General features: G+C 43.7%; 2 protein-coding genes across 3 annotated transcripts; one reads left to right on the forward strand and one right to left on the reverse strand.

Moving 5' to 3' along the window:
• The first annotated feature begins 2,550 nt into the window (after window positions 1-2,550).
• On the forward strand, window positions 2,551-12,338 carry LOC121629639 (3-hydroxy-3-methylglutaryl-coenzyme A reductase-like). The gene is made up of 20 exons (XM_041969322.1): window positions 2,551-2,664; window positions 2,975-3,171; window positions 3,259-3,370; window positions 3,632-3,719; window positions 4,461-4,545; window positions 4,625-4,730; window positions 4,860-4,966; window positions 5,149-5,268; window positions 6,073-6,206; window positions 6,314-6,600; window positions 7,626-7,741; window positions 7,828-8,022; window positions 8,112-8,270; window positions 8,356-8,513; window positions 8,590-8,695; window positions 8,808-8,978; window positions 9,145-9,285; window positions 10,888-11,046; window positions 11,357-11,505; window positions 11,583-12,338. Exons 2-20 carry the CDS (start codon window positions 3,010-3,012, stop codon window positions 11,614-11,616), a joined length of 2,589 nt encoding a protein of 862 aa, XP_041825256.1. The 5' UTR covers window positions 2,551-2,664; window positions 2,975-3,009; the 3' UTR covers window positions 11,617-12,338.
• A 43-nt stretch (window positions 12,339-12,381) lies between these two features.
• Window positions 12,382-33,393, reverse strand: LOC121629640 (ceramide transfer protein-like). 2 transcript variants are annotated; one of them, XM_041969323.1, is made up of 18 exons: window positions 32,721-33,393; window positions 31,310-31,444; window positions 25,356-25,472; window positions 25,195-25,260; window positions 22,820-22,927; window positions 22,538-22,676; window positions 19,894-19,974; window positions 17,819-17,976; window positions 17,623-17,715; window positions 17,459-17,545; window positions 17,292-17,378; window positions 16,434-16,529; window positions 16,218-16,350; window positions 16,061-16,131; window positions 15,857-15,985; window positions 14,063-14,192; window positions 13,817-13,953; window positions 12,382-13,746 (listed from the first exon to the last, which is right to left on the reverse strand). In XM_041969323.1, exons 1-17 carry the CDS (start codon window positions 32,829-32,831, stop codon window positions 13,826-13,828), a joined length of 1,869 nt encoding a protein of 622 aa, XP_041825257.1. In that variant the 5' UTR covers window positions 32,832-33,393; the 3' UTR covers window positions 12,382-13,746; window positions 13,817-13,825. The 2 variants fall into 2 exon arrangements, with proteins under 2 accessions (XP_041825257.1, XP_041825258.1); XM_041969324.1 differs by lacking the exon at window positions 25,195-25,260.
• Window positions 33,394-72,089: the final 38,696 nt, after the last annotated feature.

Genomic DNA, 72,089 nt, shown 5'->3' on the forward strand with positions numbered 1-72,089 from the left:
CTGAAGCAAAGCAAAATGAAAACATCTATCAGTTTAAAAGTTTAAACATAAGCTTGAAGAACAGTTTAATCTGTCCAGTCTTCTCACTCTCAGATCTACATCTGCTTCAGTTGTTTAGTCCCGACACTTTGATATTTAGGCTGTAATATGGATTATATAATTACAATTATCAAAATTAAATCAAATCAAATTTTATTTCTAGAGCACTTTTCATGCACAAAGCAACACAAAGTGCTTTACATAATAAAAACAAATTATACATATTAAAAACAAAATTCAAAAGCCTTCACACACCAAAGAATATAACAAAAAATAAAAAACACACCTCATAATAGTTCACACACATACTAACAAGGTGCATGTACCATCCCCCCACCCGCTTAGACCCCATTCTGTACAAACATGAACTCCATCCCTCGTTACGTCTCTGAACTGAGTGTAAGTATAAAAGTAATAAATTAACCCCTTACGATGCAGACGTACCGGCCCCGGTACACGACTACTAATCAACAACACTGCAGCCATGTGTGCAAGCCCCTCCGTCGTGAATGCCCACAATACACACATCAGATTAAAGCTCAAAGTCTCGTCTTTCCCGTGATATAAACCATTTTGACACGCAGCAACCACAGCGCTAACACTAAAGCCTTTTTACAGAAAAGTTTAAATGCTGACTTTCCTTACCTTTGAGGGCTCTCTATAGGTCAAACATCAATATTTCCCATCAAGGTTGGTCTCATTCTGTCCGTACAGGTTAGGCGAGGACAAAAAAATATTTTCTGTGTGTTCTAAAGTGTATAACTTTTTATCAGTAATACTTACAGTGATTCTGATTGCTGTGGATGAAACAAGAGAGTGTTACCTTTACAAAGAGCCCAAGCCTGTACTTATAATCCAGAGGGTTCAATAACAGCAGTAATTCTAATTTGGAGGTCACATTACAGGCGTTTTTGCCAAAATGACCCCGCTTGGTAAGGGGTTAAAAACATCTGGCTCGACGCTGCTTTGAGGAAACGATATCTGCACAGAGGAGGGCAGGCCGGGGATCCACACCACAGCCACCCAGACAAGGGCAGTCACCATGGCAACAACCCCACAGACAGAGCGGTGTGAAGGATCCCAGGAGGAAACGCTGGAATTAAACAGTAAAAACAAGAATAAATAAACTTACAAACAAAAAACTGGCAAGAGTTACAAGAATAAAACTACAGAGAAAGGAGTTCAGGAAACATAAAATAAAGGTGTTTATAAAAACTACTTGGGTAAAAATAAAACAATAAAACAGAAAGCCACATAAATAGGTGGTATTTAAAATAATAGAAAAAATATGATTACATAAATGAAAACAAATTAAATCAAATTAAATTTATCTATATGCTCAACTAAAAAGAAAAGTGGATGGATGGATGGATGGATGGATGGATGGATGGATGGATGGATGGATGAATAAAAAGAAAAGCCTTGAACCTGTTTTTAAGAACTACATATGTGTGTTGTCATTTATTTTCTTTAATTCTAAATAAATAAAAATGACATCTCGATCTGAGACTGAAATCACATTGTACATCTCATGGACTCTACTGTCTTTCCAAGCCTAATTAAGATAGAAAGGATCAGGTCTGAGGTTTGATCAGTCCATGTGAATCCTGGCAGTTCAGCTTTTTTTTACAGACTGGAGGTGAATCAGTTCAGGTTCAGTCTTCCTGATCACTTCTGTAAAATAATCTCTCAACAATTAAAAACCTTTCAGCTTTCAGCTGACTTGTCAATTCCTCCTCAGACAAAGACTACGATAGTTGTTGTTTTTTTTTTTTGTATTTTTTTTAGCTCAGACAATGAAAACAATGAACGTGGACTCTCGTTAACAGATTAAAAGAATAATTATTACTATGTGCACAAGCCAGTGAATGTGGAGATGGACCACTTAAAATTTAGGTCTGATAGATTTTAAAGGAAGCTATAATAGACAAACTACAGAAGAGTATTACATGTGCTTAATTTTCTGAATTAGCTAGAATATTTACTAAACAAAACAAAACAAACAAACAAACAAAAAAACACACACACCTGAGAACTGCAGGTCTTCAGGCAAAGGCCCAATCGTATGTGCAGGTCGTGGTCACTTTTTCTCCTTCTTCTTCTTCTTCATATTATTATTGTTATTATTATTGTTGTTGTTTTTGTTGTTGTTATTATTATTATTATCATTATTATTATTATTATTATTACTGTAAATACCTTTATTGCCAAATCATTGTTGAAATCCTGTTGAAACTGTGGCCACGTTTCTCCAGGATCGGTAGGTCAGGGCATTCAGGCTACGTGAGATGTTTTGTGGAAATTATCTTGATAATTTAGAAAAACACAGTTTTTATTGTTTGCTTGTTTTCAAGTTAATGCAATATGCTTCGTAACAAATAAAATAAAATAAAATAAAATAAAATAAAATAAAATAAAATAAAATAAAATAAAATAAAATAAAATAAAATAAAATAAAATAGCCCCGCCCCATGACGTAATCTGAGGCGACTAAAGAATGAGGTCAGGACTTCCGCGTCGCCATGTTGGTTTCTTACTAGCAATGCCAACATCATAATGGGGAGGACGCTGTTCGTAGTGAAACTTGGCTTTGGTCGTCCGGTCGTTTTATAAAATCATAAAACCGTAAGTATAAATTATTTTAAAGCGGCCGAGAGACAGACAGACTTTGGTTAAAGGTCATGCTGACATAGTCCGGGTTTGACACTTAATGTGGCTAATGCTAATAGTAGCTTCAGTAAAAAGCTAATGCTATCGGCTAAATGCTTTAAATACGGGTCTTTTTTTCTATTCCCTAGAGAAAATAAGATTATACTGTGTCTTGAATGTTCTTTCCACAACGTTAGTCTGTAATGCATAACAAGATTTTCTGGAGGCTTATAATTGTCAGCTTATCATACGCAGCTAGAAGGGGTGTGCCAATCTTGTATTGCAGGTGAAACTTAGGCAGCAGGAAGGCATCCTGAGACCATGTTGGCACGTCTGTTTCGGCTCCATGGACTGCTGGTGGCCTCCCACCCTTGGGAGGTGATAGTTGGGACCCTGGCTGTCACCGTCTGCCTCATATCCATGAACAACCTAGCAGCCAGCAGCCAGATGTGCAGCTGGAATGAGTGTCCAAAAGTTGAGGAGGTGATGCTGGTGTGGATGTAGGACTGACTGACAGGCTGCTCACGTCAGGATGCTAATAGGAATAAACTGTTTTATGTTGTTTTACAGGAAGTCCACAGCAGTGATATAATCATTCTCACAGTCACTCGCTGCATGGCCATCATTTACATCTATTTCCAGTTCAAGAATCTCCTACAACTGGGATCCAAATATATCCTGGGTCAGTATTAGTTATGAACTACAATGGCACTGCTTCAAACACAGCATATATTTAACTTTGTGTTGTTTTGTTTTTTAATGGTGGAAAACCACACTATTTTAGCCTTTGTGCAGCAGTTTTTAACATGTTACTGATAAAAAGTCAGAAACAGTTTTATTAATTATTAATTCAATATAAATATGCAGTGTTCTTTAGATTTTTAGGCCTGGGTCTTGGGTAACAGACAGACTTGTACAGATTGTGCTGCTTCTCTTTCTGCAGGTATTGCTGGATTGTTTACAGTATTTTCCAGCTTTGTTTTCAGTACAGTGGTCATCCACTTCTTTGGGAAAGAGCTGACAGGCCTCAAGTAAGTGTTCCTTACATCCTCACGCAGCGTGTACTCTCTGGAGATAGTTTATAATAGTTTTTTAAGTCCTTTAAATTGTGACTGAAATTATCAATGTAATCATTTACACTGCATGAGAAAAATAAGATTTAGATCCGGACAAACTTTTTTCTGCTGCGTATTTACACAAAGAACTTTCTGGTGTCTGTTGATCATTGTAAGAGTGTTAAGAGCAGAAGTTTTAATATTTATGCATATTACAAGCCAAACTGTTTAATCTGATGTTTGTTACAGTAGTTTAATTCAGGAGAGACAGGTGTGTGTTTATTCCACCCTCTAACCATCATAAGGCCTCATCCTCTTTGAGAATGTGACTCTTTCCCATTTAAAACTCACTGCACATCCACCAGCCAGCCTTACACGTCAGCTGTCACACCGAAGTCTGTTATCCGTCACATTCTGTGAATTCATTCATTTATATCAGGTCACAGTTTGATATCTGGCATTTCTGGAATTTGCTCTTAGTTAAATATTTCTGAGCAAGGTGGTCGTGGCGTTCATTTATAGTTAGTTTCTGTTATTATTACACGTGTTATCACAGGAACTTTTCTGTTCTTTCTGAAGACAAAAGAGAAGAGAGCCCTTTGAGTTATTACATGCAGTGGTAATGCCGCTCATGAATGCATTGATTGCTGTTATAACTTTAGATCAGGAATTGATATTTTTCCTTCCTGACTCACGTGTGACTCCTTTCCCGACCAGCGAAGCCCTCCCGTTCTTCCTCCTGCTGATTGACCTGTCCAAAGCCTGCACGCTGGCGAAATTTGCCCTCAGCTCGAACTCTCAGGTAGTGTGACCCACCAGGTCTGATGGGATTCTGTCTGATGGGTGACTAGGTGTGATGTGGCTGTTTGCTGTGTGTGCAGGAGGAGGTGAGGGAGAACATCTCTCAGGGCATGGCCATCCTGGGCCCCACGTTCACCCTGGACGCTCTGGTCGAGTGTCTGGTTATCGGAGTTGGCACCATGTCAGGTAAAGATTAGCTCACATTCCTCCTCTGTGAACTGGTGTCAGGAATGTGCTGAAATATGTCAGAAATGCTGTGGTGATGCTTAACTGTGCGGAAGATGACATCTGTATTTTATTTCCGTTGTTTTCCAGGTGTTCCTCAGTTGGAGATCATGTGTTGTTTTGGCTGTATGTCCGTTCTGGCCAATTACTTTGTCTTCATGACGTTCTTCCCGGCATGTGTCTCCCTGGTCCTGGAGGTGAGAATGATGTCAAGTATCTGGAATATTTCCAGTATGATCGGACGTGAGCTGAAGGGATTCTGTTATAAAATGGTGCATGAAGGAATCAGCATTATCAGGAATTCTGATATTAGTCTGGAATTCTGCTATTAAGGTCCGGAATTCTGTTATTAACATTAAATGACTGCGTGCTTCCACAGTTGTCGAGGGAAAGTCGGGAAGGCCGTCCCATCTGGCAGATGAGCCACCTGGCCCATGTGCTGGCGGAAGAGGAAGACAACAAGCCCAACCCTGTGACCCAGAGGGTTAAAATCATCATGGTGAGAAGCTGGTTTCAGGATTCTGTGTGACTATCTGGATCTGGGGAACGTTGACGTCTTTAAATGATTGATGGATGAGTTTCTCTCTCTCTCTGAAGCTTTCATTGCTTCCAGCATTGATCTTTGTAATGGCCGACTTTTGAACCCCTGCAGCTCCTCCAGAAGCAGCTGCTCAGGTTCTGACCTGGACCAGAAAGCGTGCACATATAACTCCAGTTTTTAAGTCTCTGCATCGGCTTCATGTCGGTTCCAGCAGCCGTTTTAAGAAACTTCCCATTTCTCTGAGCGGCTTCATTATGACATGTCTTCAGGTGTTCAGGACAGGCTTTTTTAATAATAACTAGAGCTAAAATCCATGAAGGGAGAACTTTCCCTTCCTTTGGTCCACGCTTGTGCAACAGCTTTCCTGAATATTAATGTTTTTAAAAACCAAACTAAAAATCCACCGTTTTAAGTGACTTAATTTAGCTTTTTAAAGTATTTTTTATCACTATTCTGTTGTTAGTGTTATTGTATTTAATTATGCTTTATTCCTCATATTTTCCTACTTTTAGTTGTTTAGTTGCTTTAATGTATATTTTTATCTTATTTGCTTCATTTCTCGTCACCGATGCCGATTCCTCGGTTCAGTTTTGTACCGCCGGCTCAGACCAGGTGATTCCTGTGTGAGAGACTGACAGAATTTTCTTTTTCTGTTATTTCTGTAAACTATGAGTTTCCAAATTGTATGAAAGTGCTGTTTAAATAAAGTGACTGGCTGAGGAGGATGCGTGTCTCATACAGAGGTTGTCTGTTATTTTTCAGTCTCTGGGTTTGGCCTTGGTCCACGCCCACAGTCGGCTGACATCCGAGCATTCAGGCCACAATCGCACCGCGGAGGGGCCCTTAGCAGAGAGGCTGGAATCAGCTGGTACCATGTGGCCTGTTAAGCTCACCAGGTAAAAGCAGCATTCGTGTACATTTTTTAATCCTGTTCCTTTTTTCTCCAACAGCACCTTCAGCATGTTATGGATCACTGATCTTTGCTTGTCCTTGTCTCCACCAGTATGGAGCTGGAACACGTGATAACCCTCAGTCTCGCCCTCCTTCTTGCTGTGAAGTACGTCTTCTTTGAGCAAGCAGAGACAGAGTCCTCGTTGTCTCTCAGGAGTCCCATTAGCAGCTCGTCTCCGACCCAGAAGCCCAGAGGAGCAGAGGACTGCTGCAGGAGGGACCTTCCAGCCCCGAAACCCCACAAGGGTACCAGCGTTGCCTCGGCAACCAGCACCGCCTCCTCAGCCATCTCAGATGTGAAACTGTCCTCTGAGGCCGACATTACTTTCAGACAAAAGGGTGAGACTTCTTCCAGCTTCGATAACGTCTGTCCAGTTCTTCTCAGCTTTTTATTATATTTAATTTTCTGTATTTGTGATGGAAAAATCCCAAATATGACCTCCATTCGGTCACTGTTTAAATATACTCTCGGTTTACTCTTTAGTTTCATAACAAATGTGGTGCTTGCAGTATCAGTGGCACAGAAACTGGTCTGTGGAGACAGCCGCTCATTTAACACGTCCAGTTTAACATGAAGTAAAGGAATAAATGATCTTGTGAGGGGAAAAAGTAGATTTGAAATGGTGAAATTTAAAACCTGTTAACCACCTCAGATCAGTAGAGACACAACCGTACACACCGAGCGTGCCCACTGAGACCAAGAATTTAGATTTACATGAAAATCTTATCCGGAGGAAGAACACGGGGAAGCCTTCAGAGCTGCGATGCGTCATAATTCAGTGCAGTCGTGTCCTTGTTATTTTTATCATGAACTGATAGTAAAAAGTAACGCGCAGCTTTCATTTTGAGTACAGTCTAACAAAATGAGGCGACCTCCAGCCCATCAGGTCTTCATCCGCTGACACGGGCTACTGGTCCGTTTTGACAGGGGTATCGAACGTACGGCTCAGGATGATTTATGTAAATGTAAGGAAATGTAAAACATTACCAGCGTTAGGATTTTCTAGCGCGATGAAAACAAAATTCCCAGAAACCAAGCAGGACTGAGTGTAAGGACGAGCGTATTTAGATCTGGAGCTGGAGCCACGTGCGGCCTTGAGACGAGTTCCTGTTCTGCTACAGGCCAGCATGTTGTTACCAGAGGAGCTGATGTGTCAGACTTAGTGGAACAGAATGTTGCAGATCTGGTACACGCTGTTCCCATAATCACAAGTTCCAGTGAGTAGCCTTTTGTAGCTCGTAATCATGAAGATGACATTTGTCTGTGTTTGACTTGTTCCCTGTAAATGTGGCTGGAACTTGATAAGCACCCCATCCTCTCATATTTGAAGTTGGATAAACTCAGACTGATTCCTCTGCTGTAGAAGCGACGCCAGCGGCCCTGATGGAACACGACCTCCACGCCTACACAGCTCCTCCTAATTGCCGGTCGGAGCCCCGCTCGCTGGAGGAGTGTATGGCCATCCTCTCAGATCCTCGGGTAAGTCACCTGACCACGTGGAACTCACAACTTCTGCCTTGTTTTGTGTTTGTCTGATATTTTGAAACTGTTTTCATGTTTTCTAGAGAGGTCCTCAGATGCTGAGCGATGCAGAGGTGATGAAACTGGTGACGTCATCCAAGATACTGAACTACAAGCTGGAGTCAGTGCTGGAGACTCCAGAGAGGGGCGTGGCCATCAGGAGGGAAATGTTGTCACCCAAACTTCCTGTTTCCTCCGCGCTGGCCTGTCTGCCTTATAAAGACTACGACTACTCGAAGGTAGCCGGCGTCTGTTTGATCTTCGTATCATTATGGTTCTTTCTTGCAGCAGCTGCTGCAGTATGTGACTTTGTGTCCTCGTCCGGCAGGTGATGGGTGCCTGCTGTGAGAACGTCATCGGCTACATGCCCGTGCCCGTGGGAGTGGCTGGCCCTCTTCTGTTGGACAGGAAGTCATTTCACGTCCCCATGGCGACCACAGAAGGTTGCTTGGTAGCCAGCACTAACAGAGGATGCAGAGCTCTGTCTGTACGTCAGGAGCTTCTGTTTGTTTGTTTGTTTGTTTGTTTGTTTGTTTGTTTATATGACTGACCGTGTCGTCCTTCCTGTCCAGCTGAGCGGGGGCTGCAGCAGCAGGATCTTAGCTGACGGCATGACCAGGGGTCCTGTGGTGAGGCTGCCCTCAGCGTGCCGGGCTGCAGAAGTCAAACTCTGGCTGGAGACCTCAGAGGGATTCGGTGTGATCAAAGAGGCCTTTGATGCGACCAGCAGGTCAGGAGGAGCGCTGTGATTGGCTGAAGGAAAAGGTGACGGATCAGATCATAGATGAGTGTTTTTTTCTTCGTAGGTTTGCTCGTCTGGAGAAGCTGTTGGTGTGTGTAGCTGGAAAAAACCTCTACATCCGTTTCCAGTCTCAGACGGGAGACGCCATGGGCATGAACATGATCTCCAAGGTACGAGCAGACAGTCCAGCCGGCAGGAATTACTTCAGGAGTCGGAAGCGTGAAGTCTTTGGTGTGTCCAGCACTTGAGATGCTGTTTGTGTGTGTGTGCCGTGCTCTCCAGGGCACTGAGATGGCTCTGCACAGGCTGCAGCAGCAGCATCCGGACGTGGAGGTGCTGTCGGTCAGCGGGAACTACTGCACTGACAAGAAGGCTGCCGCCATCAACTGGATCCTGGGCAGAGGGAAGTCCGCCGTGTGCGAGGCCACAATTCCCGCCAAGGTGGTCAGAGAGGTAAACACACAGACTGGACTCACCTGTTCTCTCTCATGTCAGCCAGGAATTAGGTTAGAATTGCTTTTCCTTTTTTAAGTTAGGAATTGAGTTATTAGTCCGTGTCTTTTTTCTTTGATGCTCTTTTTGTTGTTTATGGTGCTCTGTGATTGTAACGTACCTGCAGGTGCTGAAGACCAGCACAGCTGCTATGGTGGAGCTGAACATCAGTAAGAACCTGGTGGGCTCAGCCATGGCGGGCAGCATCGGGGGCTTTAATGCTCACGCCGCCAACATCGTCACAGCCATCTACATCGCCTGTGGGCAGGTAATGGATCAGTTGGACCCCTATAACTACAGCAGTAAAACGGCACACTTTTCCTCTTAAACCATCACGTTTCAGCTGTTCCAGCACGTTCAGATTCAGCAGACAGGAACAAGAATGAGTGACGAGCAGAAATGTTTCAGGGCGACAAGATAAAGTAAACTTTGTGAATGTGGGGAGAAGATAACGGAGAACATTTAACAGCCACTTGTCACTAAAATAAAACGTAAAAATCTAAGTAAAATTTCAAGTTCAAGGAGACAAAGTAACAGCATGTCGAGGACAAACAGGAGGAACGACAGAGCTTCGGATCTCAGAAAGAACTCATCCTGTTTTCATCTCTAAGGATGTTCATAAGTAAGAGAGCAGCTTCATAACTAAACCTGTCCTGGAGACACGCTGCAGTCCTTTTGATGAATTAAAAGCATTTTGCTGCATCAGCACCATCAGCTGGTGAAGTTTAATCTCCTCAGATGGAGATGACGGTACGAAGCCATGAATCTGACCTAAAAGCTAAATGCTGCGATGATTGTTGTGAATTCATTTAGCTGCTGTGTGTTTGTAGAAGACACACAGGGCCTTTATTTATTTTCATTTAGAGCAAGGCTTTTTTTTTTTTTTTTAAGTCAGGCACTACTTTGGACGATCAGGAGGTCCTTGTTAGCCGATCCAGGATAAGCTAGCGTCAAGATATTACAAATTCTTCCATTTATGTTACCACAACCTTTATTTAGCCATGAAGCTAGCTAAGCTAATGCTAGCTATCTTCATGTTTTGTTTTTTTTTTAGCTTTATTGAACAAAACAAGTCTACAAAACAGTGAACACAACTACATTTAGATTCCCAGGTGCAAATATAAAATTCTAAAAACAAATGATCCACAAACTGTTTTGAGTCTTTTTGTTATTTGAGCCTGATATTGACTGTTTATGTTGTTCTATGTCTTTAAGAAAGTTAGTGAAATATGGTTTTTACTAGTAAGTTTACATTTATGCATGAAAAATTTAGCCATCAGAATTAAAAGGTTTATTATATATATATATATATATATATATATATATATATATATATATATATATATATATATATATATATATATATATATATATAGTCAGTCTTTTTGGGGATAAAGAAACATCAGAACAGCATTATTTCACACTGCAGTCAGTTATAAATCTCCTGCATTCTTTCCAAAATATGTGTGAAAGAGCAGAACCAAACAAGATGTGTCACAGTTTCCGGATGATTACCACAAAAGCTGCAATTAGTGTTTGTCTTGCTCAAACTTTAGCATGCAGTGACTGGCTGGGTAACATTTCTGAAGAATTTGAGTGAGACTTTCTTTACTTTATGATCATCTTCCTGTTGTGTTGAGTGTGATTGTACAGTTAAGCTAATCCATAGCTGTTTAGCTAGTACTGTTCAAGTCTGAGCAGAATCTATGCAGACATTGTAAGTATGTTTAGATATTTGTGTATTCCTATATCTCCAATATACAGACTTTAGTCTCCATGAGCTCAGTAAACCCTCCTGAACGCAGTTCCTGCCATCATTTCTCAGTGCTGCAGCCATCTTTCTGAGCGATGTTGCTGGTTTGTGTTTTAGGACCCGGCTCAGACGGTGGGGAGCTCCAGTTGTATCACTCAGATGGAGTGTGCAGGTCCAGATGGGGAGGACCTGTACATCAGCTGCACCATGCCCTCCATAGAGCTGGGAACAGTGGGAGGAGGCACCAACCTGCCGCCACAGCAGGCCTGTCTGCAGGTAAGCTGGTGACAGATTTAGGTTGCACCACCAAAGAGATGCTCAAGTTTGAGTTTATTTAAAAGAATGATTTCAAAGTGCAAATCAGATGAGTTTAGAAAATTATCTTTAGATCTTTTGCGTGCATATGTCGAGTTATAAAGTAGATTTTTTTCTGAGGTTAAGCCGGGCAAATCAGATGAGTATTTCCAGATTAATGGATTAAGACACGGCCCCAGTTTCAGACGAGCTTCGATCCCTTCCAGAACTAGTCTGTCCACATCTCATGTTTCTGTCTTCACATTAAATACCTGACCCACTGTGTATGCAGATGCTCGGAGTCGCCGGTGCCGACCAGCCGGGTGAGAACGCCCGGCAGCTGGCCCGTGTGGTGTGTGCTACGGTGCTGGCTGGGGAGCTGTCCCTGATGGCTGCTTTAGCCGCTGGACACCTCGTCAAGAGTCACATGGTCCACAACAGGTCAGATGTTTAACTTTTTATGGTCTGTAAACTGACATTTTCCATCTGTTTCTGACTTTGTCATCTTTCCCTCGCAGATCCAAAACAAACCTGTCAACAATGACTGCGTGATGCTGAGGGTCCACTGTGACCCGGTCCTGACAGGAGCAGGGGGACCTCCAGACAGAACGCTGGAAGTTTGCTTCCAGTTGCCCGGATGACTGCAGGACTGCGTTCAGATGCTAATCAGTGCCATTTGCGTGGATCTGAAATCTTTAGAAGCGGAGAATCCAGCGTTCTTTTCGGTACTGATCTTTGAACGAACTGAATCACTGAGGACGTCTGGATTGATAAAATCCACCTGAACAAGACTCATGTGCCTCCTCAGAGTTAAAAGGCCAAAGTGCAGAGCTTGTAAATCTTCTAACACTTTCTCCTTCAGGAGTCAACCTTTGCCAAAGCTTTCTAGAGACGCCCGTTGATTCATGTGGTGACTTCTGTTCAAGTTTAAAATCCATGAGTGTTTAACTGCCAGCGTTTAGCTTTGTGAAGGCCTCCCTGTGTGACGGGGCTGCTGTATACTGTGTATACTGTGTGCTCACTGATCCTGATCTAGTTGTTACAGACGGGTTTCTTCTGGGAGTTGACTGAAGGAATATTTATTTTAAGTTACTATAAACTGTCCAGAAGTATTAATCAGGTTCATGGGGGATGTTGAAGGTTAAATTCCTGACTAACGATCATGTTTAATCATGTCAGAGGTGGCCTTACGTACAGCACGTCATGCGCTTTAACACGCGGTAGGTAGAATATTCAATTTGACTTTATTTAAAAAATAAAACACTATGATCCTCTTTAATATTTGTTTCTTAACAAATGACTGCAAATGTGGAAAACTGAAGGATAAACTTATTTATTTCACTTCTGAAGCGGCGTAGAACAGGCGCCATGTCATCACAGTACATTTATAAGTTGATCCCACAGCGTTGGTATGAACAAATTTACAAAAATGGTTGTAATTACATTCATGCCAGCAGCTAAACCTTTATCAGAAATCAGGTGAAAGAGCTTCAGCCTGGAGTTTCTCCACTCAGCAGCCACGCTGAGCATCATCTGGCTTCACTGCGCCTCTCACACACGTCTGTCAGCAGGAAGCAGCTGATTAAACGCTAAATCCACCACAAGAAGTCCTGAAAACAGGAAACGGGTTGAAACCGTCTGGGTGATAAACACCCAACCAGAGGCTGTTTGAAGAGAAGCCTGTTCAGAAAACACGCCGACAGTTTAAAGACATTTCAACTGTACGCCGCCGTGTTCGTGGCTTCACCTGGACTCAGGAACACTGTTACAGGAAGGAAAATAAGCTTTATTTAAATGGAGAAGACAGCTGAGAGGTTTGACTGCTGCAGCTGTCCGTTCAGACGTAACAAATCCTAAAAATACTGACAGGAGCCAGTTCGCTTTGACCGCACTGAAATTATTCTGACATCTTAATACTGAATCTGACGGATGGCGCCGGCCTTTCCTGAAACCAGGAGAAACTCGCCATCAGGTTCAAGTGTTAAGTAAACAGAAAAAGGATGAAGGTAAGAGGAAACAGCCACGAGGCACTTCACTAGTGATTCCAACCCGTCTGGATCTACAGTTCTCAGTAAGACTAAGGCATCTGGTCTGAGCTGAAGACCCAACAAAGCTCTGCAGACCTTCAGCAAACATGGCGCTCAAACTATTTACAAATACACATTCAACACGAGGAAATACAGAAAGCATCTTTGGTCTTTCCTTCAGCACCTGGGAGGTGTTTTCATTAGAGAGACCAAGACTCGTGACGGCCCTCAGGAAGGTCGTCTCAGTCGTGTTTCACAGCAGCATGAAACAAGCTCCTCGTTAAAAATCAACATGTGAACATCCGAGTCTAACGGCTGAAGTTTTAGTTTGACAAGCGTCTTCCAGGTGGAACATTTCAACGTGACGAGGACAGATTCTGTTGGCTGCTGCGTCTCTGGGAGCAGAGCTGCATTCCTTTCACGGTGACGAGTTTCACACGACCCTGTGGAAAAAACGGGCTGAAAGTTGGATCGGAAACCTCTCCAATCCCAGTCTCAAAATCCAAGATGGCTGCCATGCTCGCACAAACACGTGAAATCTGAAGCATTTTGTGGTTAAATAGCAGAAACTGAAAGTTAGAGGGGAGGAGAATGATGTGTTGACAGCAGCTCGGTCTGTCCTCCAAGCTTCAGCTTCTGTCTTGATGTCTCAGTCCTGAAAAGACAAGAACTCTGTCATTGTAAGTAAGATATCGGGTGAAGAAAAAGGCGGCGGCGTCTCATACCTGGGAGCGTCAGAATAAGATGGGTTTGCCTGCAGTTTTCTCCTGCACGTAGGAGGTGAAGCGTTTGAGGAACTTGGGGTACTCCCTCTTAGCGACGGCTCTGAGGACGGAGGCAGGAGCCCAGCCTCCAGGGTTCACTGCAGGGACACAACAAAGCACCTTGACTGAGCAGGAACAACACTACGTCTGCACGTGGTCTGGGTGGGAGTCCAAACATCTGACGTGTAGATGAGACAGTGAACACACCGTTGGCCACGTATGTGATTCTACACAAGATGTTGTCCCTGCTGAGCTCTTTGTCTCCCTCTGGTGGGCTGACCAGGGTCTGGCAGATCATGGCGATGTTGATTTTGGCCCGGACACATCTGCTGGTTGGCTGTGGAGGTCAGAACGGACACGAGCAGATCAGAGAAATGCAGCACAGGATTTCTGGTTTTCATGCTCAAATATCATCCTGCTCTCTCTCAAAACTCTGCTCTCACACTCAGAAAGTCTCTTACTTTCAAATATCTTGTTCTTCCTTTCAAACCTCTGCTCAGACTTGGTCTCCTTCCCTCACACTCACACACTTTCTCTGCTCTTGGATATTTTTCCTCTCTCTCGGGTTGCTGAACGAGCTGTCTGTCAAACCTCCTCCAGCCAATAGAATACGAGATAAATTGAGAAAATAGTTCTGGCCTTCTTCAGGGTGCGCTTGTTTTACTTCACACAGTGGCTCTGCACTGGTTAACAGTTTTTTTGCTTATAATTTTATGCTTTTCCACTTTACTTTTAAAGTAGACACTTATTTGTCAGTAATATTCTAACTCATTGGGCCTCTGGCAGATCTATGTGAGGCTACTGCCTCAAATACAATGACTTCGTGAAAGTGTTTGGCAGCTGGCAGCCTGCCAATAATTTCTATCCCACCAGATTACATTTATTAAATAAAAAAATAATAAAGTTAACTTATCTGTACTCTAATCCCGGATTAGTTTTGTGGAAACCTGTTGCCTTGAATCATTCTAGTTTTTACAAATGCAAGTGATGAATGAAACATGTCAAGTTTTACCAACATGGGCAACAATTAGACTTTAAAACCTGTTAGTTCACTTATCTAAATTTCTTTAAGCCTCCAGTAGTTTGAACTAATTCTCTTAGATTTACTCACACTGTTTAGTTCTTTCATTGACCTTTGACATACACATAACAATAAATTGTAGACGCATATTCGCTTCCAGGTGCAGAACCACAACCAGCAGCACTGAGAAGGCGACGCTGGGTGGTGTCAGAAACTACGACTTTTCACTCTTTACTCCATGTGCAAGTTCAGTGGTGGCTTCTTTTCCTGCACCATCCTTTTCATTCATGGTGCCAAGTTTAAAATTCAAAGAGGGCAGAACTTTATAACATTGTCTAATTGTTAACTCAGGAATTAAAGCACAAAACTCAAATTTATAGCACAGCAATTAAATTTCAGCTGAATCTGCATCTCCCATGAGGCTTTGCGGTCCAGATATGCTGAGTTTTGAAAATAGCTCCGCCCCCTCTGACAGAAACATGTTGAGTTTTCTTGGCTAATCATTATTATTACACGGCACAATGTAGAAAACTATTAGAAACAACTTATTTGTTTTATTAATGAGACACTTATACAAAACATAAAATGATAATTAGTCACTACTAAAAAGTTTATGACCTAACTAAATCTGGACTAAGAGTGTGGAGCCACTGTGTGAAGTAAAACAAGCGCACCCTGAAGAAGATGAGGACGATTGGCTGATTTATGGCTGGAGGAGGTTTGACAGACAGCTCGTTCAGCAACCCGAGAGAGAAAAAATATCCGAGAGCAGAGAAAGTGTGTGAGTGTGAGGGAAGGAGACCAAGTCTGAGCAGAGGTTTGAAAGGAAGAACTAGATATGAGTGTGAGAGCAGAGTTTTGAGAGCGAGCAGGATGATATTTGAGCGTGAAAACCAGAAATCTTGCTCTCAAAGCAAACAATTACGCTCTTGATTAAAGATAGAAAAATACCCCCCTAGTGGATCTTTGTGGGGTCTCACCTGGGCGTCATCGTGATCGACGGAGAAGTTGCAGACGAGCCACGTGTCCGGGTCGTTCTCGTTGTTGGCTGCGATCTTCCTCATGGCAGAGAGGTAGAGGACGTCTCTCTGAGAGGCCGGCCAAACCCGCTGCAAGGCAGACGTTGAGCCGTCAGTCATCCCTACAGACAGCAGCTGGGAGCCGGTGAAGCTCCTGGTTCTTACCTTGTGGGTCTGATACACGACTACCGCGTTCTCCGACAGCGTCTCCACGACATTGAAGTTTTCAATAGTGGCTTAAAAAAAATAAAAACCAGGTTTTCATGTGACTTCAGGAGCTGATTGTCTCTGCTCCAGATTTCAGTTGCTTTTAAAGACCTACTTTCCCAGTCGTTGCGGTACGTGGTGTCCCAGAAGAAGTGGCAGACCTCATGGCCGGTCACCCCCTTCACTGAGATGGTGGCCTTCAGTGGATCCAGTACGATCCCATTTTCCTCCACCTCCCTCCTGTAAACCTGTAAACGCAACACGGACATGGCATAATCATTTAAAATCACCGTGGTCAAGAGTAACTTCCAGTCCTTAACACCACACACACCTTCATTTCTCCCTCTTCTATCACCAGCTGCCAGTTGGCATCTCCACCTACATCCTGCAGGGAGTAGGTGATGTGGTTCTGTACCATCTCCTCCACCTACGACAGACAGATGAGATCCTGATCATTTCCTCCTGAAGACACGTCATATGAGCTTCATCATGTCTTCTTTTGTCAGACTTTGATGTGAAAGTGAAAAATTATGACACAAAGTGAGTAAATAGCCTAAAAACAAGCTTAAGTTACATTTAAACCATCACATTTCTCTCCATGTTACATCGGAACTCCCAGCAATGATCCCAGAGGGAACCATGACCCAGATTTATGTCTGCATCTCCACCTGCATCTGCACCCAACTCCTGCTTCCGGCCATGCTGCATTCACTGTCCAGAGCCGTGGGAATGTTAGCCCATCTGCTGGTAACACCAGATCTACTCATTAGTTACAAAGTTCACTGAACTGGAGAAATGAATGAGCTCTGGTGGTTACTGTACTACAGATGTGAAAAGAGGTGGAGCCTGATGAGGAGAGGGGAGGAGCCATTGGGGTCACTGCAGGTCTAAAAAGATCCATCTGAACAGAGTAAAATGGAGGAAAGTGTGTCAGAGCTCAGGAAACCGAGTCCGCTGTAGGAGGACAGATCCCGTCTCCTCTCAGCTCCACCAGGTTTAACTGGTTTAAAGCTTGTGTAGTTTATGGACGTGTTCAGTGCGTGTCTGAGCCTCAGCAGGAAGTTCCCTCCATCCTGAATCTGAGGGTGTGACATCAAACTACGAGCTACAGGAAGACGGGAATGTCGGATTCATGGACATGAAAGGAAGAGTCGGGCTCATGCGTTAAAGAGTTAAAGCGAGTCTGAACCTTAGGGGAGAATCTGTGTGTTCCACTGCTGGAATAGGTGTCTTCAGGAGGAACCGGACTGGCTCGTTGGATCCTGGTCTTCTCAGTCTGAGACATGACACACACACAGGAAACTTAGTCAGAAACATGGAGTCTAAATGAAGTCTGCTCCCCAGTCTCTAGCTCACCTGCTCCTCTATCTTGTCCTGTCTGTCCAGAGCGGCTTCCACGGCGTCAAAAAACTCCTCCTCGTTGATGAGGCTGTTGGGACCTTCCTGTTAGCAGAAGAGAAGCAACGTGAACTCAGGTCAGAAAGCCAAGCGGCATCCTGGAGCAATTCCAGTTATTTCACCTCATAATCTGGACCTCCAAAATGAGACTTTTTCTTCAGCTCATTGAGGGCAGACTTATAACCCTCTTCTATTCTTCTTCTCTTTTCCATTTCCTGCACACAAACACACAGAAGTCAACCACCAGCAGCAGGAGAGTTAACCTGGACCAATCGGTTCTCCAGCATTAGAACATCCGGTGATCCAGAGACTACAGACCCGATCCAGTCTCTTCTGCCAGGTGTCCTCTCTCTTCACCATGAGCTCGATGCAGTGGGACAGCGTGGCCAGGATCCCAGCCGTGGTGGCCTTGAATGTGATGGCCTCCCCCTTAAAGTCGATGCCGTTGATCCCCTTCTGACTCAAGGTCTGAAACACTGAGCGAGGGACAGCCAGAGGGACAGTCAGGACGGACGAACAAATGCTCCACCAACGTTTTATTATGTCTTTATTCATTAAGCCGATTTCTGCATCTCTATAAGAAATAATCTAAAAGTCTGAAAGGTCATCAGATCCGGTCAGAACATGAATAAATTACACTTAAAAAATCCTGTACAAATATGGCAAAAAACACTTATTTACATTAAAATGCAGGTAAAACTATTTACACCCTGAACACCATAACTACACCCTGAACACCATAACTACACCCTGGACACCATAACTACACCCTGAACACCATAACTACACCCTGGACACCATAACTACACCCTAAACACCATAACTACACCCTGAACACCATAACTACACCCTGGACACCATAACTACACCCTGAACACCATAATTACACCCTGAACACCATAATTACACCCTGAACACCATAACTACACCCTGAACACCATAACTACACCCTGGACACCATAACTACACCCTGAACACCATAACTACACCCTGAACACCATAACTACACCCTGGACACCATAACTACACCCTGAACACCATAACTACACCCTGAACACCATAACTACACCCTGGACACCATAACTACACCCTGAACACCATAATTACACCCTGAACACCATAACTACACCCTGGACACCATAACTACACCCTGAACACCATAACTACACCCTGAACACCATAACTACACCCTGAACACCATAATTACACCCTGGACACCATAACTACACCCTGGACACCATAACTACACCCTGGACACCATAATTACACCCTGAACACCATAACTACACCCTGGACACCATAACTACACCCTGGACACCATAACTACACCCTGAACACCATAACTACACCCTGGACACCATAACTACACCCTGAACACCATAACTACACCCTGGACACCATAACTACACCCTGGACACCATAACTACACCCTGAACACCATAATTACACCCTGAACACCATAACTACACCCTGGACACCATAACTACACCCTGAACACCATAACTACACCCTGAACACCATAACTACACCCTGAACACCATAACTACACCCTCGACACCATAACTACACCCTGGACACCATAACTACACCCTGGACACCATAACTACACCCTGGACACCATAACTACACCCTGAACACCATAACTACACCCTGAACACCATAACTACACCCTGGACACCATAACTACACCCTGGACACCATAACTACACCCTGAACACCATAAATGCCAGAAATCTCCAAACTTTCATCACTACCGCTGTCTCTTAACATTACCAGAGTATTTTTTGGTGGGCTGATGTGGTGCTTTGTTCTACCTAAAAGGAGCATCACAGCTGTAGTCCTTATGAGTTTCAGCTTGCAGCACTTTCCTTAGAAAGTTTTACTGTTTCTTTTTGCATGAAACGTGACAGTGATCTACACATAAGTGTGTCTTATTTTTTTTATTATAATTCTGGTTTTACTTGGTCAAACAACACAATTTAAAAACTGGTTTATAGTTTGAGGTTTGCACTGACTGCATCCGTTGTCCGCAGGAGGTTAAACTGGCATCTTTTTACATTGGCCTTTAATCCCAGAGAGCAGGATCCTTAGGATAGGCTTTTTATTTTATTTTTACTTTGTTATTTTACTCTTTTACTGTTTGTTTTATTGTTTTATGTATTGGTATTTTATCTGTACAGCTTTGGGTACCGTATGAGAAAATGCTATATAAGATTGATTAAAGGGTTAAAAATATTTAAATAATTACATATTTGGTATTTTTATTAGGAGTGAAGCAGGTTGAGTGAGTGACTGAGTAAAAAAAAGTGGAAAAGAATTTTTATCTAATGTTTTTATACTAATCTTTGGGCGATACGGCCCATAAGGATTAAATAAAATCAGACTTTACTCACATTTCTCTTTGTTGCCATTGCTACACAGAAACTCTCCATCAGCTCGAGTGTTTGGAAAGTCGTCTTCATCATCTTCCACGACTGAAACAGGAAAAATGAAGGATTCAGAGAAGAGACGGGTGTCAGCTGGACGCAGGACCTGGTAGCAGCCAGAGTCCCCGTCCACACGTGAGCCCAACAGCCTGACAGATCTCTGCTGTGCTGGACAACATGACAATGGTCTGGTTTCATCCTCAGAACAGAGGGAGGGCGAGAGACGAAGACAGGGAGGGAGGTGAGGAGAACAAAAGCAGGGTTTCATTCGCGCCCTGCACGGCCATGATGAAATGTCCAGCCAGCATGGGGACAGGCTGAGGGGGCTCACAGAGCGACTGCTGTCCGACTCAACACACACACACACACACACACCTGCAGGATTCACTGCATTTTTATCCCTAACTTAAAACATTTCCACTATTAATGTCAGTATAAGATAAATCCATGCTAAGCTCATATGTAGCCTGTCCCAGTCTGTCCACATGCGGGACAACGTAAATCACCTCCACTTTCAGCTACGGACGTCACCATTTTCTTACTGTGATTATTATCAAAGAAATAATCTGGATTATTCTGCATTCATTCATTTCCCAACACTACAAACGTGTAAAATCCTTATAGGTCTGCACATATTTTTCTTCTATCATTTGATGCCAATAATTTAGAAGCAAAGTGAAGTAAATTACAACTAAATCTCCTCTGCTGTGTACAGAATAAATAAATCCTACACAGAGAAAACAAATGAAAGGCTACAGGACCTCTACCTGGACCTGGGAAGCTTCTTTCTGGAAAAACATCTGGCTAGCTTTGACTTCCAGCTGCTGTTTTACACAAAAATAATGCTTTAACAGCAGAAATAAAGAAATTAGACCACATATCTGGAATTAGATTTACTTTTTGCTACAGACCATCAAACACTGACCAGTAGAAGACCTGGACCTCACGCCCAGTCGCTGATATCGGTCAGTAAAAGGTTCAAACACGGTTTGTTCTCATGCATATAATCCAGCCTTCAGTGATCTGCAGTGCTATCCCACTCCAGCACAGAATGAAAACAAAGCAACACAAACGCTAACACGTTGCCGTGGATCTGCTGATGTGGGTCAGACGTCTTTTATGAAGTAATGGTGACGTCCCTTCTTACAGCTGACAGATACTTAGATTACCCCGAAATCTGCTGCTTATTTTATCAGATTCTTTCCTTCCTGAACTTCTCCACTTCACATAACTTTAAGCAAATGAAGATGTTAAGATCCTTTAATGTGTTTATTAACTGATGAATCAAAAAGTCTGTAGGTCAGACGGAGCTGCTGAGACATTCAGCTGCTGGTAGGTAGGTGGGTAGGTAGGCAGGTGGGTAGGTAGGTTGGTAGGTGGGTGGGTAGGCAGGTGGGTAGGTAGGTTGGTAGGCAGGTGGGTAGGTAGGTTGGTAGGTGGGTGGGTGGGTAGGCAGGTAGGTAGGACGGTGGATAGGCAGGTATGAAGGAAGGTGGGTAGGAAGGTAGGTAGGAAGGTGGATAGGTAGGTAGGTAGGTAGAAAGGTAGGTAGTAAGGTGGATAGGTAGGTAGAAAGGTAGGTAGGTAGGCAGGTAGGTAGAAAGGTAGGTAGTAAGGAAGGTAGGTAGTAAGGTAGGTAGGTAGTAAGGTAGGAAGGAAGGTAGGTAGGAAGGTGGATATACTTTATTGATCGCGGAGGAAAGTTGGGAACTCAGCAGCATACAGAAAATCAACATAAATAACAAAAAGTTGAAGTGTATTGAGATAAACTTACGTAAGAAAATAAGTACGTATATAAAAAGTAAACATAATAAGTAAACATTATAAACAAGTCAGGATGAAACTGACATCAACACAAGATCTCTGCAGGTCTTTTTATCCATCCACACACCATGTGTGGTGCCCCCTCCCTCCACTCCCCCCCAGTATGCTAGGCCCTGGGCATGAGAGGCGTAAGATGCTGACTGTGTCACTAGCAGGGTTGTCATGATACGAACTTTTTAAACTACATACTGATACTTAGGATGGTGCTCGATACTCGATACTATTTTTTGATGCTATAGAGGCTGAAATGTATTATTCTTTTAATCCAAATCAGAACGCCACAAAAATAACACAATACAAACAATCCAGCAAAAATACCGGAATAAATATAAGAAAAGACATTAATGTCAAATAAACGCATTATTTTAAAGCTCTGTTAGTTCATGCTGAGCTAGTCTTGAGGGACTTCTGTTAGTGGCCTTATGTCCACAACCCTGGAGACGAGATCAACAACAGAGAAAACTAGTTTTCTACTTTTTAAAAATCTTTTTTAAAGCGTCGCTAGAGAGCTCTAAAAACTCGCTAATTATAGCGACAAGTTGACAACACTAAACAACGGGTCCTACTGGGAGATGCTGTAGGGGCAGGGCTGCCCTCTGCAGTGCCTGTTTAAAATGTGTAGAGAAGGCTGGGTTTTTTCCATGAACCAGCAGACTGTAAAACGGCCTTGAAGTATCGATACCCTAGATATTACATTTTACAGTTGATTAGTCTGAGAACTGATTTATTTGACAACACTAGTCACAAGGAGCCCTTCGGAAGGAGTTTGGCTGTTGGTGCGTCTTACTTTTGTCTCTCTGCAGCTCGTCCTTGGACACAGCGTCTGCGCAGCTGTCAAAGTATTTCTGCAGCGTGTCCACCTGCCTGCACAGGATGTCTCTGAACGTCTCCATCTCTGCCAGCTTCTCCGTCAGGCTGTGACCCTTCTAAAGCAACAACAAACCAACGGATCACTATGTAACGTCCCAGGGTGGACATGCTGACAGGATGTGTTGCAGCAAACATCCGAACATCCCACGTGTGTGTAGATGTAAACTGAACTGGGAGTGGACACGAGTGGGACAGTTACCTTGAAGGAGGACGTGGAGGTGGCGGAGTAACCGCTGGTGGCTGATGTGAGTGACAGCATGGAGCCGTGACGCCGCAGACTGGACTCTGAGCCATATCCAGGATCAGCCTGAGGAACACGGAGATGAGGAAAAGTTTCAGAGACGTCTCAAACAAACTGAACTCATTCAGACATTGAAACTGAAAGATGACATACGAGGTGGGAAAAAAGAGAGAAAAAGAGTCTATGAGAAAGGAAATGTTGGCTCAGTTTAAGCTACACACACCCTATAGTCTTTAAACATTTCTGTATAAAATATCATTTATATTTCTGTTGCATCCAAATATGTTGAGGCCAGACGTGACGTTGTAGATGCTGTGTTGATCTAATCTGACACGCTTCCCGACACAGATCCACTCACCACAGCAGCATGACAGAAACAACCTTCCTGGAATCCTGACTGCCTCCTCTTTCCCTCTTACGTAACAGCCTGTCGCTAAAAAAGGCTGAAACACCTTCAAGGAGAAAAACAGCTTCTAGTTTCAGCCACCAGGGGGCGCGTGTGACTGCGGTGTAGAAGAGACGGAGGTAACTATGGGTCAATGACCAGAAGTAGTTGCCTGTGGATTTCAGTGAGCGCTGCTGCCCTTGAGCCAACATCCTGCTCCCTCTCTGACTTCATCAGCACAGACTGTTTGCTGGGGGGGTAAAAATCTATGGGTTTTCTTACGGCATGAGATAAAATTCTGGAAATAATATTATTTGAATGTTTTTCCAACTGGACAGTAAACCAGACAAACACTGCACTGATGATTAAAAACTGAACTGCACAATGAAAACAAACAAAGCTCCACCAGAGACACGTTTCTCCACCTTCCAGATGAAGACATGTCCAACGTGTCCAGCTGATCTTAACTGTGATACAATCCTGGAAGCCAGCGATGCTTCTGTGTTGATTGTAATGTTTGTGTCTCCATGGCGACTGGTGGCTGTGAGTAATGTGGGTTAGGAAGAGAAGCGGGGCCTTCTAGGGAGAGCAGTTTTCAGTGGTGACTCACTACAAAAGGGGGGGCGTGCTTGGGGGTTTCCCACAGCGTGGGCCGTGAGTGTGCAGCATGTGTTTTTATTGACTGAAGGATTGTTTCTTCCACTACGACTCATTCGTCCAGGTCAGACAGGCTCTGGATTAAAGTCCGTCCCAGAGTTCAGCAGAAACTCAAACACTTCTGTTCTGCCGCCGGCTTTATTCTGCCTGGAAAGAAAATCTAACTAATCACAGAAATAAAAAAAATATTCTAAGAGATGTTTCAGCTTTTCTTTTTTCCTCCCAAAATGATCTCATTCCTACTAGATAAGCAGCAGAAGAGCCAGATTCCACATCTGAACCATGGAGTCTGAGGAAGCAGCAAAACACCAGACTGATGGCAGGAAATTCCCCAGAACTGCCATCAGGGATAATAGCAAAGGATGGAAAGATGCAATAAGCCTGATAAGGTGTTACATGACATATTAACGCCATGTATGACATACCAGACAGCCCACATGCTCCAGGCAGAAGACTAAAGGAACCAGTTCTGGCTGGTGCTGCACAGAAGATTCAAATTCAAGATCTTTATTGTCATTATTCAAGCACAACAAAATTTTGAGGAGAATCTCGGCTTAAGCTCACATAAAAAAATAGAAATATAACAAGCACATAAATATATAAAAATATCAAATATATACTAGATATAACACCTCTATATTTACAGAAATGAGAATAAAATGCACAGCTAATAAAATAAAAATGAATAAAATCATAGAACAGAAAGTGCTTTCTAAATGAAGCTGGACTGGATTTTCTGGGAGAAGTTGGCTAGCTAGGTGAGAAGCTACATGATGTGGATCATTTCCAGACTTGACTGCTTCATCAGAACACCACTGAAGACACGGATGTGCAGCTTTGTTACTGAAGTAATCAAGTCCCAACCAGTTCTCCACCCGAGGCTCTTCACACATCATGAAATAAACAAGTTTAATAGCAAAGTCTAAACACACAAGCAGGAAAACCCAGACCAGAGTCCCTGTTAACCTCAACCAGGGAAATGGGCTAACCCAGTTCTCTTGGTTCAGCCTCCACAGCAGGTTTTGCTGCAGCTAACCGTCTGTTAAATGTCTGTAAAACAGGATTATGTGAGCCTGAGCCAACCCTGAGCTGAGCATGCTGCTGTTAGGAGTCATGCACCACCCCTGAGCCTTCCAGGATTAAACTACACACACGTTTCTGCAGAGGAACGGGTGGATGCCATTTGTCTGTGAACACAAACATACACACACATACACATGCTGTAACAGCGTAGAGAGCTAAAAACAAGTGTACCAGATTTCCTACAGTCCTAGACATGACACAAACGCACCAGTGGTGGAGGGATGATTACTGTTCCCTGGACTCCTCCCTTCTCTCTCTTCCCCTCTCTGATACTCTAATAAAAACACACATGCATACAATAAACATTCATTCATAAATACAACCTTACATGAGATTTTCATTAGGTGTGTGAGAGTGTGTGTGACTCACTCTGTGCAGCTCAATGGAGTCGATCCACCGGTTTCTGTGCTCTGGATCCTGAGCTCTGAGGTACCAAACGCTGTCGTTGACGCCGACATCCAGCCGGCACTCGTCAAACTCATGAGACTGCAGGAAGCACGCAGGAGAAACAGAGAATATCACATTAATCTGTGTGTGTCTGTGTGTGTGAGAGAGACAGATTCTGTTAAATGAGGCCAGTTATCAGCAGGCGGCTCACTGGATATCTGTCATTTATGTCTTAGTTTACTGTTCTGCTTTTCATAGCAAGAAGAAATTACTTAAAGAACATCTGTTTCTGCTGAGAAGAGCAGAGAGACACGTGAGAGGTGGAAACTGATGTCAGACATGGTCATCAACCATATTCTCACTGATGTGAATGAAATATTTTCAGCTTAAGCTAATCTGTATGTCCTGAAAGGGACGAAAGCCGAAGAAGAGTGAAGATGCGTCCTGAAGGAGGAGCAGAGGCCGACAACAGGCAGTTTAAAGCATTTAACAGAAAGAAGCAGGTCCCTGATAAATCTCCAGACTGCTGCAAAGCTCTGAGAATCTGCAGCTGTGTGTGTGTGTGTGTGTGTGTGTGTTGGGAGATGGCAGAGATGAAGGGAAGATGGCAGTAGCAGAGGTGTTAACTTGTGTAGGATTGAACAGATATCAGGCCGTCTGAAAGGAAACCTCCGCAGTGAGTCTCAGGCTTAAAGTAGCAGCAACAGCAGAGGCTGATAAATGAGCCGGAGTCGGGTTTGTTCAGGCACAATCCAGGACGAAAGTCCGAGACGGAAAGAGGACTGGAAAATACTGAAGGAGAACAGGCTGGAGTAAATGGAAACTTCACAGTAAGAAATAGGTCACACATCTGGGATTTCGGGGTTAACGGATCACTGTGATACTGGAAGGGAAAACAATTCTACTTAATTGAATATTCATGTTTATTTACTATGAATATAATCCATACAAGTCTCACATTAGTTTAAAATGCTCTACACAGTGTTATCTTAAACAAATTAAACATCCCAATCTGCCCAGAGACGACCCGGGTCCAAGCCATTACTGAGGAAGCATTGACAGCAACAAACAGCTCACTTTAGTGTCTTTAAGATTCGATGGCAACGCTGTGTCCTGAAGATGCTGCCTGGCGTCTGGACAGACGCTCCACGTCGATGCGGCACAACGTCAGAATGAAGTGTGAACTCTGACTCACATCAAGTGTTCAAACGCAGCACTTTGCATCAAATCGACAGCAGAGGCGAGATAAGGAAGCACGAAACAGGAAGGAGGCGCGCCTGAAGCATCCTCACACTAGTGCTCCTCACTGACTTCACTGTCACAGTGTAGTTGTGTTTTCAGAGAAATTCAGGCTGTAAATACAACTAAATAGTTGCAGTATGGAGTTCTGTCAAAGGAGGTTTGAGTGTTGGGCTGTCAGGAAAGAGATAAAATGACTTAGGCATGGATTAGGAATATAAAGTCAGGGAGCGTCTCTACCAGACAAAAAGACAACAAGGAGCTCAGACTGGGTGAAAAACAAGCAGACAAAAAAGGATGGGATGTTATGTTTCTGCATGTTGCTGCAAGTCTGTGTGAAGGGAATAAAAATGTGTAACAAAGTAAAAGCAGATGTTATGTAGAACACAGTCACCACGAAAGCCTGGAGAACACGTTACCCAGTTTTCTTTCAGCTTCCTGTTACTCCACATACAACTTTCCTCCAGCCCGAGTTTGCCTTCACGCTGCACGTACTCAAACAAACCGGGCCTTTTAAATAACGCCAGGGGGGCGTTACATCAAGAATTACTAGACAGATTATGTGGGCTTTTGAAGGGGGGGTTACAAAGAACGATGGGAGGGAAAGAGGAAGAAACTGATTTTATAAAACTTTAAATATCTGCCGTATTTAAATATTTTATGCAGCAAGTGATATGAAGCCACGGTGAAAGTGATGAGACCAAACAGCTTCACTTCAGCTCTGTGTTCCTAAAACAGAAACTTCCTACCAGTTTCAGAAGACCTCTGACACAAAGAAGAGAAAGCAGAAATATCACAGTAACACCCAAACTACAAGAAATATGCCTACCCGTTTCACAGCAACATTTAAACAGCATCATTTTAATCTGAGCCGAGGAAAATCAGACCAGCACGGACCTTCAGAGGGCAAGGAGCATCTTTCTGCAGAGCTCTACAGCAGAGGAAGCTATAACTCACAGAGACGGAAAAGGAAGGCTAACATTAGCAAAAATACCCAGACATTAAGAATAAGGTATGTTGTCCTGGACCCTCTTCACAACCCCCACAGCAGAGGAAGTCACATGCTACGAGGAAGAGTCACACTTCCTGGCACAAGACATCAACCGTTTCCACAAAGTCTGCTGTCATCAACATCTAACCCGTTTCCCGTCTCATAACCGTCTTCATACGCAGACCGTCACATTCCCAATCCAGACCAAACCCGCCACGGATCCAGTCCAAACTACAAAAATCCAGAGAGAGAGGGAAAGTTTGCCAGTGTGCTCCTGTTCACCAAGCGTGGAGGCTGCCAGGCTCCGTTGGGACGGCTACACCAACAGCAAGCCGCCTGGAAGAGCATCAACACAGTCACGGCTAAACGAACTCTGGGCCAGAGGAAGCACCACAAACAACATGGAGGGAAGCATGAACGGACAACAGGTCGGAGAAGTCGTCCATCTCAGGATTCCCAACTCTGCTCCGCCTCCGAACTGGCCACATGGAGGTAACATTTCCATCTGCTGGGAATGAAGGAAGCTGAACAAACGGACTCGGCGGGCTCTTCCCCGATAACGGTTACAGATTCATCTCCTCTGTTACTGTCTGGAAAGCGAGCGATCAGTCCCCGCCACAAAAAAACTGCTGACACATTTCAGGTGAAGTTCACTAATGACAGGATTTTATCAACAGTGTGACGGGCACGTAGACCACACTCTCCAAAGAGCCTGCAGTAACACAGCGTCATGAGCACAGTGAGGGGGTGTCTAGTTCAGGGTTACAACACAGCATGCCTTCTTCATCTGGGACGTCACCTGACAAACTACTTCCCCACAAGCACAACTTGAGACATGATCAGGAGTTATTTGTAAAAAAAGAAGGTTATGACCTGCTGTTTGAGGGGCTCTGGGATGAAAATAAAGGAAACAATACACCAATGACCCTTAAATACTATTAAAAACACAAAAACACAAAAAAATTTATGATTCAATAAAATCATAAAAAGAATAAAATCGTCTGTAGCTGCTTAAAATGCAACTGCACGTGTAGGCCTGTCGCAATAAGCCATAAGCAATAAGCAATTTACTGCACGGTAAGAAAGAACGAGCGCGATGAGTTTGCCGACCAGTTTCGGTTTTTCCCCCTTTCTATCTTACTTTACCACAGACCAGAGGTGCCCAAAGTCGGTCCTCGAGGGCCGCTGTCCTGCAGGTTTTCAATGTTTCCTGCTTCAACACACCTGACTCAAATGAAATAGATCCAACAGCCTATTAAGTTTTGCACAGTAACTCATGAGTTTGAGTCAGGTGGGTCAGGTGGGTTTGGAGCAGGGACACATCAAAAACCTGCAGGACTGTGGCCCGTGAGGACTGGAGCTGGACATCCTGCCATAGGCTGTGTATAACAACAGGTTTACTATGGAGCATCTCGACTGAACGCTCGTTTTTTGCAGACTGATCCTCTCGTGTCACACTTGACAGCAGCATGTTGCAGCACGAGCACGAGACCGCGGTGAACCACTAAGCTGTGCAGACCGCTACGCCGCATTTGTTTTACAGGACTGCCAACTGTCACGCATCGGGTGTGAGACTCGCGCAATTGAGTGGCTACTCACACTCTCGCGCTAAACCTCCGATTTCTCACACTGAAATACACACCGAGAGCGATGCTGGCTAATGGAGAGGTTCAGGAGGATTCCCAGCGGGCTGCATTACTTTTGGGCCGGTGTCCCGGCGTATGTGGTGCAGCGTGGCGTCACATCTGCGTGGCGTCACATCTGCGTGGCGTCACATCTGCGTGGTTCTCCGCTCATAGATCCGTCTGACACGCATTGATGAGGGAGATATTTCTGCTTCACAAACAGTATTTTTTCCCCTAGTTTTTATTAATAAAACGGTACTAACTTTCCCTGTCTGAGCCCCATGTTTAATTTTTTTATATATTTTTTGAAGGGCAGTTTTGTTTGTGAACAGACGTTATTTTCTATCAAATTGTTTTTGGTTGTGTTTGGTTTTCACTCATTGTTAATGAGACTGAGTCTGTTCTATTTATTGATTTGTTTTATTTAAAATTTCTTCCAGTTCCAGTGTAAAATGTTCTTTAGAAATTAAAGTTTATTTATCTTTGAAAGGATGTACTTGCATTATTACGGCATTGTCATTATATTAGTTGAAAATGGTCTCAATGACAACGCATGACAGCTTTGTACAATATTATCGCTTATCGCGATAATTTCTGATAAAATTTATCGCACAGCAAAATTTGTTATTGCGACAGGAATATGCTCGTGGAACAAAGCAGTTTTTCAGTCTGTTTTTAGTCTGGAAGTTCTGCATCTCAGACTTGAGGGACACAGTTCAGAGTCACCATGGTGGTTCTGGTTTCCCACAATGCCTCTGGCTTTCCTTCCTACCTGCTGCTCATATACAGCAGGACTGAGGAAAACCTAAAAAAAAAAAATTAGAAAAACTGTGATACGCTGGGAAAATAAAATAAAACAAAGCAGCCTTTTAGATGATGAGGTCTGAGATTCTCCACTGCGAGCATCTCTACCTGCATGACGTCCATCTGCTGTTAGACTCCACGGTGCAAGCTGGTGGCCGAGCTTAGATATGGCCGCTTTAAGCAATGGTAGCTGAAACAGGACATCTAGGGTGCATTCACACCGGGACAGTCCGCTAGACTCGGTACGAATGGGGAGTCGGTTCAGTTGGGGGGTGCAACATTCTTCCAGAGTCTGCATTCGAGCTGCACGACTCAAACAAATCAAACCTTTTAAATAACGTAGTAATAGGACATGGAGCTGCATCAGATCCTAGCGGCCTTGGGTTGATCAGATCAGAACTTTTTCCAAGTTCTTCCACGTTTGAGCGTGAGACATTTCTCATGACTGGTGCTGCCTATCGTCCCACAAATGTTTACCCGTGATGCCGCAGAGATAATCAATACTGTGTTGAAATTACACAGAAAAAAAAGTGGAAGGAAGCCAGAAAAGTCATGTGTGGTTTCTACATTAACCCTGTGGACATAATACTGGATATTTCACTGTCATTGTGCGTCAGCCTGACACGGTCAAAAGTCTGAAATACTGGATATTTATTACACCATGAAGGTACATTTCTGAAGATGTGCACCAGGTCATAGTGAAGATACACAAGTATAACGTAGACTCTAAAGCAGGAGTGTCAAACTCCTTTTGGTTCAGGGGCCACATACAGAGCAATCTGATCTTCAGTGGGCCAGACCAGTAAAAGAGCTGCATAACAAGCAATAAATAATGAAACTACCTCTGATTTACAGCAAACAAATGCACACATTATCAGGATTTTTACATTTAATGAACTATCCTCTTAGAAAATATTAACAACCTGAAATTTCTGGAGAAAAAGAAGTGTGTTTCAACAACATTTTACTCAGTTTATCATTTAAATATGCATTAAAACTTACAGATCACAATGGATCTACAAATATCACAAACGGGCCAGGTGCCACTTTTCGCCCACACAGCAGCCATTCCTTCAGCCCAAAACAAAGATGGTGGCACAATTCTTAACTCATATAATTGTGAGCTTATCGAGCATCATTTAGGCTTAAACAGAGTGGCAGCCACCACCTCACCACCTCTTGCACAAGCAGCGGCTCGCTCGCTAGCAAGACATTTTGTAAGGACCAGTACTGCAGTGCAACAGCCAGGCGGCGCGCTCCTTTCAGGCAGTACTTACAGTAATGACAGCTTTGCTGAGACAGAGGGAACCCCGGCAGCCGTACTCTGTCTCGTCCTGAGACTTGTAGTAACTCAGTGTGTTGTTTTTCAGCACAACCCAGCGGTCCTGCCAGCCATGGATGTAGTTTGTCCACTGAAAAAGTTTGAAAGTAAAATTCTGTCATTATCTCAGGATGCTGAGAGGCAAGAACACTACAAAAACCTTAAAGTTAAAACAGAACATTATATGTAAAAACACATGTCCTAATATGTTCAATTCTAATGAGATAACCAGTTCAGTTCACTAAAAACGGATCCCAGTTGTATGTTTGATTGACTTGTTTACATGCAGTAAATACTATAGATTCCAGTCTGTCATTCACTAAACAACTTCCTAGTCTATAAACTCATCATAATAAAAACATGAAGCATGCAGCCTATCCTGAGTTTGCTGCATTTCTGGGAAAGTCTTTCTGGGATTTTATGTAAATGTATAGACTCATTAATCCGCATGAGCTTGATGACGTGTTTCGAGCTTGTTATGACAGGCCAGGTGAGCGCTGCCTAATCTCGCAATATGCTTGGTTAGTGGGTCAGCATGCAATCTGTTTACAGCCAGCCGTGTACACCCAGATTAATACCACATTAGCTTGCTCACAGCTTAACAAATTAAAATGTGGCCAGCCTGCCCAAAACAGAGTCTAACACAAGTAGACAGAGGCATACGGCAAACTAGGTTACTGAGTCCTCATCCAGCAGTGGGTTTAACAGCCTGTTGAAGCACAAAAAACTAGAGCATATAGCTTGTGGTGTTGTTTTTCACAGTCACTCACTTCCCCAAGCACAGCTGACTTTTAGCAGTAACCCAGCCAAATGCTTGACGGGACCTCACACCCTGCTGTCAAACCAATACTCCCAGTGTGACAGGACAGATGCCCACAACACATCTGCTCACTCAGGGTGGAACTACAGCAAACATGGAGCAGGAATGTGCAGCAGACCAGGTTTAAGCCCAAGCACAAGATCAGCAAATACACAGCAGCAGTGAAGAGTCTGGACACACCTGCACTTAGTGAACTACTACTACTACAACTACTACAACTACTACTACTACTACAACTACTACTACTATCACTGCTGAGCTGGCCAACAGTACACACACTTAACTAATATTAGTTAAATGTTAAGTTAAGTCACTTAGGGTTATTTTCATGTTTTAAAATGACTGAATAACTGTGTGTGTGTGTGTGTGTGTGTTATAGCTCAGTGTGGGATTATCTGTGAGTTATTTTACTGTAACATGAAAGTTACCTGATGAGTCAGAGACGTACCAGGATTTCTCAAAGCCTTTCCCAATCTCCTCCTGTCCTCAGGGGCTGGCAATATAACTGAAAACCTGGATAAATTTAATGTGGTTAAAGGTGACTCACCTTACTGAGGACTCCGCTGAACTCGGCGACTCCAACGGGGTGTCCGTACTCCTCTCTGGGGTCCAGATCTTCCTCAGAACCGGAGGAGTTCCAGCTCTGGTTGTCTGACATTTTCTTATATATATTTGACTAAGAATAAAACCTAAAGCAAAGCGGCATGCAGTGCGACGCAGACAAGTAACGTTAGATTAAAACAGTGAATGTCAGCAACAGTTAACGGATCATGTCGCGCTGGTATCGATCGGCTAAAAGCTCCGACGGCACGACGAGTTAACCAAACCAGAGACGGCTAGCTTCCACCGGCTAGCGCCTGTTAGCAAAAGAGATGGGTAGCCCCGGAGTTAGTGGTCAAACGGTGGAGGTAAACGTTAGCCGTGCACCTTAGCTGTCAACTCCGTTCCGCAGCCTATTTTCTTCGGTGTAAACGGAATCCCAAAAGAAGCGGGGGGCGGCGGGAGAAAAGAAAAAAGAGGGATTAATGCAGAAAATGAGCAGGAGCGGTCGTAGGTGATCCGTCGCCGCCTTTCAGACTTCTGCCGCGGCTCTGGCAGCGGTTGTTTTACTGGAAGGACTGATGACAGCTCCGCAGATCAACGCCATGTTCACGTCCAGAACTTCCCTGAACGGCTGCTACACGAGCGCGTGCTCCAACTTGTGTGGTGCGCAGGGGCGCTGGCCCGGTGACGTCTTCAAAATCCACTCCTAAAATGGAAACAAGCCCCGCCCCCTGTTTATAGTACTCAAAATAGACCGAAGAGTCCCGGAGAAGAGGCAGAGGAGGAGGAAGAAAGGATTGAATGAATGAATGAATGAATGAATGAATGAATGAATGAATGAATGAATGAATGAATGAAACAGATGTTTACTACAAAGAAGAAATCTGAAGGTAGGTAGATGACTGCAAGTGCAGCCATCTTTATTCAGAATCACTTTTATTGCCATTGTCATTGAAGATTTCACAGACTAGGAATTTTTCTTGGTGCAACATGGAACATGGAACATAGACTAGTAGGGCAAATAAGTAAATAAATAAGGGCATGCAATAAAGATAGTATAACTAAACTAGTGTGTGAGTGTGTGGAGTGAACCACATAGTGCAAATTGCAGAGTTGGTTGGTGTCCATGAGTCTGATAGCAGAGGGGAAGAAGCTGTCCATGTGGCAGGGGGTTCTGGTCCGGATGGACTGTAGCCTCCAGCCTGAAGGGAGAGGGACAAACAGATCATGTCCAGGATGAGATGAGTCAGCTGCGATCCGACCTGCACGTTCCCAGATCCTGGAGACATACAGCCAATAACCTTCCCAGGAGCACGTACAATGCGCTGCAGTCTGTGCCTGTCCCTGGAAGGGGCTCCAGCGTACCACACGGTGACGGAGGAGGTAAGGATGGACTCGATGATGACCGTGTAGAACTGCACCTACATCTTGGCGGGCAGCTTGATTTTCCTCAGCTGTCGCAGGAAGAACATCCTCTGCTGGGCCTTTTTGATGAGGGAGCAGATGGTCGGCTCCCACTTGATGTCCTGGGTGATGATGGTGCCCAGGAAGCAGAAGGAGTCCACAGTGGAGATGGGGCAGTCAGTGAGGATGAGGGGGGGATGGTGGGCCTGTGGTTTTCCTGAAGTCCATGATCATCTCCACTGTCTTCTGAGCGTTCAGCTCCAGGTTGTTGCGGCTGCACCAGGACACCAACTGGTCCAACTCCTTTCTGTAAGCAGACTCATCAATGTCTGAGATGAGCTCAATGAGGGTGGTGTCGTCTGCAAACTTGATCAGTTTTACGGACTGATGGCTGGAGGTGTAGCTGTTGGTATACAGGGAGAAGAATAAGGGGGAAAGTACACAGCCCTGAGGAGATCCGGTGCTGATGGTAAGAGTGTCTGAAACAGTCTTCCCCAGCCGAACATGTTGGCTCCGGTCTGTTAGGAAGTCTGTAATCCACCTGCAGAGGGAGTCAGGGCAGGGAAATTGAGCAGGAAAAGCTTGTCCTGAAGCAGAGCTGGACGATGGTATTGAAGGCAGAGCTGAAGTCCACAAACAGGATCCTGGCGTAGGTTCCCGGGGAGTCCAGGTGCTGCAGGTGCCAGGTTGATTGAATCGTCTACAGACCTGTTGGGCCTGTATGCGAAGTGCAACGGGTGTAGGAGGGCGGTGGTAAGGGATTTGAGGTGGGGCAGGTCCAAACACCCAAAAGACTTCATGACTATAGACGTTAGCGCCACCAGCCTGTAGTCATTGAGTTTGGTGATCTGTAGCTTCTTGGGAACAGGGACGATGGTGGAGGATCTGAAGCAGACCAGCTCACGGCATGACTCCAGAGAGGTGTTAAAAATGTCCGTGAAGACAGGAGTCAGCTCCTCAGCGCAGTGTCTCAGAGTGGAGATGACAGGGGAGGGGGAGGAGAGGGGGTCTGCCTTTGATAGTGGCTAGTGCAATGTGGGGGGAGGAGGGGGTGCTGTTGTTCTTGATGGAGTCAGTGGAGGAGTTGGGGAGAGCAGAGGTGTCTGGCTGAGGTCTGTAGTTGGTAACTCGCCTCCACCCCTCCACACTGAAGCAGGGTTGTTGGCAGAGAACTGCTGCTGAAGTCTTTCCGAACATGCAGCTTTAGCTCTCCTCACATCCTTGCTAAACCGGTATTTTGCCTCTCTGTAGCAGGCCCTGTCTCCATCTTTGAAAGCTGCTTCCTTCTCCTTCCTAATCTGTCTGAATCTGGCTGTGAACCAGGGCTTGTCATTGTGATAACTGAGCCACTTGACTCATTTAAAAACCTGTGGGATAGATTTGGAATTACATGCGTTTATTTATTTGTTTATTTAGTCAGGCATATTTTATTACATCCCATAATAAACACTAAATATGTTCAGCTCAGTTGTCGACTGAATTCTGTTTCCTGGCCAATTCAAATGAGCCGCATTGCAAACCAGGTTGCCAGTATATATATGTTTATTTATTTTTCTAAATAATCTAATTATACTGACCAACGTACCTGACCATTCTCAGAGAAATTTCTTTTACATTTTTTTATGTTGTTTAATTTTAAATTGGATCTTTAGGCTCTTTGTTACTAGCAGCCTGTCACAAAGACACTTAAGTTTTTTCCCTATTTCTTTAGTTTCATGTGTGAAACCAGCAAAGACCAAACAGTCTAGCAGACAGAAATCAGGATTTTAGCAGCAACAAGGTGATTCCCAAACAGCTGTTAGCTGGAAACTCGGCTTATCTCAGCATGGAGGCAGAAATAAGGTCAGAAGAGGAAGAGTCAGGACTAAAATCTATCTATCTGAAATCCAGCAAAGACCTGAACCAGGACCTGAGAGATGCATCTGGACCTTCAGCTGATCCATCTACTGTTGGCTGAAGACTCATTAGAAATGGTCTCCATGGAAACGTGGCTGTCAAGAAGCCGTTCTTAAGGAAGGGAAACAAGGAGAAAAGGCTGAGGTAGGTCACATGACACAAGAACTGAAGTTCAGCGGCAACAGGTCTGATGGAGGGATGGATCCACATCAGAATCCGGACCTCAACACCATTGAAGCAGTGTGGGATCATCTGGACAGAGATCGGAACAAAAGGCAAAAACATCCAAAGAAGCGCTTTGGAAAGTCCTTCAAGGATTCTGGAAAACTATTCCTGAAGACTTCTTAAAAAAAGACAGGAAACTTCTCTAAGAGGACTCAGACTGTGAGGAAGAATAACGCTGCTCAGATCAAACATTCACTTTAAAACTTCCCAGAATTAGACAACCTCAGTTTGTACCTCATTCACTGTTTTTACACTGAGGTTTCCACACGTTTCAACACACTGCTGCAACTATTGTTCTCCTGGAAATACATGAAGAAATAAGGGTTGTCGCAGTGCCTTTGTGAAGTACTGCATGTTGCATCATGTTGACTTCTGTCTATATACATATACAGACACACACACACACTATATGTGTATATATATATATATATATATATATATATATATATATACATATATATACATCTGCCCATTTCAGTTTTTTTCTGTGGGACCTTAATTCAGCCAGAAAACTGTAAATGCAGTTAAAAATGTGTCCTGGCGGAGATGAGCTCAGGTCTGGAGAAACTACACATTACTGAGGTTTCCTTTATTGATTAGTGAAAACAGACGGGAAGCAGGCGGGGAGAAGGGATGACATGCAGCATCCACACCGGGCCTGATGTGATGGGGACGTGCAGCCTGTGTGCATCATAAATGAGCTCAGGCCCAGACGAAGCAGCAGACTTTCAGGGTTTTCTTATGGTTTCTTTTCTTTGCATGTTACCTGCATTTGTGAATGAAATGAGAAAAGTATTTTTTTTGTTGTTTTCAAACAGCACTTTTGAGGTTTCCTCTTCAGAATGATGCACATTTGTCTGAATATTGGTCCATATTGATTTAAAATATTCTGAGATATTTGCAAATTCTCAGAATCATTTAATGATAATTATCATTTTCATGATAATTAGTTATAGATTATTAAAATGTTTGCACTTTTATGTTGAGAAATGATCAATAAGATCAATGTTTTTAGTGAAATGTAAGATGTTAAAAGCAGGAAGATTTAGAATAGAGGCAGGGAGAGAAGGTGGGAAGGGATGAATGTAGGATCCCAATTACGCTGCAGCACTGCTTCTGTACCTTCTCAGAAAGGGCTTTTGTCAGGCCCAGACTGGGCTGGCATATTCCAGGACCGGACAGATAAAGGTCAGGTAGATCTGTTTTAGGACATAAGATGGAAGGCCCACTCTTTAGCCACACAGGGATAAGACAGATCTGATGAGATCAGAACTCCAAGCTGCTTAAATGTGGAGTCTACTGATGCATGGACCAGAAACCACTGGCAGTGGAGGAGAGGGGATGCAAGTCTGCCTTCTTGCACTCATAACCACATCCATCTGAGCTCCATTTATGTTCAGAGAGAAGTCCCGCCCCCATGCAGGACAGAGTCCAAGGCCTTCTGAGTCAGGCTGGGTAGAGACCCCATCAGGAACAGGAAAGAGTGGGAGATGATCAGCATATTTCAGAGGAAAAACTGAGGAGGGAAGGCTTGCATCCAGACTGACCCCCTAGATAACACCCACCCAAAGGAACACCAGCTGAGACTGGACAAGGACCCCTTTCTCTCCATCAGTCCTCACAATGAGCCAGAGGAGGCGTCTGACATGTGCGTTAACCAGGCGGCGAAGCAGCTGGTAGTGGTTAACTGTGTCAAAGGCACAAAGAAGTCAACAAGCACAGCATGAGCATCCATGCTGGGCTTGAGCTTCAGGATCAGAGCAGTGACAGCTGATCTTCTGGCTGTTCCACCCCTTCCTGTCACTAACTGCAGCTCCAGGTCCAGGTCTGGTCTAACTTCATGGCTTTATTTACTATTTGAGACATGTCTGGTGCAAGACTGTTGACATACTAATCGATCAGTTTTATGAAGGAGAAATTACCAAAACTGTCAAAACTCAGTAGATAATGTTTCCTCAGGATGAAGCAACGATGTCGTCTTTGATCCAGCATTTCACCTATTTACCTGTATCATGATGTCAGGTCTCAGTTTAAACGTCACAAGACATCACAGCCTTTTTTACATCAAGAAGGTAAACAGACGGGTAACAAAAACCTTCAATAAAAATAGTAAATTGCCATGAAATGATGTATAATTAGCTTAAATCATGTGTTTGTACACTCTGACCGTGTAATAAAGCCTCATTTTACTTATTTATGTAACTAAATAACAAGGAGTCATCAATAAAAAGGGCTGTTACGCAGCATCCTGAGTTTGTTTCTGTCACTCCGTCTGTGGGGTTTGGTCACATTCTGCTGACATTTGGAATCAAGCTTTGTTAAACGCTGGTTCACGAGGACGCATGACTGGACTTAATCACTCTGAATCCAGAGCTCCACTAAGCCAATGAGAGACGTCCACATGCGAATCATGTGAGGTGGCTTCAGTCTCCGTTGACAGCTGATTTAACAGAGCCCACACAATACCGGGTCAGGGTTTTAATAAAAAAGTGTTTAAGGGAGCTTATGCCAGTTTAAACAGAGAAAAGTTGTAGGAAACATGATGAAACTGGAAATATTGTCTAAATGTAAATGATAAATATAGCGGTGGGTAAAATCTTATTTAATTGAAAGGAAGTTAATCATATTATTCATGATTAACTGCCTGTTTTCATGGAATTTAACCAGATTATTGAAGTTAGTTGAAGTTTTAAACACCAGTGAGTTGTTAAAGATTAAAGATTTCATTCTTCACCAAATTTCTGGGTTCAGTTCCTCTGATTTGTTAAAGTATGCATCCGGATAATTCCCTCACAATAAAAATAAGTAGCTTAACAAGCACCAAAGTCCAAATAGCATTAAATTCTAATTCCTGCTAAACACTTATTTAACTAGGTGACATAACACGTCCATTCATGAAGAATCCCCCCCTGCCCTCCTCTTTACTGCGCTCATGTGAACCATGAGTCATGTGATGGCCCATACCTCTCAGACGGAGAGGAGAGCTTTCAGCCATGTCATGGGTTTTGTGGGTCTGGTTCTTTTCCATGGAAGCATGGGACATGGAAATGGAGAAACCACAAGACTTCAATTAGCAGCACAAGTGAGCTCTTCTACTCCACTGGAAAGAAAAGTGGAAGGTTTCTGCCCTCAGAGCAAACTGCTCACCCTGCTGCCATCCTTCAGTTTCAGCCTGGTCCTTTTGTTTGACCTGTGAGTGGGATGGAGAGGCGGGCGGGTGCAGGAGGATCTCAGACTTCACAGGTGAAATCAGATCTGCATTGTTTCATGTTGTCGCCGTGGAAACGCGCTGTGCAGGGAGGTGGGTCGGTCTGGTGAAGGGCTCACCGAGAGCTGGTGTTTGGCTGGAGGGATTCAGCCAGCTGATGTAATCATGGAGGCGTACAAACAGCTCCTGCCTCTGATTCATTTAGAAACCAAGAGTCAAGGACCATGACTCAGGCAGGGCTGATCAACAGTAAAGTGATTAAATCACATCCTCTTTTGAGCTGGATGTTCCTCGTGGGTCAGCAGCTCCAACTGGGTAAAAGGGAAGGAAGCAGCTGCTCCATCAGGATGAATTATTTGCTTTCATACCAGCCTTCACTTCCTCAGTGGCAGATACAACCACTGAGGAGCGCGAAGTCAGGGAAAGTGGCAGAGTTATTATCCGAGTTACAGCAGTCAGGAAGGCCATGTCCAGCACTGAGCCGAGGGGATTGCCTCATGTGCCCTCTGCTGGTGGCCTGAGCGCATCAACACGCGTGTTCATGTTCTGGTTGTGTGTCACCATGATGCAACAGCTGTGACACTGATTCTGACTCCATGACATCCCATAAATAATGAGTTGGAAGGAATCGGAGGAGGCTGAATAAGCCCTGAAGCTGCTTATTTACAGACAAACAAAGCCTTTCATTTCAGGTTCCTGTCCATCCCCAGCAGAGCTTTTTGTGGAAGTTCTGCAACATGTTGAGGTTTTAAAACTTATAAACAAAGATTTATCTTTCAGACTGTTTCTAAAATCACCTCTTTCTTTTCTTCTTTATTTAGGTCCTCAGTCATGTCTGAAAACTTTTTTATTTTCCACAGCTTTTAATTAAAATGAAGAGTTTTTACTTTTCTTTGTGAACATATTTTCCTGTATATATCCATTAAAGGTAATGATGAAGATGAAGATGATGATGTATTTCTAACTGACATCTGTTTGCATCTTTTGTACTTTAATATTATCTCCATTTAAACTTGTCCTGTTTGTGTTTAGCTTCTTTTATTCTGTGTAGTTTGTTTTAATTCTCCTTTTTAAATGTCTCTTCAGCAACGCGCTGTAATGCTTTAAAAATTAATTAAAATCTAAATTAAAAAACATAATAAAAAAAGGTAAACTGGGTTACAAACTGGGTAAAATAAATAACAATAAATAATTAATAATATAAATTAATAATAATAAATTGATAACAAAGGTAAATACTAATTATTTAAATAAATACATAATAAAAGTGAATAAAAGCAAATAAAAAAATGGTTAGAATAAATAAATAAAGACCAGAAGTGGTTTCTTTTTGTGACATCAGGGGTCAAAGGCTTAACGCTGGACGTGAAGCACTTTGAGTCGTCTCTGCACGGGTGTCAAACTCTGGTCCTCCAGGGCTGCCAGCCTCCAGGTTTTTGTTGTTTCCCTGCTCCAACACACCTTACTGAAATTAATGGGCCATTGTTAAGAAGATGAAAAGAAGTTGTTGGATAAATTTGATTTGAATCAGGTGTGTTGGAGCAGGGAAACAACTAAAATGTGCAGGATAGCGGCCCTCGAGAACCGGAGTTTGACCCCCGGTCTTGTGCATGAACTGTCCAAATAAACTTGACTTTCCTGTCTGACGTATTTACATGGCACTGTGGGAAATACCGCCCTTTTCAATCAGGTTTAGACTGAAAGTGAAGAATGTAACATCTGCAGACCTCAGAGCCGCCGTTTCACCTGGCTGCAGCTCCAGATCCAGAACCATTAAGACACTTTAAAAGGGAAAGACTGGAAACCAGTAAAGGGAAGCCACAATGGGGGTAACTGTCACGGCTCTGCACTGGTTGTCTGCATAATGTCACTATTCTCATGTGTTTGTCTGAATGTCCCTGCTCTCAAATGCACTTTATCAACAACATGCCCTTATGTTGCTGCCAATACTGTTACTGTACTGATGCCATACTGTGCTAAATGTTTACACTAGGGTTTTTAGGGGTTACTTAGGTGTTTCACTGGGGTTTGTACTTAACCAACTTTGCACTTTATTAACTATGCATGTGGATGCTCCAAACACAATTTCGTTGTTCTTCTGTGACAATGACAGTAAATACTTGAATTTGAATTTGTCTATTTCGAGCATTTTTTAGCTGGGGAGGATTCTTTCTCCTGGGTGGAGTCTGGAAACCGGCCACACCTGTTTCTCACCAGCCAGAGTCTCCTTGAACTAGCCAGCTTCTTCCTGGGTTCCTCGTGTTTCTCCTGTGCAAACCTGTTCCTGCAGAAACCTACCTGAGGAGGATTTACCTGCTCCAACACCGTCTGAAGACAACCATGGACAAACAATAACATAAAACATAACATAACAAAAAGAATAACAAGAAAACCGTCAGTAAATTTAACCCCTAATAGTCTCTTCTGGATATTCGCCTGTCCTCTCTCCAGCTCACACCTTGTAGACCTCAGTAAAACCTTCATGGTGGTACGTTTTAAATAAGCCGTGACAGTAATGGAGTAACGGGGCTCTTGCTTTCTTATCCCAGACTCCTAATGGATGCTGCAGATACTTTTTCTCATCATAGGTTGGGACTAAAATTGACTTCCCTCAACATTTGTACAACAATCCGATATGACGGGAGGTTTAGTTTTTTCATTTTAAATTAGAAAGAACTATTTCCCATCACTTGTGAATTCTGAGTTTTAAAAATATGATCAAATATTCCAACAATTATCTTGTATTTAGAAGTCTTCATAACTCCGCTCCTTCTTTAAGAACATTTGTAGCTACGCTAAAGCCTGGAACCTAACATGTTTCCCTTGGAGGTGAATGGAGCTGCATGTCCTTGTCAAATAAAGAAATTCATCTTCAGAGCAGAGAAATGCTGCTGACGATCAGTGATTGGATGATCTCGTGTCTCCTAAAGAGGAATCTTTTATTGCATTTAACTAAAACTCAGCATCAAAAGCACAAAAGTTTTAGATCCTCCAGTAAGTCACTGCCCACTTTTTTCTGTTTTAGCCCTCTGATGCTCTCCTGAACAAAGTCACTGATACATTTGTTCCAGTAATAAATAAAAGCATCACATCTTCTTATCTTTACTGAAGCCAGGCTTGTTGTGTGAACTCCCACCTCCTAAAATTCTGCTGTAAAACTGATGTATGAAGCAGTAACCTGAACCGGAACATAAACGTTTGGTCTGAAGACTTTCTGGGATTTGCTTTCATCTGTTGGTGCTGGAGAACAGAAATGAGTTCAGACTAAAGCAGAGTCCACTGAGGAAAGCCCTGCTCTGATCCACTCCGACCAGAAGGAGGCAGCGTGGGACTGAGCAGATTAACAAGTCCTTCACTACTCTTCACCTTCCTCTTCCTCCTCTGTGTCAGTGGTGTTATACCGAGGAGCTGCAGAAAACACAACATATAAATGAAAATATCATAATTAATGAATGTAATTGTCTTCATGGTAAAGTTAACGTCTTCTTAACCGGCTTCAGTCATCCACGGATCAGATAACTGACAGCGGATCAGAGGTTGTTCAAGCTACAGAAAAGTCTGTCAAGGATCAAAATCCTCTACTTTTACTTTAACATGTGAAGACAAGATTTATATTTATAACTTAATACAAAAAACTTAGGAGTGTTTGGCCATGCTGACAATTCATCCATCGTCATCGTTTGCAAAAGGCAGGAAAAAAAATTATTCAAAAATATCACAGTATTCTTCATTTATTTCAAACAAAAATAACTAATAATATATAATTATATAGTGATATAGATAGATATAAAATACGGAAGGAAGGGACTTTTTTGTTTAGTAAATATGAATATATAGGTTAACAATGCTAACATGCTAAACTGTTCTTCATGCTAACGCAGAGCTTCACAAAATCTACTTACAAAGCTGCAAACTTGTAATCTGATTTAAGTGTAACACCTGATTTTACTTTAAAATGCTTCATATAAAGAAATCCCCCGTGTGATGTGAAGGATGTGATAAAATATTCATCCAAGTACAGATTAATTCAGGGAGGGCACCGCAGCAATCAAGCTCTTTAGCTCGTGCTGAAGAAAAACTGTGAAAGGATGGAGTCATTTTTCCAGCTAAGCCTCAGCAAATCTGAACAAGTACAAAAAAACAGAAAAACAAAACACAGTGACACTGAACAAATGGCCTTTCACAGCATATGCCGGTATATTTAACACAGCATGTGTAGAGGAGAGGAGCAGGATTAGAGAATTTAGTTTTACTGTAGTGACACCTCGAGGTGGGTAAAGGAACTGTCAAAGAGAAATCCTCCCAACATCCAGACTGAAGGTCTTTCTGTGACTAAATGCATCAGTTTCTATAGAATCAGAGCTCAGCAAAATTTTCTTCATTAAAAACACCAATATGAATACTTTTCAGGTAAAATGAAGTGACAAGAAAATAAATAATCTCCTTATTTAGAGCTCGCCCTCTCAAACATGCTGCAGGAATCAGTCCTAACTGTACGATGGATGTAATCTTACCTTCAGACTTTCAAGCAGTTTGAACTTTGCTTCTGCTTCCCGTTCATCCAACAGCTTTTTATCAGGATTCCCAAGCATTTCCTGACCGGGAAAACATCACAAACATCCATAGCAGAAAAGCAAGAGCATACCTTCGTACTGTTTTGATGTTAGATAAAAGCAATATTTGATTTATGATTTATTTAAAAGTAGTAACTGTGCGTTAATGTAGACATCTTCATTAGAATAATTTAAGCGAGGGTGAGATCAAACTGCAGGATGTCATAATTACAGGGATTTTCTTTCAGGACCATAATTTCTAACAAATCTGAGAAATGAACCCACTTACCTCCAGTCTGCAACCACAGCACACCAACATAAACGCTGAGAACATTTTATGATGGTAGGTAAGTAGCAGGCTTTAGATTGATCCCATCAGTTCAGCTGTTTTTCCGTCTTCCTGTGAGGAAAACAAGAGGCCAGCATGCATCATCAGAACAGCATCTAAGATGCACCAGAGCTGGAAAAAGCCGTCACCAGATCTCCGAACCTCACTGTGCCATGCAGCCGTTTTTCACTCTAATTTATATTTAGCTTTTTTTTCTCTACATGTGAATATTTCAGTGCAAATCTCTGACAGTCTTCTTGGAAAAATACCTGAGAATGTTTTTGTTTAATCAATAACACATCTCCAGCAGGCTTTTTTAGCCGTTTAATGGCTGGTGTAGCCGCCAGCCCCCAGCCTGCTCACCGGCCCCTGAAACTTCTATCTGCAGCCCATTGGCTCTGTTCTTCAGGCTGAACCAATCAGGAGGCGAAGAGAAACTGCACGATTTGTTAAAAAACAAAACAAAAAAAAAAAAAAAAAAAAAAAAAAAAAAGATGCTGCCAAATTTCCAAAGATGATTTACATAGTAAGTTAGTAATTAAATGTTTATTTATATAGCAGCTTTCAAGATAAAAATCACAAAGTGCTTAACAATAAAACAGAACACAAAATAACACAATAACACAGAGAACATGAAAACAAATAAAACCAAGTAAAAGCCAGTTTAAAAAGATGCATTTTAGCTGCTTTTTAAAGAGATCATGGAGTCCACAGATCTCAGGCTGAGAGGAAGGAGTTCCAGAGGGAAGGAGCCACGGCTGCTGAGGTCTGTCACCCTTAGTTTTCAGCCAGGTTGGCTTAACAACCAGCAGACCTTCATCACTGGAGCTCAGGGACCATGTTTGCCACAGCAGGGCCTTCATCAGCTGCATCGTCAGAGGATGATGATTATGATGTAATTTGTGGTAAGCTGCACTACTTTTACATCAGTGAGGTTCTGAGTAAAGTGACCCATTAAACCCAGTAAGTATGACCGATACGAGCCAGTTAGCAGTGAACTGCTAGTTAGTGATGAGCTTTTAGAAAGTTATCATGAAGTGATTAAAACAAGTCAATTAAACAGCTGTTTTACAGCCACGTTAGCAGGAGTGTATCCTGGACATTTTAGTGGGGTGGTCAGTATAAGACAGAAGTTAGTGTAGGGTGGCCAGCAGCAGAAATAACTGTATTTATGCACAAAAACAGCTGGAGGAAAAATATAAATGTGTAAAAAGTTTCTATTTTATATTTCTATTTGTTTAAATGCTAATATTTTTTCTCCTGAAAGCCAAAACTTCTACAAAGTTCTGTTAGTAATAAATTCTGCTTTCTTCTTCTGGTCGGCCTTTTTGCTGCTAAACCTATTCATACATTCATTTTACATCATTTTACCTCCCAATCTGACAGCTGAGGCTGGAAACATCATGTCTGATGCTGACTGGGATCTCTTTTGTGTTACTTGCAAACGTTTGAAATAAAAAGCAGAAAGAAAGACAGAAAGAAAGATTAAAACGGTTCCTCTTCTACATGTAGTTTTAAGAAAAATCCCACAACTAGATCAAGGAATCTCTGTTTTTCATCCAAACCTACAACTGTGTGTCGGATCCTCTTCAGACTTGGTGTCTGAGTCAATAAACTGTTTTAACTTCATGACTTAATACACAAGACTCAGAAAGACCTCTGCTAGATTCATGAAGACCTGGAGAAACCCAGGATCAGAAATCCTTGTTGGGGCCCCTTCAGAATCTGTGGTTCTTTTACCACCAACAGATCCAGAGCCTGAATCCATCCCTTCCTTGCCAGCACCCCCAACCACAGATCCACATCCAATCCTTAAACTTCTGCTGGCCAACAAACCAACAAACAACCAGTCTGTCAACAAGAACCATGGTGATGAACAGCTCAGGTCTGCTGATGATCCCAGGACTCCAGTTACATCAGACCTTGGCTGTAAAGGATGAAAAGATCGCAGAACTACAGAAACAACACGAGGACTGCAAACTGCAAAATCAGGTCCACAGAAGTAACATCATGCAGTCATTAGCATCTAAGCATCTAACTGGCTGAGGCTTCGGTATCTGAGCTGCAACGTGAAACGGACAAAGCCAAAACCGAAATGAGCCAGATTCACATTCAGCTCCAGGATCAACAGCGAGACACCATCGATGAGAAAACGGCTCTCATGGCTGAGGTGGAGAGGCTGAAACAGCAAATGAAATCTCAGAAATCTGTGTCTGAGAAGGAGACGGCCATCCTGTACGCTGAACTGAGGAAAAGCATCAGCAGCATGCAGACGTGTCCAGCAGAGTCATCCAGCTGGAGGCAGCTCTCACTGCTGAGGAGACCAGAGCATGGAGAGCTGAGACCTGCTGGGCCCAGGAGGTGGAGGAGAGCTCCAGCATAAAGTCTGCTCTGGTAAAAACCCAGGAAGAACTGGATGAGCAGAAACACCAATGGGAGCAGCACAAGAACCTTTTCCTGGGTGAGCGGGAAGAAGCTAAAACCTCCACAGAAAGGTCCATGATGGAGTTAGAGAGAGAACTGGAAGACCAGGAGAAGCAGCAGCAAGACGAGAAGTCAGCGCTTCTAGAAAAAATAAACTCTGAAGAGGCTTCAAGAAGAGAATGAAAGGGAGAAAAAAAGCTTTAGAGAGGGCTTACTGAGGAGAGTTAAGAACCTAGAAGCTCTGATGTTTAAAGAAGAATGAGCCCAAAAGACATCTGTGAGCCAGAAATCCCTCCACGCTGGACGCTGAGGAATTTCTGGCATGAAGACCTCCCCTTTATTAGTCTATATTAGCCTTAAATCTGTTTCTTTTCTCCCTCTATCCCTGTCCTTCCACCCCCACTGAACACGGTTTGACTGGAAAGACATCTAAACTGATTTTAAGATCTCTGTCATTGTTTATACTTTAGTGGTAAAATGGATTTTCACTGGTGTGGTACCCTCAAAGGTGCTGCTGTTCCCTCAGCAGCACAGTTTTTACCTTATTAACTCATTAAGACCAGACGGCCCCCAGAGGAACAGTATTGGTCTGTATGAGGTATAAACTGTGATGTTAAGGGTTCAGCTGAACCTTTAAGGGTTCTACTCCAGTGACAAGCCTTTGTACCCTTAATGGTATAATTAGGTATTCATTCCCTGAAAGTGTAGTTGTACAGTTCAACAGAATTTTTACACAATGACAGAGATGATTGTAGCTGAGAAACAGCCACAGTCATCATCAGGAATGCAGTTCACACTTTATAAAGACCAGACGGTCCCCAGAGGAAAAGTATAGTCCTTTAAAAGGTACAGACTGTACTGTTAAGGGTACAACAGCAGTACCTTTAAGGGTAAAACCCCAGTGACAATCCTTTGCTGACATCAACCAGAAATCAGAAAACAGCAGAAAAGCTTTTGTTGTGAAAAATGGAGGTTAGAGATTTAACAACTTTAACCAAAGGAATAAAAAAAAGATTATTTATCATTATACCATTAAAATGATCATTATCTGACAAAAACACAAATAAATAAAACTAAACAAAAATAACAACAAAACACCAAACAAGAACATCATCTGAGACCGGTTTCAGAAAACCGGTTCAACAAACTCTAATCCAAAATCTGGGCTTTAAGTCAGATCAGCTGATTTAAGTTACTTCAGCAGAATCTTTTCCCAGAATCAGACTCATTTATGGATCATAATAAAAAAATCCTCATCACTCGGGCGCCAATCCCTGGGGTCTGTTCCAGAAGCAGCTTGTGTAAAAACTAGTGTACCTCAAAATGAGATGAACTCTGGGTTTTTCTTCCAGTCTGTCACCATGGTAACTGAGTCTGTGAAGTAAACCTGCTGGAAATTCTCTAGTCATGCATATCCAACGTCACACACTGGACGTTCAGTGACATCACAGCAGGTTTCGTGCTTTGCACTGCAACACTATTTTTATTTAATATTTATGTAACTGGACCTTTCTTTATGACGTTGGCAACACAGAACAATCTGGAAGGACAAAGGTGTGTGAAGTCATGACGAAAGTCATCACACATGTCTCAAACCACAATCCCATAAAATAACCTAGTGTAGAGGAATACTGGTAGTTCCTCTGTCAGCCTCTCTGGATCCCAGCAGTACTGGTCAAGTAATGGTAATGGTGGTTAGTAGTATTATTATCATACTATTATTATTATTGTTATTATTATTGTTGTTGTTGTCTGTCTGTCTGTCTGTCTGTCTATCTATCTATCTATCCATCTATCTATCTATCTATCTATCTATCTATCTATCTATCTATCTATCTATCTATCTATCTATCTATCTATCTATCTATCTATCTATCTATCTATCTATCTATCTATCTATCTATCTATAGCCTGTAATTATAGACCAATTAGCATTTTGCCAATCTTCTCCAAGATGCTGGAAAAGATCGTAGCAAATCAGTTAATGTCTTTTTTTGCAGATCAATAACGTGCTGCATCCTCTGCAATTTGGATTCCGCCTCACATGTAAGGTGCTCAACCACGAGCAGTTTGGGGTTTGGTGTCTTGCTCAGGGACACCTGGACATGAGATGGACAGGCTGAGGATCGAACCAGCAACCCTCAGGCAACAAGACAACCACTCTACCCTCTGAACCACGCCGCTCAGGGTTAAATCCTGCTTTCTGGTGTTGGTACGTACCTGAACGTATGTGAGGGCCAGTTCATCCACAGGATGAAAGCTGGTCCCAGTATATTATGTGTCTAATGTGATACATTAGACATTAAAGGGTTAAATCCTGCTTTCTGGTGCTGCCACTTTTAATTTGCAACATGGTGAAGCAACAGTAAACTTTATCATATGCAATATTAAAGGTCTGGTAAACATACATACCTCAGGTTCGTATGTGAGACCCAGTTCATCAGCAGGAGGCAGTTTATGGACAAGCTGTAGTTCTGGAGCAGATGAAGAGGAGCAAACATCTGATGATGACAACAGCTGATCAGGCATCCCTTCAGCTCTCCAGAAAACCAAGGGTCAGTTCTCTGAAGCTGTTCAGACAAAGCTTTCTTCACATCTGAAGATGCTGCTTCAGGTTCTGGTCCAGTTCTGCAGGAGGCTTTGGGAAGCTGTCAGACTCTTGAAATGAGGCAAGAAATGTTCTGCTGCTCTGAATTAGGCTGCACAGGACAAGAGTATCCATCGTCACAGGTTTGGTGAAGTCTGTGGAAATGCTCTTCATTGAAGGTGTTATTGGCCATGGGGTTTTCATACTGGTGACCTGCATCGTTTAAACAGAAATGATGTCAGTGTATCACAGTTTTACACATTCAGGCTGTTACACACAGCACCGAAGCCACTTCAGGTGTGAAAACGGTGGCTAAAACTAGAATAAAAAGGCTTCACCCTCCCCACGAAACCGCTGTAGTACATACTACAAGGCTGTGGGGGCGCTATAATGATTCATAACTCCAACACTGCACCCATGAGCCTCCAAATACTTATTTTGTTCAAGTAAAAACGGTTCATGTTTAGTCATATTTTCAGAAACTGTAGTAAAACACATTATTTCCACATTGCACCAGACTGAGGAGCTTGTCTCAGAAATCGCTGACAGGGATGTTTCTGTGGATTTTTGATGACTCAGTATAAATTTATGATCATGGATTGTACGCTGTGGTGTACTGATAAGCCCGGTTCCCGTTCATGAGTCAAATCTAGCATCACACACGAAATAGTTATACCCAAATGTTTTCTCGGGTGTTTTTAGGTTTCCTCTGTTTTCCTTTACTTCTGTGTTCAGCTTTGGTAAGCTGATGGTTGGATGATTTTTACTGCACACCTTTGTACGCCAGGCTTATCTGATAATGACCTCCTGGCCTGTATTAGTCAGTAACAGTAGTAGAGATACTTTCTGATTCACCAACACTTGATCCAACCAGGAAATCTCAGCATTGCTCAGGAGAAATATCCTTCAATTAGGCATGAACTTATTTAAAATGACAAGTGCATGCCTGTTTTTTAATTCATGCGCTTAGTTTATTGTGAGAGAAACAAAGACTGTACGAGAGAAGTCAACCTGTTAAACACTGTTTTCACTTCTACATTTAGAACAGTGACTTTTAGTTATGCTGCCTGTACAGCGCCTTCAGTCATTAAGCTTTTAATTCTACATCCGCCTGCCTCTGGCCTGTTCACCCTGCTTTTGCGTCCTCATCCTCTGCAGCATGACAGGTTGAAGGTAAGATAAATGTGCTAGTGTGTGCACTCTATTTGTATCTAAAGCAAACTGCGATAAAGGCCAAATTGTAACTCATGTCCCTTAATTTCCTTGACAATCTGCATAAGTTGCTTTCTTTTCCGTGTAAATTTACTGAATATGACCTTCAGGACTGTCTACAAAGAGGCGTGGGAGTTCGTCCAACCAGTCTGCATGTGTTTTGTGGACTTGGAAAAGGGGTTTGAGTGTGTCCCCTGGGTAGTCCTGTGGAGGGTGCTTCGGCAGTATGGAGTACCGGACCTCTTGTACAAGCTGTCTGGTATCTGTATGACCAGAGCCAGAGCTTGGTCCACGTTGTCGGATTTGATTTGTTTGGCTGCTCTTTGTCACAGATCCTGTTCATAACTTTAATGGACAGAATTTCTAAGTGCAGGCGAGGTGTTAAGAGGGTCTGGTTTGGTAACATCAGGACTGTGTCTCTCTCTGCTTTTGCAGATGATGTAGTTCCTCTGCAGGGTGTCCGGGCTCATCCTTAGAGATAGGATGAGAAGCTCGGTGATCCGGGAGGGGCTCAGAGTAGAACTGCTGCTCCTCCACATGGAGAGGAGCCAGATGAGATGGCTCAAGCATCTGGTCAGGATGCCTCCCGGACAGCTGTTTTTAAAATCACATTTTTACATGCTGACACAGTCGCTGAGTCGTCCAGTGGGTTTATACACTAAGAAATACTTTTGTTTAGGTTTTTTTTGTGTGTTTTTGGTGCTCTTGCTGTTGTCATGATACATCTTGTTAATGCTGTTGGTTATATTGTTTTTAGGAACTCTGTTTACCCGTAAAAGCTGTAGGAATGTCTCTGGTGCGTTTCTGTACAGGTGTAGCTGCTACTGGTGTTAGGTTGGATCGAAGGGTGGTTGCTTCTGTCTGCTGGGTCTTTGTCTCCTCTTTCCTTTTTCTACTTTCCTTCTTACTTCTCTTCATTGTTCTCCTTTTTTCTGTCCAGCAAGATTACATAATTCAAAATAAATAAGATAAAAAAAAATAAAAAATACAAAAATCAGATTATCAAGAGGAGCCTTGTGCCCATGAAGTTCCCCTGGCAAAGCTAATTTGTTAATAAGGCACTGCAGCACTGCATTTTGTCAGCTGCATTTTGTGCAAATACAACATACGTGAAAAGCAGTTTTTTGTTGTACTATAGTTGTCCCAGTCCTTTTTTTGTGCTAAGACTGAACCATGATCATCCAGTCAGTCAAGAATAAGAGCAGACCTCCAGTCCATCACTGATCCTTCGCTGAAGGATCGTCTGCGTTGTTCCAGTAAACCTGTTCTGTCTGCTTGAGCTTGCATCTCCAACCAAATTCAAATGCACTGCATGCCAGGATACTCATTCACATATAGATAGAAATAGTTATTTATTTTCTCAAAGAAAAAGAAAGAAGAAGAAGAAATAAATTGCATAAGAAGTCTTTGTTCACACGTGGGTTACGTGTGGTGAGCAGGTGCGTTCAGGTTAGTAAATTAGCTGAGTTGGACAGCTAGTGGAGTAAAATGGAAGTGCCTCCTTATTGCCCAGTAAATAAAACTTTAATTCTGCTTTTGTCTCCTTGCTTTTTACATTGATTAGCCTTGGTGATCCCAGGAATGAGTAAAGCAATATCTGATGAGGAACTGTGCTACAGAAGAAGTTAAAAAATCAGATGAAATGAGAATTAAATCATTTTTGCTGTGCAGGAAACAAACCTGGAGGAGGAAAAACAAAACGAAACATCAGTGTTTCTGTTAACGTGATTTTTGCGCCTGAGCTCGTGCCGTGTGCTTTCTTCTCTCCGTCTTTGTTTTAAAGACAACGAAGCAGAACGGCAGCTCGTTTGTCAGTGACACGGGAATGCTTCGACCTTCCCAAACTCTGCTAACTCAGCACTTTCTCATTTCCATCCACATGAGTAGGACTGGCATCCACTCCACCAGCAGCAGCCTGGAACCATGAGGCCAAACAAGAAGATGTACCGGTTAACTTAGCAGCCGGGATGGCAGATTACACACCACCAGTTTACCAAGGATGACTAATGGAGAAAAGAAAACCTGTCTTTATCCAGAAGAATGAACATGAACAGATCATTTTTTATGGCAGCCTGGCTGGAAGAATAACTAAACATGCTTGGTTCTGTAAAATGATTGCTTTTAACCTTCTGGTTTGGCTGCAGCTGATTCAACACAGCCTGTTGGCAAGCATTGGCATGCGATCAGTTTACATTTAACGGATAATTAATCACACTGAACATGTCGGTTTGAGATTTGATCCAAATCCTTCCTGTAAGGATCTGCAAGAAAAGCCACCAGTTCAAAGGTCAGCAAACTTTAACCAAACCAGATGTGATGACCCTCATGCTGAAGCCCTCAGGATGAACAGTGGTTGAGCAGTTCTGCTAACATGCTAACACCTGCTGGTTAGAGGACACATCTACACCTTCATCAGCTGTCCTTCAGTGTTTCTGCAGCGTTTCCTTTCATCAGAATCATGGCTGTCTGTGTGCTTCTTTAAGTGTTTGCACCACTGTCACATTTAATGTCTCAGCTTCAACAGAGAGGAAGATTTTTTTATTTGTCAAGTTGCAGCCGGCTGGTTTTATGATTTCTCTGCAGAAATGGATCATATGTTAGAGAACAAACAGGAGTGATCTGCCCATTTAAATCCTCTGATATTGAGATTACTGAGATAAACTTGGTACAGTCCTGTTTATTCAGTGCACAGAAAATAAGAATTATTACATCTACGTTGCAATCTACTGATTTTATCTGATGATCAGACAAAAAAGATGAGTAACAAATGTTTTAACTCTTTTATAAAACCTTCAGGTTAATTAATACATTCATATCTATAAATTGTAAAACAAAAGCAGCATAGAACATGATGAACCCAAAAGCAAAGACAAAAAATACCCAAAAAGAACTGCTCACAGCTCCACCAATTAAAATACCTAAACCTACAATCTCTGTGTAAAATCAAAATGAAAACCTATCTAAAAGCTTGAATAAATAAATAAAGATACCTCAGGATTGGGTCTCTGCTCTTTGCAGACGATGTGGTTCTGTTCATTCAGCCATGATCTCCAGCTCTCAGCCGAGTCTGAGGTGGCTGGGATGAGAATCAGCACCTCCAAATCAGCCGGCAAAGGGTTTTCTCCAGGTCAGGAATGAGGTCCTGCCCCAAGTGGAGGAGTTCAGGTATCTCTGGGTCTTGTTAAGGAGTGAGGGAAGGATGGAGTGGGGATGGTGCAAACTTTGCATCGGTCCGTCGTGGTGAAGAAGGAGCTGAGCTGTAAGGTGAAGTTCTGAATTTACCGACTGATCTACGTTCTTACCCTCACCTTTGGTCACCAGCTGAGAGTAGAGTCCGAAAGAACCAGCAGCTGAAATGAGTTTCCTCCTCTGGGTGTCTGGACTCTCCCTTACAGATAGGGGGAGCTGTTCCAGGCTCGTCCCACTGGGAGGGGGCCCCGAGGAAGACCCGGGACACACTGGAGGGACAACATCTCTCGGCTGGCCTGGGAACACCTCGGGATCTCCGAGGAGCTAGAGAAGTGGCCGGGGAGAAGGAAATCTGGGCAGCTGCCCCTGGATAAACAGAAAAGGATGGATGGAAATACATAATAAATAAACAGATGAATAAAACCTGTGTGGAGTCAATAAACAGATGTGCAAACAAAATTTTGTTCAGTTCAGTTTCTGCACAGGAGCAAAGCTGTTTTTGTCTCTTTAGTTTTCCTTCAGGGATCAACAACCTCCATCTAGAGGGGAGAAGCTGAAACTCATCTTGTACAGGATGGCCGTCATCACGAAGCATGGAAGAAAGCATCTGGTTTACAGCTGCTGGTAAAACAAGTGACACATCAATCAGAGGAGAGGAGCATATAACCACTGGGGTAAATTCTTTTCTCTTTTAAGAGAAGCTCTTAAAGTTCAAAACAGAATAACATTAAATAATTTATAGAAGGAAGGCACTAATGAGCCTGGAATTATTCATACGTTTAGTTCAGAGCTGCTAAGATGAAGTCTGCTATAAACATGGGAGGTGTCCCCGGAAAATTTCGTGTTTTGTAGTGCAGATCTCGTCAGAAAGCTGTGCTCTGAAAGCTCGCTGTCTCAGTGACAGGCCGGGAATATTACCACGCCTCTCCATGTCTGCTGCACCACAGCCCTGTACAGAAAAAAGACCTGGGGAATAACAACGTCCAAATTCCCTCTGACTATTCATGAGTGGGGAGAGAAGGACTTCTGAGGTGAAACCTGCTCTTAAAGACCCGAAAAAAACTGTCTTCTGTTCCTCAGCATCACATTTCTGTGGAGAATTGGAGTAAAAGTGTATTTTCTAAGTGTTGTGCAGCTTCGTTTGGAGCTCGGGGACCTTTTCACTTCTAATCTTAATTGAATTACAGAGAAAACAAGACGAATGGTTTCAGCACTGAAGTTGACAGTTTCACAAAGATGCTGCACTCTCACCAGGTTGGTCTTTAATCCGTAAACCCGGTCACTGTTTACGGCCGGCTTGCATCCCAATACACAACGTGCACTTTTTTTTCTAAGACACCCTGCTCTGAAACACATCATCCCCTCTTTTATGCCGCCCACGTTTTCTGCCATGGTGTTCTTATGAATAAGTTTCATTTAAGCCCTCTAACATGCGACAGGGTGACACATTTGAAAAAATTCTCACTGTAGAAGTGGATACCACGAGCATATTTTAGAGGAATCGGTCCTTTTTCTTTAATCCAGTCTGTGGTTGTTGTCTGAGCCACCTCTTCATCATGCCAGAGAGTTGCTGTCATGCAGAAAAAGGATTGTAATACTGAAGTTACCACAAACCTCTGGGAAAATACATCCGCTTGTCTCCCTACATCCACATCTGCATCAATGGTACCCTTACAGAAGAAGTCTTCATGCATCACAGCTTCCCCTTTAGCTAATGTTTTGGTTTATTGTGGTTAATCACTGATGTTACCGTGTAAAAGCACATGGAGATAACATCCATGTGTTTTTACACAGCCAGCCAGGTCATGGTAATCGTTTAAGCTTGAATAAAGTCAACTGGTCGACCTCGTCCTGGTTACTGACGACCATGTTAAGGGTTGTTAAGGTCACATGGTGTCTGTCACAGTGTCTTCTAATAAGAAGATTGCACACAGTTTGCATGCAGTGCTACAGAATGTACATTTCTGTTTTCCATCTGGCCGACTTATGGAATTGTGTTTCTGGGACTGTGCACCATTTCAGATGCTACTGGTAGCACCTGTGTGAGCTACCAGCTAAGTCATGTGGAGTATTATGCTAGCAAGCGACTACATTCAGTAACATGCAGCAGCAGGTACAAGGACACAGATGAATGTAAAGTATTTATTGAGACTGGAGTTACCACATGTCCATCCATATCCTCCAGAAAAGTTTTATAGAGCAGGTGGCGTCGCAAGTTTGACTGGTGGGTTGCACAGCCATGTTTTGTCTGCATATTGCATTACTGTTTAAATAATATTATTTCTTGTAGGAGGGGCTTCCAGCATGAAGCTGGAGTGGAAGCCCCAGGCGTGAGATTCATGTTGCAGCTAAGAGCCTGGTGCTGACATGGCCAGCCTTTGCTCCTAAAAGATATTTTTGTAGTTTTATTTTGTTCAAGTTTTGAACCATTTTCTATTGAATTATGTTCTTTTGTACAACTGCACTTGTCACTTTGCTTTACTTTAGCTGAGCTTCCGCCTTTTCTCTCCACAGCCCAGCCGAGCCTCACAGCGTAACTGACCAATCAGCAGGTCCTTTAAGCTACTGTCACCTGTGAGTTGTTTCCCTGCCTTTCTGGCATCATAACTCCACAGTGCACATGCAGGACACCACAGCTCATATCTATTTCTCCTCAGACACCGTCCGTATCTGAGAGGTTGAATATAAAGCAGGTGGTTGGATCAGGACTAATGGCTGCAGAGGTTTTCTGATGCACATTATCTGCTCACTAACTACTGCAGAGGGACCCTAATGAAGACGGTAAACTAGAGCTGAACAGCGTCATGAAGACGAGCTGCTCTCACTGATGTGTTTGACCTGTCAGCTCCATCCAGATGAAAGTGCTGAGGCAAGAATATTCTGTCACAGCCGAGGACTTCCCCACTATGACTCATGCATGCTTTATTAATGTGTGAGGCATTCAGGAGCAGGAAGGAAAGCCCTGATTCCCTTCACTGCTCGTCTGCAGAGATCCTCACTGTAATGCAGTAAAACACCTGCTGCAACATCTCTGCAGCCATCTTTTTAAGCTTCATGCTGACTTTTGTGGTGAATGAACACTTTCATATTTTAGACATCAGATCAATAGAATTACATAAATATCTAAATACGAGCTATTTTATGGAAGCATACTACATTAATAAAAAAATATCATGATGGTTTTACAAGGCAAAATATTTTTACTAAATTTAGAAATATACAATAAACAGAGAAGGACAGCAGCAACAGTTAAACCAAGCTCTGGTGGATCTGCAGTGTTTTCACCCCTGAGACATCTTTGCAGTAGAAATGAGAGGCCTGTTGATGATGATGATGATGATGATGATGATGATGATGATGCCTTAGCTGTTGAAGGATATTGTAAAAACAGCCTTGCAGGGCTGTGAACCATCCTGAAACACACCCTTCAGCTCCTAGATGTGCACAAAGATCACGGATCCGTTCAGGTTCTGGCGTGAACACGCTGCCTTCAGAGGAACCTTCCAGAACTACCTGAGTGACCTCGGCTTGTGCTGCAGCCTCGCTTCATTGAACGGTATTACAGCAACAGGTTGAAGTAGAGGAGTTGAAGCAGGAGCAGCGTGTGCTGCCGTGTCATTCAGGGAAGGTCATCCCTGCTTTTTTGGCATCCTGATTCATGTAACTGTTGTATATTGATGCAGCTTTCCCCCTCCTGATGGGAAAAAGAGACCCTGGTACTCCTAAACTCTCCTCCCTGCTCTGATGATTCTTACACTTTTTCCTGGAACCATCTCATGCTGCTGATTTCTACAGCTGTAAAGATAAATTTAAAAAAAACTTGAGCTGATATTGTGTGGAATATGTGTATGTGCATATAACTGGGTAGAGACGTGTCTCTAACAATATCCAGCAGCTCCTGACCTGTCCCTGTCATTTTCCCTTGCTCAAACAGCTGAGTGGTTAACAGCTGGAATAAGGCCCATTTCAACTATTCTGATTGGCTCTGGTATTTTGTTTCTTGCTACGTGATTGGCTGTCCCTACTGTATCTCCCTCTGTTCAAAGAGCTAGCACTTCTGGGAGTGTTACCTAGTTCCAGATAGTGGTGCTAACCGTCTTCAGTCAGAATTTCAGGAGTAAGGAAAAGAAAAGAGGACATCAGGAGGAACAAAGTAAAAGTTGAAGTCACAAAGAAATTATTTTTCCGTGTAGTGAGCAGCAGCGCAGAAGGACAGGGATTTGATGACGACAAATCAAAGCATCCAATCAGATTGAGGTGTAAGGATGGGGTCAAAACTCTGCGTCTGCAACTTCAGAGTCTTGCAGGCAGTGTTTTGCTTTGCATCCATGAACAGATGTTTGCAAAAGAACTTTTTATTTTTTCTTCACAACCTGCAAATCCTTTTCTACACATTCACAAAGTGGAATTTCTCGACAAAACTGAAGGCGTGGTGTAGATTTACAGCCTCAAACTCTCATCTCTGACAAACTCAGCTGCATAAAGCACCGCCTGCACTTCCTGAGGGTTCCTAAAACAAACTGTCTGTGTGAGAAGCTGCTATTTCACAGCTCCACCAGACAGAGCATCCCGATGTTTGTGTGGCAGGATGGCAAACTCACAGCCACTTTCAGAGCCATGAAACTCTCACAGGACTGCTCTCATCCCACATATTTCTTCTTTGAGCCATTGTCCTCAGGCAGATGCTATAGGTGTCTAAAAAAAAGGACAACTTGGAGATTTTTATGAAGTACCTACCAGAGCAGCGTTTAAAACAGAGCTTTAGGGGATGATGAAGAGGATGGGTATCATTCTGCCAGATCTCCTTGTAAATCTGTGGTATGCAGAGTAACAGTGACAGCAGGTGAAAACTGCTGTTCGTCTCACCTCCTTTGTTCCGTATAGATATTTCTCTGTTATTAGCATTAAATTCACACATGTCCATGATGATTATACTGCCTCAGTTATCTGGATGGAAAATGGTAGACAAAGGTATGAGACGTGCGAAAGTTAGCTTCTGATTCACAGTTTCTGATTGGTGATGCATAAAGGGTGATTCCACACTTTTTTTTTTTTTTTTTTTTGAGAGCTTGACTGCATTAGACCAGGTCCCGATCAAAAACTACAAGACTTAAATTCTTCTAATCTGGAATGAAATATATTCAATGAAGCATGTATTTTCATTAAAACTATCACATTTTAATTTATAACAATATTTGCCCAAAAAAGCTGCTTTTTTTAAGCAACATGTTTTCATTTAATTTAATTTAATTTAAACAGATTTTAGTGGACGACTGAATCTGACTGAATCAGAAGCTGTTCATTGAGAAGAAGTAAACCTGCTTCCACCTCAGTTTCCAGAAGTCTCCCAGAGGCGCCGTTTTAAAATAGTCACTAGATGGGTCTGAAAACTGTGCTGTAATGGGACAACATGACTGTTGTTAATAAGACTGTAATTATCATTAGGATGGTAATTACAGCTCCTTAAATAGTATTCTTTGGAGGCTCCATGTCCCGGCGTGGGATTGGCTATGTCGCAGCCTGGCGGGTGTTGGATAAGGTGGCTGAGGTTGGATCTTCTTGGGGTTTGTTGGCTCGGGCCTTTGAGCTGCACCTCTGCATGGATCCTCTCTGCCCAGGACTGCTTCTGTTCTCCACACCAAGCAGGGGTGTCAAACTCCAGTCCTCGAGAGCCGCTGTCCTGCAGGTTTTAGATGTTTCCCTGCTCTAGCAAACCAGTTTCATATAAACCGGATCTCCACCTGCCCATTACTTTAAATCAGGTGTGTTGGAGCAGGGAAACATCTAAAACCTGCAGGACAGCAGTCCTCGAGAAGTCGAACTCCACAGCATTTTTTTCTGTTCTTTGTCATTTTCTTGTCAAGAAAAGAGGAATATTTTCTACCGGAATATCTGGAATATTGTCAGAAAGAGGTGGAGGAAGGACGGATGTAACTGGAAAGGAGCACCGGAAGAGACTGATCCAGGTAGAAGAGATGCAGACAAAATGAGGCCAGAAGAAGGAAAAGAAGAAGTTTGCAGTCTGGTTTTTAAACTGGGCTCTTCTCTAGTTTCCTTTCCAGCTCTCTCGCTGTCTCTTCAGCCAACCTCTAACTGACAGAGGGAAGCCAATTAACATCACTGTCACTCTCCATCTATTTTCCTCCATCCTAATAGAAGATGACAAATTATGGAGAGCATTACGGGAAGCCACGCCCACCTCCTGTGTGAGGGAGGATGGAGTTTCTCCTGAAAGTCCTCAACAGTCTTCAAACTAACCTTCACACGAGGCTGCCAGTAAACAAATGTCACGATGGACAGATGGAGGAAGCTGGAGGAGTTCAGTTAGACTTCGGTGCTGCTCGTCAACCACTTACCGCTCCAGAATAAAGACAGTGTGTTATCCAGCTACCAGGAAGTTAACTGCTGAAATAAAAACATTTAAACATTTATCTGAATGACAAAACAACCCGATTCATGTGAGGAAAATGATGCTGGGGAGTGTGTCCTCCCAACACCGACCGACTAAAACACACCACTGCAGGGGTCTGTGTGTGTATCCTCACTCACCTCATAACACAAACTGAACTATTGAGTAAGTAAGAAAGATAGAAAAGACAGAACAAGTTATCTCCCTATTTTACTTTCTCACGTACCACCTGGATTGTCTCCATGTACCACAAACATTGATCTAGAGAAGCAGATACCAAAACAATCTTAGCAAAAAATAAAAGTTTAACCAAACTTTGAGCATAAAAATTTCCTCTTGGATCCTTGCCCAGATAAATGCAGACCAAGTCGGGATGTTAAATATGAGAATAACTATTTCAACACTGCAAATAAGTAAAAACACACAACACGCTCTTTGACCGAGGACCTGTTTGAGTTTGAGCCCTAACTAACAATTAAAACCCATCAGCAGGTCGGCCTCATGCATTTAAGCTGCACTGTGTAAACATCCAGGTTAGAAAAACTCTTTGTTAAAATACGGCTTCACTTTGGACGTGAGAAATGGGTTTTTGTGAGACTGGGCTGACATGCATTATGTAAATCAGGAACACGTCAGACAGTTATCATCACTGCCAACCCTGAATTACTGGTAATTCTCACACTTATTAATAAGAGTAAATCTTTAAATCTGGTGTATGAATGATTTAAGGTCTCCGACAGTTCAGCTGAATGTCACTGTTTTCATTTTCCCCTTCACCTCTGGTCACCACCGTCAGATTTCAGCATACTGACATCGTACGGCTGGATGGTTTAGAACCTGAGGAGTAAACTGAGTCAGAGTTCATCTTTCTTTTAGAAAGATCTACCTCTGCTTCACCGTGGGCACGTCGAGGCTCTTTGTGCTCCACAGTGTTCTTACTTCAGGGATGGTGAACCTTGAGGCCTCCTCTGCTCTCTTGGCTCCTTTTCTCTCTGCATCTCTTTGGCTGTGCTGCACAGATGTTGCACATGCAGTTGTTTCTCTTTAATTATTTTTATGAATTAGAATTCATCACCCAGCTCCTGTTGGTCACCGCGGTAACCTGACTGATTACACGTTGCTTTGACAGAAGTGCCCTCGCTTTGCTGCCGCCCACACACGCCTCATTGCATTAAGTTTCTCATGACACTTACTCACGCATGTCCCTGACAGCATCTATACTCCTACACACCGATGTCATCTGCAGGGCTTGTAATTAGTCCCAGCACTTTGAAGCTTCCTGCTCTTCACAAAGAAGGTTGTTGTTTTGTTTTTTTCCTGCCGGGGTGTGAGCGGAGTCGTTGTGATGCCTGAATCAAGATTAAATACAAACCAGTTTGCACTATCAAATAAAATATTAGGTCACTTAAACAGCTAAGTGGTATTATCAGTAAATAATGAATGCAGCTGTTTGCTAAAATGCTCCAGACTTGATTATTAGGTAAAACGCTGTAATGAAACTGAGTGGGTCTTAAATTCATGTGCCTCTAAATGAGAGCGGTGGCATCAGGAGGAAAATAACTTAACTCTTTGTTGGTATATGCAGAAGACAAAAATATCTGCTCTCTTTGGGGTTTGGAGACGTGTCACATGAAAGATCACAGAGCAAAGCAAACCAGGCTGCTGTCATGGAACTTTCCAGATTAGACAAAATGGATAAATGTTAGGAATAACATTTCCACATACATGTTGTTAATATGATGCAACTCAGATTTGGCCACTAATCCAAAGCATTCATTCTGGTAACTCCTGGTTTCGCTTCCAGACAAACGGACTTCGTCTTTTACTAATGCAACAAAATGACCGTCCTCTTCATCAAGTCCACCTCTAGTACTGGAACATCCTCTTAATCAAGTCCACCTCTAGTACTGGAACATCCTCTTAATCAAGTCCACCTCTAGTACTGGATCATCCTCTTAATCAAGTCCACCTCTAGTACTGGATCATCCTCTTAATCAAGTCCACCTCTAGTACCGGGTCATCCTCTTCATCAAGTCCACCTCTAGTACTGGAACATCCTCTTAATCAAGTCCACCTCTAGTACTGGATCATCCTCTTAATCAAGTCCACCTCTAGTACTGGATCATCCTCTTAATCAAGTCCACCTCTAGTACTGGATCATCCTCTTCATCAAGTCCACCTCTAGTACCGGGTCATCCTCTTCATCAGGACCACCTTCTAGTACTGGAACATCCTCTTAATCAAGTCCACCTCTAGTACTGGATCATCCTCTTCATCAAGTCCACCTCTAGTACTGGAACATCCTCTTCATCAGGACCACCTTCTAGTACGGGGTCGTCCTCTTCATCAAGTCCACCTCTAGTCCTGGATCATCCTCTTCATCAAGTCCACCTCTAGTCCTGGATCATCCTCTTCATCAAGTCCACCTCTAGTACTGGGTCATCCTCTTCATCAGGTCCACGTCTAGTCCTGGATCATCCTCTTCATCAAGTCCACCTCTAGTCCTGGATCGTCCTCTTCATCAAGTCCACCTCTAGTCCTGGATCATCCTCTTCATCAAGTCCACCTCTAGTCCTGGATCATCCTCTTCATCAAGTCCACCTCTAGTACTGGGTCATCCTCTTCATCAGGTCCACGTCTAGTCCTGGATCATCCTCTTCATCAAGTCCACCTCTAGTCCTGGATCGTCCTCTTCATCAAGTCCACCTCTGGTCCTGGAACATCCTCTTCATCAGGACCACCTTCTATTACCGGATCATCCTCTTCATCAAGTCCACCTCTAGTACCGGGTCATCCTCTTCATCATGACTACCTTCTAGTACTGGATCATCCTCTTCATCAAGTCCACCTCTAGTACCGGGTCATCCTCTTCATCATGACTACCTTCTAGTACCGGGTCGTCCTCTTCATCAAGTCCACCTCTAGTCCTGGATCATCCTCTTCATCAGGACCACCTTCTAGTACCGGGTCATCCTCTTCATCAAGTCCACCTCTAGTACCGGATCATCCTCTTCAACATGACTACCTTCTAGTACTGGATCATCCTCTTCATCAAGTCCACCTCTAGTACCGGGTCATCCTCTTCATCATGACTACCTTCTAGTACCGGGTCGTCCTCTTCATCAAGTCCACCTCTAGTCCTGGATCATCCTCTTCATCAGGACCACCTTCTAGTACCGGATCATCCTCTTCATCAAGTCCACCTCTAGTACTGGGTCATCCTCTTCATCATGACTACCTTCTAGTACTGGGTCGTCCTCTTCATCAAGTCCACCTCTAGTACCGGATCATCCTCTTCATCAGGACCACCTTCTATTACCGGATCATCCTCTTCATCAAGTCCACCTCTAGTACCGGGTCATCCTCTTCATCATGACTACCTTCTAGTACCGGGTCGTCCTCTTCATCAAGTCCACCTCTAGTCCTGGATCATCCTCTTCATCAGGACCACCTTCTAATACCAGATCATCCTCTTCATCAAGTCCACCTCTAGTACCGGGTCATCCTCTTCATCATGACTACCTTCTAGTACTGGATCATCCTCTTCATCAAGTCCATCTCTAGTACTGGATCATCCTCTTTATCAGGACCACCTTCTAGTACCGGATCATCCTCTTCATCAAGTCCACCTCTAGTACCGGGTCATCCTCTTCATCATGACTACCTTCTAGTACTGGATCATCCTCTTCATTAAGTTCACCTCTAGTCCTGGATCATCCTCTTCATCAGGACCACCTTCTATTACCGGATCATCCTCTTCATCAAGTCCACCTCTAGTACCGGGTCATCCTCTTCATCATGACTACCTTCTAGTCCTGGATCATCCTCTTGATTAAGTTCACCTTCTAGTACCGGATCATCCTCTTCATCAGGACCACCTTCTAGTACCAGATCATCCCCTTCATCAAGTCCACCTCTAGTACCGGGTCATCCTCTTCATCAAGTCCATCTCTAGTACTGGATCATCCTCTTCATCAGGACCACCTTCTAGTACCGGATCATCCTCTTCATCAGGACCACCTTCTAGTACCGGATCATCCTCTTCATCAAGTCCACCTCTAGTACCGGGCCATCCTCTTCATCATGACTACCTTCTAGTACCGGGTCGTCCTCTTCATCAAGTCCACCTCTAGTCCTGGATCATCCTCTTCATCAGGACCACCTTCTAGTACCGGATCATCCTCTTCATCAAGTCCACCTCTAGTACCGGGTCATCCTCTTCATCATGACTACCTTCTAGTACCGGGTCATCCTCTTCATCAAGTCCATCTCTAGTACTGGATCATCCTCTTCATCAGGACCACCTTCTAGTACCGGATCATCCTCTTCATCAGGACCACCTTCTAGTACCGGGTCGTCATCTTCATCAGGACTACCTTCTAGTACCGGATCATCCTCTTCATCAGGACCACCTTTTAGTACCGGGTCATCCTCTTCATCAGGACCACCTTCTAATACCGGATCATCCTCTTCATCAGGACCACCTTCTAGTACCGGATCATCCTCTTCATCAGGACCACCTTCTAGTACCGGGTCGTCCTCTTCATCAGGTCCACCTTCTAGCACCGGGTCGTCCTCTTCATCAAGTCCACCTCTAGTACCGGGTCATCCTCTTCATCAGGACCACCTTCTAGTACTGGATCATCCTCTTCATCAGGTCCACCTTCTAGTACCGGATCATCCTCTTCATCAAGTCCACCTCTAGTACCGGGTCATCCTCTTCATCAGGACCACCTTCTAGTACTGGATCATCCTCTTCATTAAGTTCACCTCTAGTCCTGGATCATCCTCTTCATCAGGACCACCTTCTAGTACCGGATCATCCTCTTCATCAAGTCCACCTCTAGTACCGGGTCATCCTCTTCATCAGGACCACCTTCTAGTACTGGATCATCCTCTTCATTAAGTTCACCTCTAGTCCTGGATCATCCTCTTCATCAGGACCACCTTCTATTACCGGATCATCCTCTTCATCAAGTCCACCTCTAGTACCGGGTCATCCTCTTCATCATGACTACCTTCTAGTCCTGGATTATCCTCTTGATTAAGTTCACCTTCTAGTACCGGATCATCCTCTTCATCAGGACCACCTTCTAGTACCAGATCATCCCCTTCATCAAGTCCACCTCTAGTACCCGGTCATCCTCTTCATCAAGTCCATCTCTAGTCCTGGATCATCCTCTTCATCAGGACCACCTTCTAGTACCGGATCATCCTCTTCATCAGGACCACCTTCTAGTACCGGATCATCCTCTTCATCAAGTCCACCTCTAGTACCGGGTCATCCTCTTCATCATGACTACCTTCTAGTACCGGGTCGTCCTCTTCATCAAGTCCACCTCTAGTCCTGGATCATCCTCTTCATCAGGACCACCTTCTAGTACCGGATCATCCTCTTCATCAAGTCCACCTCTAGTACCGGGTCATCCTCTTCATCATGACTACCTTCTAGTACAGGGTCATCCTCTTCATCAAGTCCATCTCTAGTACTGGATCATCCTCTTCATCAGGACCACCTTCTAGTACCGGATCATCCTCTTCATCAGGACCACCTTCTAGTACCGGGTCGTCGTCTTCATCAGGACCACCTTCTAGTACCGGATCATCCTCTTCATCAGGACCACCTTCTAGTACCGGGTCATCCTCTTCATCAGGACCACCTTCTAGCACCGGATCATCCTCTTCATCAGGACCACCTTCTAGTACCGGATCATCCTCTTCATCAGGACCACCTTCTAGTACCGGGTCATCCTCTTCATCAGGACCACCTTCTAGTACTGGATCATCCTCTTCATCAGGTCCACCTTCTAGTACCGGATCATCCTCTTCATCAAGTCCACCTCTAGTACCGGGTCATCCTCTTCATCAGGACCACCTTCTAGTCCTGGATCATCCTCTTCATCAAGTCCACCTCTAGTCCTGGATCGTCCTCTTCATCAAGTCCACCTCTAGTCCTGGATCATCCTCTTCATCAAGTCCACCTCTAGTCCTGGATCATCCTCTTCATCAAGTCCACCTCTAGTACTGGGTCATCCTCTTCATCAGGTCCACGTCTAGTCCTGGATCATCCTCTTCATCAAGTCCACCTCTAGTCCTGGATCGTCCTCTTCATCAAGTCCACCTCTGGTCCTGGAACATCCTCTTCATCAGGACCACCTTCTATTACCGGATCATCCTCTTCATCAAGTCCACCTCTAGTACCGGGTCATCCTCTTCATCATGACTACCTTCTAGTACTGAATCATCCTCTTCATCAAGTCCACCTCTAGTACCGGGTCATCCTCTTCATCATGACTACCTTCTAGTACCGGGTCGTCCTCTTCATCAAGTCCACCTCTAGTCCTGGATCATCCTCTTCATCAGGACCACCTTCTAGTACCGGGTCATCCTCTTCATCAAGTCCACCTCTAGTACCGGATCATCCTCTTCAACATGACTACCTTCTAGTACTGGATCATCCTCTTCATCAAGTCCACCTCTAGTACCGGGTCATCCTCTTCATCATGACTACCTTCTAGTACCGGGTCGTCCTCTTCATCAAGTCCACCTCTAGTCCTGGATCATCCTCTTCATCAGGACCACCTTCTAGTACCGGATCATCCTCTTCATCAAGTCCACCTCTAGTACTGGGTCATCCTCTTCATCATGACTACCTTCTAGTACTGGGTCGTCCTCTTCATCAAGTCCACCTCTAGTACCGGATCATCCTCTTCATCAGGACCACCTTCTATTACCGGATCATCCTCTTCATCAAGTCCACCTCTAGTACCGGGTCATCCTCTTCATCATGACTACCTTCTAGTACCGGGTCGTCCTCTTCATCAAGTCCACCTCTAGTCCTGGATCATCCTCTTCATCAGGACCACCTTCTAATACCAGATCATCCTCTTCATCAAGTCCACCTCTAGTACCGGGTCATCCTCTTCATCATGACTACCTTCTAGTACTGGATCATCCTCTTCATCAAGTCCATCTCTAGTACTGGATCATCCTCTTTATCAGGACCACCTTCTAGTACCGGATCATCCTCTTCATCAAGTCCACCTCTAGTACCGGGTCATCCTCTTCATCATGACTACCTTCTAGTACTGGATCATCCTCTTCATTAAGTTCACCTCTAGTCCTGGATCATCCTCTTCATCAGGACCACCTTCTATTACCGGATCATCCTCTTCATCAAGTCCACCTCTAGTACCGGGTCATCCTCTTCATCATGACTACCTTCTAGTCCTGGATCATCCTCTTGATTAAGTTCACCTTCTAGTACCGGATCATCCTCTTCATCAGGACCACCTTCTAGTACCAGATCATCCCCTTCATCAAGTCCACCTCTAGTACCGGGTCATCCTCTTCATCAAGTCCATCTCTAGTCCTGGATCATCCTCTTCATCAGGACCACCTTCTAGTACCGGATCATCCTCTTCATCAGGACCACCTTCTAGTACCGGATCATCCTCTTCATCAAGTCCACCTCTAGTACCGGGCCATCCTCTTCATCATGACTACCTTCTAGTACCGGGTCGTCCTCTTCATCAAGTCCACCTCTAGTCCTGGATCATCCTCTTCATCAGGACCACCTTCTAGTACCGGATCATCCTCTTCATCAAGTCCACCTCTAGTACCGGGTCATCCTCTTCATCATGACTACCTTCTAGTACCGGGTCATCCTCTTCATCAAGTCCATCTCTAGTACTGGATCATCCTCTTCATCAGGACCACCTTCTAGTACCGGATCATCCTCTTCATCAGGACCACCTTCTAGTACCGGGTCGTCATCTTCATCAGGACTACCTTCTAGTACCGGATCATCCTCTTCATCAGGACCACCTTTTAGTACCGGGTCATCCTCTTCATCAGGACCACCTTCTAGTACCGGATCATCCTCTTCATCAGGACCACCTTCTAGTACCGGATCATCCTCTTCATCAGGACCACCTTCTAGTACCGGGTCGTCCTCTTCATCAGGTCCACCTTCTAGCACCGGGTCGTCCTCTTCATCAAGTCCACCTCTAGTACCGGGTCATCCTCTTCATCAGGACCACCTTCTAGTACTGGATCATCCTCTTCATCAGGTCCACCTTCTAGTACCGGATCATCCTCTTCATCAAGTCCACCTCTAGTACCGGGTCATCCTCTTCATCAGGACCACCTTCTAGTACTGGATCATCCTCTTCATTAAGTTCACCTCTAGTCCTGGATCATCCTCTTCATCAGGACCACCTTCTAGTACCGGATCATCCTCTTCATCAAGTCCACCTCTAGTACCGGGTCATCCTCTTCATCAGGACCACCTTCTAGTACTGGATCATCCTCTTCATTAAGTTCACCTCTAGTCCTGGATCATCCTCTTCATCAGGACCACCTTCTATTACCGGATCATCCTCTTCATCAAGTCCACCTCTAGTACCGGGTCATCCTCTTCATCAGGACTACCTTCTAGTCCTGGATTATCCTCTTGATTAAGTTCACCTTCTAGTACCGGATCATCCTCTTCATCAGGACCACCTTCTAGTACCAGATCATCCCCTTCATCAAGTCCACCTCTAGTACCCGGTCATCCTCTTCATCAAGTCCATCTCTAGTCCTGGATCATCCTCTTCATCAGGACCACCTTCTAGTACCGGATCATCCTCTTCATCAGGACCACCTTCTAGTACCGGATCATCCTCTTCATCAAGTCCACCTCTAGTACCGGGTCATCCTCTTCATCATGACTACCTTCTAGTACCGGGTCGTCCTCTTCATCAAGTCCACCTCTAGTCCTGGATCATCCTCTTCATCAGGACCACCTTCTAGTACCGGATCATCCTCTTCATCAAGTCCACCTCTAGTACCGGGTCATCCTCTTCATCATGACTACCTTCTAGTACAGGGTCATCCTCTTCATCAAGTCCATCTCTAGTACTGGATCATCCTCTTCATCAGGACCACCTTCTAGTACCGGATCATCCTCTTCATCAGGACCACCTTCTAGTACCGGGTCGTCGTCTTCATCAGGACCACCTTCTAGTACCGGATCATCCTCTTCATCAGGACCACCTTCTAGTACCGGGTCATCCTCTTCATCAGGACCACCTTCTAGCACCGGATCATCCTCTTCATCAGGACCACCTTCTAGTACCGGATCATCCTCTTCATCAGGACCACCTTCTAGTACCGGGTCGTCCTCTTCATCAGGTCCACCTTCTAGTACCGGGTCGTCCTCTTCATCAGGTCCACCTTCTAGTACCGGGTCGTCCTCTTCATCAGGTCCACCTTCTAGTACCGGGTCGTCCTCTTCATCAGGTCCACCTTCTAGTACCGGGTCGGACCTTTTTAATCCTGGTGTGATAGATGAAGCAGGTGGTGGAAACCTTCCTCAGAGGTTTTCTACATATTAACATGACAGCATCACACAGTTGCTGCAGGTTTGTCGGCTGCATCCATGATGAGAATCTCCCGTTCCACCACATCCCAAAGCTGCTCTACTGGACTGAGATCTGGTGGCTGTGGAGGCCGTTGGAGTCCAGTGAACTCATCGTCATGTTCTAGAAAGCAGGTGGAGATGATCTGAGCTTTGTGACATGGTGCATTATCCTGCTGGAAGTAGCATCAGAAGATGCTCCACTGTGGTCATAAAGGGATGGACATGGTCAGCAACAATACTCAGGTAGGCTGTGCTGGTTAAACCAGGACACGTTGGTACTAAGGGGCCCAAAGTGGGCCAAGAAAACCTCCCCCCACCATTACACCAGCAGCAGCCTGAAGCGTTGATCCAAGGCAGGATGGATCCATGTTTTCATGATGTTTCCAGCAGATTCTGAGTCTAGCATCTGAATGTGGAGCTGAAATGGAGACTCATCAGACCAGCAACGTTTCTCCATCTTCTATTGTCCAGTGTTGGTGAGTGTGTGTGAATTGTAGCCTCAGTTTCCTGTTCTTAGCTGACAGGAGGCACCCGGTGTGTCTTCTGCTGCTGTAGTCCATCTGCTTCAAGGCTGGACGTGTTGTGTGTTCAGAGATGATGTTCTGCAGATCTTGGCTGGAACCAGTGCTGACTGGACTTCCTGTTGTCCCTATCATCTCCAACCAGTTTGCTCATTCTCCTCTGACCTCTGACATCAACAACTGGATATTTTCTCTTCTTCAGACCGTTCTCTGGAAACCCTGGAGTTGGTAAAATCCCAGTAAATACTCAGACCAACAACCATGCTACATTCAAAGTCGCTTAAATCCCCTTTCTTCCTTGTTCTGATGCTCAGTTTGAGCAAGTCGTCTTCACCATATCTACGTGGCTGCATGCTGCCGTGTGATTGGCTGGTGAGATATTTGTGTTAACAGTAAGTTGAACTGGTGGAGCTGATAAAATGGACGGTGAGGGACTTGTGCATTTTAATAAATCAACCTTTTATGAAGATGCATATTGCCAATACTTTTATAAGCAAAAGACTGTAAATTCCTCACACTTTCAAGAAATAATTCTTGTATCTAAAACCATCAAAGATCTAAAATTTTGCATCTTATTTCCTCTGACTGGTGACGCCTTCTTGGGAGGATTCTCCTCTCATCCTGCTGTTGTCTCCTCCTCCACAACCATCTACTCCCCCTGCATTAAGAAAGGTAATTAACCTTGCTTTAACCTGATAGGCTCTTCCAGAGGCAATTTTTCTTGTCACTTAACAACACTCAATGTTATCTAAGTCCTCACCTTCTGTTCTATGAAACTTTGTGAAAGGATGAACACAGAAAGCAAAGCTGGGACCACATGGTGTTTCAGACTAACAGCATCATATCTGTCGGTGGGAGGAGCTAAGGTTACCAGTGTTCAGTGTTTTCTTCTCCAAATCTCTAGAGATCATTTAATGAGGTCAGAGTAGTTCCATTATGTTGATTTCCACCTGGAACATCCATCTGTCTATTTATTCCAGGTTCATGGAAGAGACATGGGGAGTAGAAATGTGCAGGACGTCCTGCCTCCAACAGAAAAACTGATTGCTAGGTGACGTCTTTCTTGATTTAAAAATATAAATCTAGCACATAATTATTGGTCAAATAGTGCTGAGTTTGTATCTTTTGCTGTGGCTCTAATTTATGTATCAGGACACAGAAACGGTTGATCTCGGCTACTTTAGAAGGTTGTAAATGTGACCATAAACGCTTTCATTACCGAGTTGTGTTGAAGTTTTGGTTGAAGGGAAAAAGTCTTTAATACTGACGTCTGGCTGGTGAGATGTTTGGGTGGCGTGCAGATGGACACACTTTTTAATTTAATCTCACATTGACTCTGTTCATGCTTTAATACAATGTTAAACAAGACATTGGGACCAATCAGGATATGTATCAAGGGAAGAACTGATGGTTAAAAGCCGTTTTCCCATCAAAATCCATTGAATTTGATTTGTTTACCACCACAGGAAAAGCTTGTTCATACTACGGCAGCTTCCTCCAGCTCCTCCTGGAGGATCTGCCGGTGGGATTGTATGTCTCCAGGCTGCATCTCTGTTCCGGGTTGGCCTCAGGGCCTCTGTACTGGTGATATAATCTTACAGACCTCTTCATGGAGGCATCCGGTGCCCAGAGTTCCTGAACAGCTTCCTTTGAAAGTCTGAGCCCATTACACAGTCTTGCAGAGTTATCAAACCACCCCACGGAGACATTTCACTACATTTGATGGTTATCTCATCCTTTCAGCCATTTTCAGAGGTTTATGATCATAGATGAAGGTAGGGACATCGAGAAACTGGTCAGACATTTCAAGTTATAGCTCTACAACAGCTTCACCACCGAGGCTCAGCACAAACCATGTATCACTGCAGACACCCAGCTTCACCATTCCTTTTCCCAGGATAATTTCACTCCTCCTAGGATCAACATTCCCCTTCACCCGAAGGGAGCATGCCCTCCTTCTATTCCAAGTCGGATCCATGGTCTCAGGTTTGAAGTGAATGTTGAAGGTCTT

This window comes from Melanotaenia boesemani, chromosome 19, assembly GCF_017639745.1.
Source record: "Melanotaenia boesemani isolate fMelBoe1 chromosome 19, fMelBoe1.pri, whole genome shotgun sequence".
Classification (NCBI taxonomy): Eukaryota; Metazoa; Chordata; class Actinopteri; order Atheriniformes; family Melanotaeniidae; genus Melanotaenia; species Melanotaenia boesemani.

Coding starts and splice junctions, on each gene's coding strand:
- LOC121629639 (XM_041969322.1), top strand. CDS start 3,010: ATGTTGGCACGTCTGTTTCGGCTCCATGGACTGCTGGTGGCCTCCCAC. Junction 6,601..7,625: donor CATTACTTTCAGACAAAAGG/GTGAGACTTCTT, acceptor CCTCTGCTGTAG/AAGCGACGCCAGCGGCCCTG. Junction 8,271..8,355: donor GAGGATGCAGAGCTCTGTCT/GTACGTCAGGAG, acceptor CTTCCTGTCCAG/CTGAGCGGGGGCTGCAGCAG.
- LOC121629640 (XM_041969323.1), bottom strand. CDS start 32,831: ATGTCAGACAACCAGAGCTGGAACTCCTCCGGTTCTGAGGAAGATCTG. Junction 16,351..16,433: donor TAGAAGAGGGAGAAATGAAG/GTGTGTGTGGTG, acceptor TTGCGTTTACAG/GTTTACAGGAGGGAGGTGGA. Junction 15,986..16,060: donor TCGTGTATCAGACCCACAAG/GTAAGAACCAGG, acceptor TCTGCCTTGCAG/CGGGTTTGGCCGGCCTCTCA.